The 52,470-nt window shown below is 39.9% G+C and overlaps 2 protein-coding genes across 2 annotated transcripts; one reads left to right on the forward strand and one right to left on the reverse strand.

Annotated features, from left to right (window-relative positions):
* The first annotated feature begins 2,396 nt into the window (after positions 1–2,396).
* On the forward strand, positions 2,397–8,542 carry ppa2 (inorganic pyrophosphatase 2). Its single transcript, XM_061058409.1, has 12 exons — positions 2,397–2,645; positions 3,589–3,653; positions 3,770–3,814; positions 3,897–3,950; positions 5,078–5,197; positions 5,484–5,570; positions 5,679–5,805; positions 7,185–7,312; positions 7,471–7,556; positions 7,672–7,741; positions 7,865–7,904; positions 8,003–8,542. The coding sequence occupies exons 1-12, from the start codon at positions 2,453–2,455 to the stop codon at positions 8,023–8,025; spliced, it is 1,038 nt and encodes a 345-aa protein (XP_060914392.1). The 5' UTR covers positions 2,397–2,452; the 3' UTR covers positions 8,026–8,542.
* Positions 8,543–8,631: 89 nt separating this feature from the next.
* On the reverse strand, positions 8,632–37,347 carry tet2 (tet methylcytosine dioxygenase 2). The gene is made up of 10 exons (XM_061058399.1): positions 36,931–37,347; positions 15,150–18,113; positions 14,977–15,067; positions 14,773–14,866; positions 14,435–14,643; positions 14,192–14,342; positions 13,997–14,086; positions 13,399–13,536; positions 12,946–13,300; positions 8,632–12,837 (listed from the first exon to the last, which is right to left on the reverse strand). The coding sequence occupies exons 2-10, from the start codon at positions 18,067–18,069 to the stop codon at positions 11,501–11,503; spliced, it is 5,385 nt and encodes a 1,794-aa protein (XP_060914382.1). The 5' UTR covers positions 18,070–18,113; positions 36,931–37,347; the 3' UTR covers positions 8,632–11,500.
* Positions 37,348–52,470: the final 15,123 nt, after the last annotated feature.

The following is a 52,470-nucleotide window of genomic DNA, read 5'->3' on the forward strand; positions in this document are numbered from 1 at the left end:
GACTGAGACTACACCAAGGCCATAAATATCACTGAAAAAAATCATCATCTTGTGTGCAGTGGGCGTGTCACTCACTTAGACCGCAACAACTGGAAGATTACAGCCGTAACCGGAGGATAAAAATCAAACTACAGATTCATTGAAGTTACATGTTGTTTTAAAAAGAGGCTTTTACCTTCTTATCACAGTGATGACATGGAAATGTGTCTATCGGTAGTGGTCTTGACTGATCTTGATTTAAAATCTGGAGTCATCGAGATCGAGACAAGACCAAGTCAAAATGCTTTCGATTACCAGACGATACGGAGAGTTTCAAAAAGTGGTTTCGAGACAGTTATTATAGTTTTGACCTGGTCTCTCAAACTAGAGAGCTTTTCAAAAATCAAGTCATAAAAAGTTGATTCAAACAGAACTTTAATTCAAACCCTTTTTTGGTAGGACAAAGCATCAAAGAGACATTCTCTTTTTATTTATTTAAGGAAAGTGGTAACAGCCGTCTGTTGAGGAAAACATGAATGCCTGAGACTGGGTTTATCAGCTATAGACTTTTACTGCTGGCCACTTGGGCCCCATCACTGGGGGGAATCGTGGTTGAATGCTTTGGTTATGGTCACTTGGATATTATTTGAAGGAAGGGGCAGACGTTTCATTGGAAAACATCCTGATTGTCTAAAATGTGCAGAGAGGTTAGACGTGATTAAATAGACATTCTAGCCCTCTGTGAACCGTCCAAAAACTAACAGATCAAGTCAAGCAAAGGACTTTGACCTTGACCACTACTATGGCCCTGTTAACAGAAACACAAAGGGTAATGTGCCAGCAAAATCAAAGCCCCTTAGCAACAGTACCAAATGCAGGTATGCTCTGTTAGATTTTAATAACATAGCTTTTTTATGGCTGGTGATGTGTAATTTGTTTGAACAGTGACCAGCCTATACAACAGTAAAAGAGACACATCAAGGTGGCTGGGTTGGGTGTTTGTTCACTGCACAATGGATACGTGTGGACTTTGATCTCATGATGTAATGTGGAGTGATTCAGAACAAAATCCATTAACTTCAGGTTGTAAAAAACAAAGCAGGGGGGCATTAAAGCAAGACATTCATGTGCCTTTATTGTTCTGAAGAATAGGGCCAAAGTCTCCCAGATAACAGCAGATAACAGTTTATACATCATGTGCATAAGCCTAATATTAGTATTGTTACTTGAAATACATGTAAAGACTAGAAAATACCTTCTCAACTTCTGCATGCAAGGCAGAAATGTAACCTTAACCCAAATGTGTCTTTGGCTTGCAGATGCAAATATGTGCCTAACATAAAGTAATACATTCAAACAAAATAGATTGTTTAAAAAAAAAAAAAAACACATAAAAAAGTTGGATTAAAAAGTAACAAATCTTTAAAAACTTCAAATATTCAACCATATCTTCAGTCGGAACAGAGAGAGCACTGTCTTCACTAAATAAAAATAAATTACCCATTATAATTACCCAATATTGGGTTCCGAGGTATTTTGCATTTGAATTGAATTTGAATGTGTTTATTTAATAGGGACATTGCAATTTAACATAGTTTCAATACAGAGCATGAAACTGTTTGCAGCATGATGTGCTGCATTTATAAATTAGTATTTATAAATATAATGTAGAATAATAATAAAATACTATATATAAAAATCTATTTAATTGTTTAATGATAATAAGACTAAAAAACCAATATCCCCCTGTTATTTGGAACATAATTTTGTCAAGAAATGAACAATGATGTATCTTGTAAACGTGCTTTTGTGTTGTGTGTTTGCTAGTGGATTGGCTAGGTGGCACCAGAGCCTCTTGTCAAAAGCTTTGGGTTGCACTACAACAAAAATACTACTGCTGGTATGCGATCAGAGTCTTGTAAACATGGATGTATTATAAAAGGTTGTGAGGGTAAAATGAAAAGCTACCGGCAACGAGGATTTTACCACAACAATAAAAGCTCTCGTAAAAACAAACCTGGGAGATTTTTATTAAGTAAAATATATGAGTCGTTTTATTTAGTATTTTGAAAACCTCAATGTTCCTGTGTTTTTGTCATGATGACCTTTTTCCTAGTAGTGTCCCCATTTTTCCTCTGAGCTAAACAAAAAATGTACAGGTAGACTGATTGTAAAATCAATGTGTGCTTATTTATTTAATGTGGTTCAGTCGGGTCTCACTTTTGCTCTGATATTACATTTAGGCTAATGGAAACTGAAGCCATAATTGTCCGCAACGCGCTCTTTTTATTGCAGCATAACCAAACCGTGGAGGCTTTTATTTTGAAACCCTCTGTACCGTGACCTCGATTCAATCTCGCGGGCTTTACATTTCCCGGTGTGTGTGCGTGTGTGTGTCGATGTGTATGTTGTGGGTGGAGCGAGTTGGAGGTAAACGGGAAGCAGGAACAGAGAAGGGAAGAAGAAGCGTCTCATGATGAGACCGCCGCTGCTGCGCTCTTCATTGGGCCGCTTGGTGACCATTTTCGGCTCGTTTTCTGCTTCTCGAAACAAACTGGTGACACAAGCAGCAGCCGTGCCTCATCTGTTTTATTTCAGAAAAAACATGCACTATCAAACGGAGGAGAGAGGACACCCACATTCTCCAGACTACCGGATTTATTTTAGTAAGTTCACCCCTGGACAGCATGGGAGAAACCATGCGTGTCCCCCTGTATTTTATGGAGTAATGGGGGAGCGCCAGGGTCCCGTGTACTTATAGGTAACTAACTTAGGTCGACTTCCAGGTCAAGGTAAACGTTTGACCTTTGAGTTGCACGCCTGGCGTTGTCTTGATATGTAACGCCCTTACAACAAGTGTAAGAGTAAAAACAGACATATTTATACCCCCAGTTTCTAGCAGGTTGAAACAGCTCATTCGCGAAAAGCTAGAATAACGTTTCACTGTAAGGTATCCTCACATAGTTTACTTCCTGTCGGCTTGTCACGTGAACAAAAGCTAAGAGCACTATTATGAAGAAGGAAACTTTAATTTTGTTAAATGCATCCACACATATACAAGTTAGCTATTCTTATTAAATAGTGTTGCACATGATGGTATCGAACAAGAAATGTAATCGTGTCTGTCACTATGGAGACATTTAATTGTTATTAAATCTTTCTTATTGTTAAATATGATAATAAAGAAGCACTTGCTGAGATTCTTAGCAATATTAAACTTAAATTGTGTAAAGTTACTGAATCTTGTAATGTCTGCAGTTTATATTGTATTTTATGCAAACAAGAAGGGTTGTTTTGTGAATGAACTTAAACCTGTAAAAGAAAAATGTTACGCTATGACAAAAACATTTCACTTAAAGGACAGTTTTATGTTAACCTGGGTGTATAGAAAAGAAAACCTTAAAAATGTTTTATTTACTAAATATGAAACAAAAGTTTAAGAAGTTATCACGTTGTTTTTATATAAATACTTTTGTGTAACATGATCGTATAGTCTGGAAACTATCAACCTGAGCTCAAGTCGTTTCTGTTTGTAGTGACGTCGTAGCTGAATTACAATGTGTTCATATGTTTGTATACAGAGTTTGTAATGTATTGTTTTCTTCTTAGAAACAAAAGAAGGGAAATACATTTCACCATTTCATGACATTCCACATCAAGCAGAGAAGGAAAAGGTAATTCTTTGATACACAAGTTATTGTGTATAAATGCTACATTAAGTTCCTCCCTTCAGTTATCAACAATAAACATAATCCAAATAACAGTTTCCTTTTTATTTTTCTTTCAACAGGATGATGGTGTGCCAGCTAAAAAGCCAAAACAGAATGAGAGTGAGGTACCAGATTCATGTAACGTCAGTTTTACCAGGTGAAAACATTCAACCATGTACTCTCTTCAGCTCTTTCTTGTTCTTCCAGGTGCTTTTTAACATGGTAGTAGAGGTACCTCGGTGGTCAAATGCTAAAATGGAGGTAAGAAGGACTTAGTACAAGTGTGATCCAATGATTACATTAAAGGGGCTATATGTAACTTTCTAAAATACTGCGTTTGTAGCGATACCGCATGGCCGTTAGGCGAACTGCACCAGTAACCTGTTGTTCGCTCTCCCTCACGTGCTCGTCATACGTGATCGTACGTACAGAAACGACCATCATCAGCCGCGAAACACTGGATATTTACCGGCATAATGTTTACAGAGGAGTTAAGTGGTCATACACGTGAAAGTCTGTGAAGGAGTCTGTGTGTCTGTATTCATTCTCCATCCTACAAACGACAGTCTCTGCAGACACTGGCTGAGAGCAGGAGTGTGTGATGAGTTTGTCCGCCTTTGAGAGCTCCTAGGACGGATAGACGTGTGTGGAAGACGGCCTGTGGCTGTGGAGGTGAAGGCCGGGAGTGTGTGCTTGAGTTTGTACTGTTGATCTCTGTAAGCGGAGCGGAGTGAGGAGGACGTTGAGAACGTGCAGAAAATGTCACTTCCTGGTGCTTTCGCGGAAAATACGACCCGGGGAAAAATTTTATACAGGCAGCACAGATAGACAGTGAACATCTACTTTTTCACATCAGTTAACCGTTTGATTTATACATGTAAAAAGTTACATATATCCCCTTTAATACTACGACTGCTATAACAGCTTTAGTGAAGACTGAGATGCACGTTAACGAGTATGCAAAGTTTTTTTATGCCTTCATATTGAGATAGGATAGTGGATTGAGTCAGAAATAAGGTGGAGAGAGAGTGAGGAATGATATGCGGGAAAGGAGCCACAGTTCAGTTTGGAACCCAGGCCGTCCGCTTGCAGGTCCATGGCCTTGTTCGTGGGGCACGCAAACCAACCACTAGTTCACATGTGCTCCTGTGATCATACATAAAGCCTCAAAGCTTTTTTATATTGCATATGATGACTGCCATTACAAGTTGTATCTGTTGTTTTATCGAAGTCATTAACAGTAGCATGTATCTGCTTTTATTATAGTTAGCTAGAAGCCAGATGCTAAGGCGTTCAGTGGGATTTACTCTAGAGAAATGAAGCATGCTGTCAGACTGGTAAATTGAAAATGGAAATACCATTCTATTCAAAATTGCTTCAATTTTCAGATTGCAACAAAGGAACCGCTGAACCCGATCAAGCAAGATGTTAAGAAAGGAAAGCTTCGGTATGTTGCAAACATATTTCCCCATAAAGGCTACATTTGGAATTATGGGGCTATTCCACAGGTGAGTTAACATCAGAACCTAAGTGATTCATTGTTCTTATAATGAAATGTTATGATTAAATCCATCACCCTCAGGCGGAATTTTGATCCTAGTCAATTAAATGATACTGCCTTTAGAACCCTCACTGATTGATTTTCTTTTTAACAACAGCCATTATTTTAAATCTAAAGTATAGTTTCTTTAAATAAATGTATATGTAGTGTATTTTTTATATTTGTCAGGTAGTTGTAATGTTGCCGAGAACATTTAGATTACTAAAATGCTTTTGACCTGTTCCTTGGAAAAGACATGGGAGGACCCAAACCACACAGATGAAGAGACAAAGTGTTGTGGTGACAACGATCCAATTGACGTTTGTGAGATCGGCACCCTGGTAAGACTCCTAGAGATGTATATAAACTCAATCATTTTAAAGTGTTATTTTGCACACTTTATTTACACTCTTTGGTTGATTGACTACTAAATGGTCTCCGCTCATCAGGTGTGCTCTCCAGGTCAGGTGATCCAAGTAAAAGTGCTTGGTATTTTGGCCATGATAGACGAGGGAGAAATGGACTGGAAAGTCATCGCTATCAATGCTGAGGACCCGGATGCCATGAACTTAAATAGTGGGTGTTTTTCCCTGGAGAACATATAATTAGTTATCATCTAGAAAGTGCCGAAACGAATTCGGTTTCTACCTTGAAAAAATATGTCAAGTAAGGCCGTGTTCACACTTGACTTCTTTTTTCAACTGCCAGCGCCTTTTTTACATACAAGCCGATGGAAAAAGGAAAAAGGATGACACCTTTTCAAAAAGCGCTGCGCCCGACGCCTTTTTCAGTTGAATTATTTAAACTTTTCAGAAAAGCGCTGGGTGACGTCAAGTGCCTTTCTGACAGCTGACCAATCAGGACGAGTAGTAACCTACGTCCCTAGTTACCGGTGCCCAAAGAGATGTCATGCATCCAAAAACGGCGATCTTCCACCAGATATGTGTGCATTGCGTGTCCGCTCCGGTCTGTTAAGGGTCCGTGCACCCTCATCCGTCAACGCCCACCGGCTGCGTTCTCAGTCCGCAGCAGGGAGAGCACAGCCGGTCAGCTGGAGTACGGAGACAAAGGAATTTCCGCGGTAATGTTACAGATTCACTCGTAACAGCACCAGATAATACGATGTATGTGGTATAAAACTCAATACAAACCTTATAAACATATAAACAAACGGATGTTTTTCTGAACCGTCAAAACGGAAAGTTTTATTCTGAAAATAAATCGCATGTTTTAATGTTGTATCGGTGTCTGACTTCCCGTCCCGTTTGTTCTTTTCTGTGCTAAATTGATGCATCGTGCTCCAGTCGGCTCCGGCACAGTTGCACCGTAGGCTAGATCCCGTTGTTAAGGTTACAAAATACTCGCGCATAAGCGCTCAAAAGGCTCTGAAACCAGCGCTTTTTTCTGAAAAAAGAAGTCAAGTGTGAACAGGGCCTAATCCTGTCTTTATTAAAATCATAGAAATAAGTATTTTATCTGGACTGTAGGACAGCCTCAGCAGGACAAAATAAAAGCCTGAATATTTTTCAGAATGCTATCGGCTGAGACGCAGAAGCAAAGTTTTTATTGTCAACATTGTTTTGTTTACATTCAACATTTCTCTCTAAGACATTGTTTGTATCCCAAAGACCCTAGATGTTTATTTTTTTTTACCTTGTACTAAATTTGTAAATAACCTTTTATTACTCTGAAATGAAAACCTTTCTAGTGTTATAGGTAATTTCTTGTTTTATAGGAGTATTTATAAATTAAATACTATATATAAATATATATAAATTGTTCCATAATAGTTGCATCTCAACATTCTTTAGGAGGTAAAACAATGTCAACATGTTTTCAAAGTGATGAATACCTAAAAGCAAGTGTGGTGAAATTCGGGTTCACATTTTATTCATTCATTACAAGTTAATGTCTGCATTGTTCTTATTCTGTTGACTGTTTTTTGTGATCCTCAGACATAGAGGATGTTCGCAAGAGCCGGCCTGGTCATTTAGAAGCCACTGTCGACTGGTTTAGGAAGTATAAGGTGCCCGATGGAAAGCCTGAGAACCAATTTGGATTTAATGGGCAATTCAAAGACAAGGTACTGAGACCTTTAGGGCACCAAGTACAGTATATGCATGAAACAAGACAGTTTGACTTCAGGGTTTGCAGTTTAAGAGGCTTAAACCGAATAGGCCTACATACTTTGCTCTCTGAGAATAGTTATCTTTTTTCTGAAGTCCTTTGTCCTTTTCTTAGGACTTTGCAGTTAAGATCATTAAGTCCACACATGAGCACTGGAGGGCACTAGTGCAGAAGCAGACAAATGGTGCAGGGATTGAATGGTAAGTTGTTGGAGGGGAAAAAAACCACAGAGACAGCAACTTCAGTGTGTTATGTACATGTGTGATTGACTGTATGTGTAAAACATCCCACTGACTTATTTTCTTATTTGTTCAGCATAAATACCTCCTGCTGCGAGAGCCCTTTCAACTGTAGTTCAGAAGAGGCCATCGGTGTGGTCAAATCGGTAGGAACTTCCACACTCCATACTGATGTTTTCACAACAGTCAAAGCAGACACAAACATAGCAACTGAAACTGTTTGGGTCAGTGCTGGTGATTAACATGGATTGTCATTTTTGTCATCCAAGGCCCCTACATTTGGAAGCTCACACACTGTGTCTCCAGAGGGTAAGTAAACAAAAACATAACTCCACAGAATTTTGTGTATTAGAGGAGTTTCATTGTTTTAAGGCTTGTAATGTTTTACATACTCTCTTATTATACAGTGGACAAGTGGTACTTTGTCTGAAGGCCTAAAGACATTATTGAAACCAACACAACTCCTCCAGCATATGGAGCAGTTGCATCTTTTGCATGCAGCTGGATTACATTTTGGTAAGCACTCCTCCTCAGGTGTGTAAAGTGCCATCTGTGGTCTCCATCCAAGAATTTAGAAAATATGCTAATACCCAGTATGTTGTCAATATGAAATGGTAGAGATCTCTGCTTTGTAGAGTGAGATTTTCTGGATCTCATGTTGACCACCAAATTGATTAATTGTTGATTATATTAATTTAAGGTCAGTGGTAAACCCTCACCTCTCTACTAAATTGGAAAAATATTGTATATGTGTTGATGTTCTTTTGGGGCCCATGTTCAAGGTTATTTTTTCTTGTATGACACTGAAAACTGTGTTAATATGTCTATAATTTGCCTTTAAAACTGTAATGACTTAAAGCGTGCGATCACTAACAAGAAATTTTGTAAAAAGAATAAAAAAGGCTTTTCTGTATGGGTAAATAAAAAATAAACATGTGAACATGAAACTATCTCTATGCAATTCCATTTGTATTTACACATTTAAACCCCTCAGTGTGTGTTCAATAATGCAGAGAAATTGGATATCAACATCGACTCAAATTGCTTTAAATAAATATACATTTTATTAAAAAAAACACCCACATCTCAGCAATATCAGGAATGATATAATAAACAGCTTTCAAATAAACTGCAGTCAGTACATTACAATACTTACAGTATTAATATCCATCCTTTATTCCTTTTTTTTTTTGTAGCAAACCAAACTTCAGGAGAACAAGGGAAGCCTTAAAAAATAAAATAACAGGAAAAAGTTGATCTTTTATTTTATACCTTTAGTGTCCAACTGCAAAGACCAAGTATGTATCAACTGCTAGCTGAACCTCTTGAGCTGAGCACATGTAGTGCATTAGTTAAGCCCAGAAAGTCATTCAAGTAATGTTGACTCACTCAGAAACACTCTGAAGCATCTTCAAGTATGGCTATGCTTTTAAACCCGCTATATCTTAGATACCTCTCCTTTCTCAGCCACAACCTGCTACTGTTGCTGGGTTTTGTACAACAACATTTGACGTTTTTTGTAGATTTATCTTACAAAGCTGGACAGTTTAAAAAAAAAAAAAAAAGAGCTAGAACCTCTAACGTCTGAGTGAAGAGGATACTATAACTGTAAACATAGCTGTGAAGGTTAGCACACATTTACAAAGACTTCCTGGATTATCTAACCATGACCATTCTTTAAACCTGAAGGAGCCAGAAGGATATTTGAAGATGTGATGAGAATTGCTGATAAAGGTGCTGTGGGTCAAATATACAGAACAAGAAGAACCTATAACAACATAAAAGAATGAATTGTATTCCTGCAACACAGGTTCTTGGTATGTACAATGTGACATAATTTTTTTAAACACATTTACAATTTGTTTAAATAAAATGTTTTGTAGTTCTTTATTACATATTTTTTTACCAAAAAAGAAATGAAGTGCTTTCAGAAACTGAAAAGGTTATGTAGGTAGGGGAAGGTAACTACAACATGACAATTGTTCAATTATACATCGCATTAATTCATTCAAAAAGGTGGGGAAATTAAGTAATTTTACAATTGCTTAGTGGTTATAAATAAATTTAACGATAAACAGGCACAAACATGTGCAACTACTCAAATCACTGCCCTGGTCTTGCCTTATACCAAAAGCAAATGCGTTGCTTTTTATTTAGTCATCATACTTTCCCTTTAGTCAACTCAGTGCATATATGTTCAATCTACTTTTAAAGTTAACCACCTTCTAGTGGCTAAAATTAAGGTACAATTTGAGGGACTGTTTACTTTTCCTCTCAAAGGTTTTGTCTGTTTAAAGTAAAGAAGACAACAATTGGATTCAGGATGCAATGGCAAGTACCTGAATGAGAAAATGACAAGATGAATACAGACAGTTAAGATGTAAAAGAAAATTGAAATTGACATTAAAATTGTCCCTGATTTTGCAGTAACATCAAAGATCCAAGTTCAAGTCATACTTTCAATGGGATTGTTCAGAAAGTAAGAAATGAACTTTTATGTCTTTTGGTGGCCTGAAGTAAAGCTGTACTTAACACTTTGAAAGTAATACAAGAAGGAAAAAAAATGCTTTTATCCTATTGCCAAAATAGTTTTGAGGTATATGACAGGTCTGTACTGTACATTATTTAAAAGCCTTCTCATTGCCTAACGAGTCTCACATTGTACATCTCTAGCAGGTTGTTTAGCACCTCATGATATGAAATCAGTTGAAACCCCAAGAAATAAATGAAATAGGCTGTTAGCATTCTTTACAACACAAAATCAACAACAGTAATTCCAAAAGGGAAATTAACTTACTGTACAAATCTCATCTGTTTATCTTACAGTTAGATTGCAATAATTATAGACCCCACAGCAAGCCAGCTGCCCCCTGAAACTGACGCTGAGCTTACCCTGTTTTATGTTCCTCAGTGTTTAAAAAGCACATAAACTAAGCACCACAGACATTTAACTACATGAAATATTCACAGTCCAGGTTTGTTCATTAAACCTAAGGTAAGGAACAATAAAACAGTGGCTAACAACATAGTGAGCCTTGAAAAACGAAATCAACACCATGTTGTTGATGTTATTTTTTCTCAATGTTAAAAATTAACCATTAGAATGGCTCAATTTACAGTATAAATGACATAAGAAAGTGAGAGAACCTACTGAGAGAAGCACCAAATATTTATAGTTGATAAAAAGTTTTTGCATGAACACAAAACATTTTCACGGATTGCTCATAAAACCCTCTGCCATAAATTAATTACTTAACTGATGCTTAGAAATGAATTACTCTATGTAGAGATACAGTTAAACCAGCTCTTATAATTTAACAGTATTGTCAAATTACTTAACTGTCATTATTAAAAGTGCTTACAGAAACACTGACTTGCCCAACATTTCGAAGCTGACAATTTAACAGTATAGTTATGTTTTCAGTGTCTTGTTGATGCAAGTAAATGAGGGTCAATCATAGAGTGAGTTGTAAAATTGTAAAGGCATTATTTTAAAAAGAAATAAATGTTTATAAGAACTCATTTTAGCACCTTGAAAGTTGTCATTTACAAAGTCAGTGTTGTTCGCCTAGATGGCATCTCCAAAATGTAAGAAAAGTAAAGCCCCCAAAAATGAAACTTTGTTCGTATTAAAAATAGGTCCATATGTATCAGACTGAAAGCACCAGCGATTTATTGTTATTATGTAATCGTAAAAGTTGACAATGTAAAGCTTGATTGTTAAAAAGTTGAAAGACCTGATGTAATAGATTATCTATTGTGTATCCCATCTGATCACAGGTTTTTATGCAACACTGTGACTAACATTGCAGATAGAAAGGAGTGTTTGGAAAAGGCCAGTGGTGCTTGTGGTCTTTATTTGTCATCAATACCCCCTTCAATGTTTTCTTCTTCATAAATATTTACTACACAAACTGACTGTAAGGCCCCGTGACCTTAGTGAAGGCGTACGGAGAGGAACTGACATAGGTGTTTGTTGTGCATGACAAGGACCCCTCCAGAAGTGCCTGGATAAAACGCTTGTAAGGAGGCGGTCCGGTGGTTTCTGACTCCACATGCTCTCGTTTCACCCCTTTCTTGTTACTCTTGCTAGGTGTTCCCTCACCCCCATTCCTCTCTGCATCTTCTTCCTTCTCTCGAGCCTTTTCTGCCATCTTGGCTTCCCATAGTGCCAAGCCATGCTTGGCCTCATTCATATTTTTGTGCTGGTAGAAGACCAAGGAAATACGTGTTGGATGGTTGCGGTCAGGATTTTTCACGGGCGTTGTGGCATGGAGCTCCCGTTTTGCACACTCTATAAGGACTGAGCCATGTGTTGGTGCCACTGCCACACCACCAATATCAGGGTCCAAGAAATTGTGCTCATTGTCTGACCACATCTCAGGCTTTTTTGGGGTTGTGGGTGGTGTTCCAGGCTCTGGCTTAATACCATTACGCAGACCTAACCCTGACTGTGTTTCAGGGTTTAAACTCCCACCACTTAATTGAGCAGAAAGCATTTGTGGGTGGGGCGTAATCATCTCGGTTTTGATTTGCATATGGAAAGGATCTTTGCCCGGGGGTAAGATTTGAGGGCTCTGAGAAAGGTATGGATTTGGGTATCCTCCCATCTGGTGGCCATTGCTCACAGCAGCTGTATAGTCTCGACCTCCATGGGTTGAGTGTGCTCTTGAGAGGGGATCCATGAACTGAGGGTCTGATGCTCCATTAGGACCAAACGGTGGAAAAGATCTCATGTGGTGTACTGGCCTCATGCCGCAGGTATTGTAACCATTGACCTGTAAAGCTGGCTCACTGTACCTTGGCGGATAATTGACCTCATAACGTTGATGTACACCATACTGCTGCTCCGGGTAAAGGGCTGGCCGCTGTTGTCGATACATGTCAAGATGCTTTTGGTTAGAGGCATAATATGGATGGTAATTGTCAAGGGGCATTCCTCCATTACATTGATATCCTGGGTATGGACGATTTGATCCATTAATGTAGGAGTTTGGTACATGGAGCGGGGAAGGGTAAGGGTTTGCTGGTGTTTGTGGCTGAGGGGGATACATGCTTCCTGGCCTGGAAGTGCTTGGAAAAGACCCAGGGTGGTTTGGGAACCTGGGGTAGTTGGGTGTGTTTTTTGAGCCAGGATAAGGTGGAAGAAGACTCTGATGCTGTAGTTGCTGATGATGGGCCCCAAGGGGGTATGTTGGTTGACCTGGCTGCAGAGTGGCCCCGACAGCACCTGGAATAATACCTTGAAAACAAAACCAAGGGATCGCTCAATTGTTTTTTCCAGTTAATTTAGTATGTTAGAAATATATCTACAACAAAATAGATGATATATTCTAGATACACAACCTACCTGCCATCATAGTGCTCTGAGTGGTATTCTCATAAGTGCCACCTTTTGACTTGGCATTCAGGGTCTTCTCTGCCTTATCATTTGCGCTGTCCAACATGGCGTTCTTGTTGGCAGCTGCCTTCTTAGCATCCAGCTTTTTCTGTCTGCAAGATTTGGCAGGTTCTGCAAGCATTCGCACCTGGCGGCGGAAGGCACTAAGGACTTGAATGGCACCTGACTTGACTTTCTCCTGCTGACCTTCCTCACTTCCAAATTCATCAGTGTTGGAAGCCTTATAAAGGGGTAGTACATGAAGCTGCTCATCCTCTGGTATTTTGCCAATCTCTCGGTTATCCTCCCTTGTTAATGTACACACCTGTAAAATGATGGATGATTAAATTACTTATCTTGTTAATATCAACACCTGATAGTTGCCGCACCTGTAGGCATATAAAGTTCCAAAGTTCTGCTTACCACAGTGCTGCCGCCCTGCATGTTGTGAAGATCTCTGTGAGCATGGGCACAGAAGTCCAGACAAGCAGTGACCCCAGAGAAGGGACGGCCCTCCTTGAGCCCCAGACGACAATCTGTTCCCCTGTGTTCATGTTCCACCTGTGTCCAGGAAAAACGAACGGTTATTTCGACAAGGCATTAAGTAACTGTGTACAGTAAACAACAAGTTGAAATTGAAGGACATGCATTGTCAAGGGGGGATTGAACTAAAATAAATCACGCTATAATGTTTTTTTCAGATCTTTTCAAAAACAAATCAAGCAATATCTGCTGTGAATTGCCTGCTCTGTATGCCTAGTTTAAGTATAAGACTACTGTCTAGCCTCAGTCATGCCAGGAAACTTGATTATCACACAAAAATTATGCTTTGTTTTAAAATGCATTATCACTGTTCATTTATTTTTTCTGAAACACCGGGTCTCTACTTTAACTGTGTTTTAAATCTGTTCTTGCTTTTTGTTTGATCTTACCCAATTTTGGCTACCTGAACCTGGACTTTTTCATTATATAATTTCATCATATAAGTTTAAATAATAATGAAAGATTTGGATGTACTTACCTGGTTTCCATATGCTTCTGGTGCCAAAGTTTTATACAAGGGACCCAATAAGGTTGCCAGATTCTGAAAGTTGTGGTCTATTTTCTCCTCCTAAAAGACAAAAAATTGCAGTTTCAAGTTAGCCTAATGAGTATACTATAAATAAGGTAAACATGGTTTACATTAAAATAGATATTTGAAGTCTTCATCACTTACCTCTCTCACATCATCCCCTAGTAGCTTGAATTTTCTTGGGATTTTGCTCCGGGCAAATTTGCAGCCGTTGTAGTACATGCTCCAGGAACAGCCAAAGGAGAAAGAGGCTCCACTGGCATCTTGATCTAGCCCTTGGCATGCACAAGTCCTCCTGAAGTGTGAGATCAAAACAATGCAGAGTTTCAGAGTTTCCCAAAAATACTGTAGCTAACCAGGTTTGAGACATGTCATTCTTTCACTTACTCCTCATTGAGAGAACAGCGTCTCTGAGTGTGGGCTCCATGCTTTTTCAGAGTTTCACTGAGTTCGAGGTAGAGGCGATCTGCCAGGCTGGGAAGAATGCCCTCCCAAACAAGAATTACCACGATGATGCAGGCTGTGTCACAAGTGTGACCAGTTCGTTCTCGCACCAACACCAGTAGCTTTTCTTCTTCACTGGCTCGTCGAATTACCTGAAACATAACACGTATAGCTATGAAGACATTGATATAAGTAAAGACAAAAACTGCTAAATGCATTTTTGCAAATACAAGATAAGCCAATGTGCCTATTAAAATGAAAAATGTTAAATTGATTCTTACCCATTTGGCTATGGGACAACCCTGTGTACTTTTCCCTTCCTTGCCTGTGTATATTACTTTTTCAATTCTTATGGCACGACCTGTTAGCCCAGACCTTTGAAGAAGAATAGAAGCATTCTAGCAAGTAAACATAAGTACCTAGTTGCTATGCAACACAGTCAATTTTTCACTATTATTTTCAAGAAATCAATTTGTGTTGTTTACCTTTTCTCCATTTGTTCCCGTATGTTTGCAACATTAGGCGCTGACCCCAAATGAGTGTAGTATGGGCCTTCATCCTTCTCACTGATTTGTTCTAAATATCACAGAAGAGCAAATGTAAATATTTATCGACCAAATGCTGAATAATATTTTAAGACTGACATTCTGAAACTCACCAACACAGTGGCATGATGCAATTTCATATTGTGTTTTCAAAGGGGTATCCAATAGATTTTTTATAGGGGTATCTAATAGCTTCATAGGAGAGTCCATAAAGCTTTGTAGCAGGTTTTCCTTCTTTGGGGTAGAATCAGGGGGTTTCTTTAGAGCTACATTGGGTGAAGAAGCCGCAGATGACTCTACTCCTGTCAGGTCAGTGTTGGTTGACAGGATTGTGACTGCCCCAGAGGATTCCACCTTGACTTTATTTGATGAATTGATGACAAGGGATTTCTTTTCAAACACAGGTGAAAGCTGGTACTGCCTTAGGCTTTGTTCCATTGATGCCAAGATGCTTCCCTGTTTCTTGCTTCGCTCGCACACAGATTGTTGATTCTCCTGCTTCACTTGCATTCCACGTATGCCTGCATCGTTTATCTGTAATTGCCGATCTTGCTGCTGTGAACAAGGCACCTCAAATCTGGGTCCATTTTCCATTTTGACAGGTCTTAAGCCAAGTTTAGAGTCAATGAGACTCTGAGGGCCATGACGATCTTGCCTTTGTAACAGATGCATACGCAGGGCTGCATGTCTCTGAAAGTCTCCAAGGGGACTCATGGGTCCCAGAGGTAGTTGAGTTCCCCTTTGGATCTGATTACATGATACCTTTAGCTGGTGTTCAGCTTTAGGATACATCTGTGTTGATACCTGTTGGTTCAAAATGCCTTGTGGTAAGTGAGATTGTGACTGTGTAGAGGTATGTGGGATGTCCATGTGGTTATGCTGGTGACAGTGGTTGTCTGGTGGCTGTGATAGAAACGGCTTGAGGTTACTGGTGCCTGAGTTCGGTGGATAATGCCTTTGATGATGTTGTAGTTGTTGCATCTCTGATGTGTTATTGTAACTGAAGGTTGCATGGTCATTGTGCTGGATTTGTTGGTTATTGGATTGAGTAGAACTGTTTATAAGAGACTGGTTCTGTTTAAGCTGCTGCTGACTTGGCTGGGGTTGACTGTGAGGTCTGTAGTTAGGGGACTTGAGTTGCTGCCCTTCAAATTGGGTTGGTTGGGAAAGGGGGCGTTGAAGAGTAGAGTGCTGTTGTTGCTGCTGTTGCTCTGTTGGTAAAAACCCAGGTGATAGTATTTCCTGTAGGTCAGGATCTTCACTTAAGTGCTCGGGCTGCATCTGGGTGTGGAAGTTGCTGTCTGTTTGCTGATTTTGGGGGAAGATTCTCTGCTCAGGCATGTCCTGGGGTACAGGTCGCTTCAATTGCGAAGCTTTAGAATTTGATTGCTGCCACTCAGGGGCAGTGTTATGCTGGACACAGTGGGTCTGGACTGGGAGACTGTCCTCCTGTTGCTGCTGGTAGCTGTTGGAACCTTGGCTGCTATCTGTGAAAACACCCTGTGCCTGGAATCTTTGCACTGAATTTGGCTCCAACATCTGGCAGTGAACCTGGGTGTTAGTTGCCTGCTGCTCTGTTTGAGGATTAGCAGGGAAACATCTCCACATGCCATGCTCCTGTGCCTTGGCTGTTGAACCATTTGCTGGTTGCTGCTGGGAATTTGAAGAGTTCAGCTCCGTCCAGTCTCTTTGGTGGGGAGCTGAGCATGATAAGTTGGCTCTCTGCTGAGACATGTTCTCGATCCCCTTTTCTAATCCAGCGTGACGTGGCTGCTGGAGACTGGACCCCATACTGTCAGCTCTTTGTGGGTTGCCACCATTTTGGTTTAAGGTCTGCGGTTTTATCCCATAATGATGTCCCCTGTCAGTGCCATGGTTCTGAATCTGACTAGCCCCTGTTTCCTCACTTTGAGCTATCTTTTGCATCCCAGAGCTAGGAAAGGACCCATATCCCCTTGCCTCTGCTACCTGTAGAGGAGCATTCTGCTCTAAAAAAGAATCCTGGTTAAACCCCTGCTTGGCTTTCGTATATAAACCTTGGGGATTTTTTTCATCCTGATAGCACTGTGGACCATTTTGATGTTGTTGTGAGCCATTGGCAGAATTTCTAGATGGGATCATGCCAGGCAGATGACCCAAATTCATCTCCTTACTAGGGTATGTTGGTGGCTGCTGCTGGTGGTCTGCATCAAAATTGTTGGAATACCCATTCATCATGTAGTTGACAGAGTTATAATTGTTGCCTCCTTCCACATTGCTTGATGCCACAGGTCGCTGTTGCTGTGAGTCAGGAATTTGAACTGAATTTGGGGGCCCTGAGGTTAAAGAAGGGGGTTGAGCACCTTCATTGAGAGGTTGATTTGTTCTTGAATTATTGACATCATCTAGCTGGGCCCTTGACTTTTGTGGTGCAATTGACACTTGCTCAGGATAATACTGAGACAACGTTTTCTCTAATAGATCACCTGGAGTGCTTTCTATGGTTGAGGGGTGTGGAACAGCACCGTTTGGAATTGGACCTGCTTTATTCCTTGGTAAACTAAAAATGTCTCCATTAGAAAACTGATAATTTCTTTTGTCTAACTTATTCTCTATCTGTGGGGTATTGCATTCAAATTCTGTAGCTTTTGTCATCTCAGGGAAGTTATCCAACAAACTGGAGCCTAAGTCATCGTTTCCTTTTATTTCAGAATTTACTTTAAATTTCTTGGATTGGTGGGCCAGTAAGGACTGCTCAGTGAGTGCATTCTTCAAGTCTCCATTCATCAAATCTCCATTTGTCATTGTGGATCCTTGGTCAAAGAGCCCATAGACAGAGGCTGGGCTGTTGCAGGTCTCCCTGTGCCTCTTCATGGAGTTGGTACCTACACTGGGCTTGTAATGATTCCAGTTTGTATCCCCAGTGTTCTCAGGGGAATCTCCCTCTGAGGACTGGTCTCCATTCTGGAGTTTGTGAGAGATGTTGTGAGATGAGCCAAATTGTGCTAACATCCGACTTTCTTCCGTCTCATGCCTGGCCTGTTCTGTTTCCATCTGGCCTGCTCAGAGTCCATCCACAGGGCTGCCCTCTGTCCGTCCTACAAAGCAAAAAGTTGGAGATCAATATTTTTGTTTCATCATTAATTGAGCAGAGATGGGTTTTCCAATACGGTAATATTTACTTTGTATTTCAATCTACACCGCTATGAATTGAAGATTACTTAAGTTCAGGTCAGCCACCAAGTTGTAAATACCTTGGACAGAGCTAAGAAATTGTATCCTCTTTTGTTGGAGAATCTGAAGTACTGTATAAGATGATCAAGACCTCCAGATACATTTGAATATTGTAATTTTTCATTCATAAAAAAACAAAGAAAATGTTTGGACTCTAAATTTTACTCCATTGTAGCCTCTATTTTTCCTGTGTCTTCTACTTCATCATGCTTTATTTTGCTTGTTAATACTGAGTAAAACTATAGCTGCAGCTACAATACTGCATTATAACAAAGGCAAGAACAACCGTTAACACTTCAATTTTGAGTCCCTTTTTACGGGTCAAAACAGGCAATGGCTAGGTAGAGGTCCGCAGAGCAGTGCATGAATGGGAGGAAACAAATGTTATGTATTCTAAATTAGAAATTCTCAATTAACTAAAGAAAAAAGGGGGGAAATAATGAAAAATTAGAGTACACCTTGCACAGCTTTCACCTGATGCTATACCACATGTATATAAAATCAACTACTGTAGTCAGCCCACCAATCTGCAGTTTCTTGATTCTTATTGTACACAGTCATACCCATCACACAATACATGTCTGATTCCTTTCCCAAGAGTCTGACCTTATTCAAATTAACTGCCAAAGGAATTGAGTCCTCTGTTGAATCATTTTCAATAAAGAATTCAAATTATTCCTGAATTTGGCTTATTGGTCCTAATATCAATGGCTGTATATATTAAGGAAAACATAACCATAGTTAATTTAAGGCAAGAGGATGAATGGTTAATATCCCAGATGGTAGATGGGAGGAGAAATTGGCTGCTTGTCAGCTGCTCAGTCTTTGTATTCCGAACCCTACACGCATTGTTATGTCAAATATGCACATACCATTTTTTTGTCTATGGGCTTTGAATTGTGAACTTCATGACATATGTAAGTCCTTAACCTAACCCTAATGAGTGAAAGAAAACACTCCCACAAATATTTCCCACCGTTAATTGTGCTGATTTCATCAGTCTGATACAAAAATATGTAATTAGTTGGAAGAACTGTTTATGACACATTTATAAACCTCAAAACAACATTAGAAGGAAAACTTAATCATTTATCATGGTAAGTGAAATTGCTTTTTCTGGTCTTGTTATCTTGTTATAGCAAAGCATTTAAAGTTGCATTTTAAAGAAAACAAAAAATACTGTTCAGCCTATATCAATACTACTTTTGACTTGAAAGAAATAGTAAGTTGACAGGTGAAAATGATTTTGAATTGAGATTGAAATGACAGAGGAGCTAGCTCTTAGTTTTTATAACATAGTCACTGTGGTCTACTAACAGTCAATAAAGTAATTAACATGATTCATGGGAAATGTGATCTCCATATAGGGTTAAACAGCACACAGAGCTTATGGTCTCATTTTTGCTTTTCCTATGCTCTTTCTGTCTCAAACAAAATCGACTCAACTGATTCCTGTACAACATTGATTTCTGTCTGCCTCCCTCAATTATTAATGCATGTCACATCCGCAGCATCTGCAAAACAATTGCAGTGTGCAGGCACAAAGAGCTGCAGTCTTATCCATCATAATTATGAACACACTAAAAGGAATGGGCAGCTGAGGAGCAGCAAGTGGTGCCTAGATTCAATTTTAGATGCTAAAGTAAAGAGATTCTGGTATCAAGATACTTTACAGAAGAAGGAAACTGATTGGAACAATACTTTGGATTCATGCTTGGCAGTTGATATAGGAAGTCATATAATAAAAATCCACATTAATTGAACATCATTTTTTTTGTTCCTCCTAAAAGCATAGTTGCCTTTATTTGGTGCATGTCTGTTTACACCTAATTCTAATTTACCTGTTTTATAATTCTTGATTGACTTCAACATAAAGACAGATTTTTTTTTTTTCACTTTTAAATCTTTGTTCAAAAAGATGGCTACCTGAACTGCATATGAGATATGCACAATGGACAATATGAAGCAGTGACGGAAAATGTGTGTATCAAGGAACTGTCTTTAAAAAGACATCTTATATCTATATAAGTCTATTTTCCTGGCAAAATCAAGGTTGAATAAATAAATCAAAAGGAAAATTAGGTTGTAGTAAGAATCTTCTGAGACACAGGTCAGTATGTTTTGTAAGAAAGTACATTTAATTCTCCCTATTTTCACTCAAGTCAGCTAAACACTGTATGCTCTAAAAAGCTGTAAATAATGTCCTTGGAGAGCTAAGTGAAGTCTCTGGTCACAACAGCTTTGGTCAAGTCCAGAAAAATATGCTATACAAACTTTGGAAACATAATAAGAAACAGCTTTACATTCCCTCAAAGGCCCTTCTGTTAATGTACACTTTCTATATTCTCACTGTAGGCAGTGACTGATGTTTGGGGGGTAACGGAAAATTGGCAAAATATTTGAGGCAATTTGGCCCGTTTCATTTGGCTTGCGCTTGTTCCAACGATGGGGCTGATTATCACATCTGGAACTGGTTATAGTTGCTTGTGAAGCTGGCAGATGAGCCTTTGTCTTCAAATGACATGTTTTATCCAAAGCCTGATAACCTCTTTTGAAAAAATGTCGGTACATGTACACCATCCATGTCAGCTACAGAAAGCATGGCTATATGAGGAATTATTTCTTTTAATTAAGTACTTTTTTTTCACTCAGGTTTGACTAAATACAAATCTAAGAATCAGAGACACCTGACAATTGATGAAAAAAGGGACTTTAATAAACAACAACATGGGAAACATAACTTAGAAATGTATATTCATTAAACTCTTTTGTAAATAAATGTGTATCTGGGTTGATTGAAATTTTATTCATCAACATTCCAAAAAGTGTTTCTCAGTTAGTTCTATGTCTGAAGTAATTTGAGATATTTATGGACTCTTAACTTAAAGAGAGAGTATTACATTTGGGTTTCTATATTTCCTGTACAACAATGCCCACACTGACTATAAATGAGGCCTGGGGCACCATGAAAAAAAAAACTCTGTCTTGCCATTTTGGCTCAATCGACCATCTTGAACAAGACAATCACACAGGACACTGTCAGACAAAACTCTGCCCAAGCAGGCAAGCTGGTAGACATAATCATCTCCTTCTCAGCAAATCACCCCTCTAGGACATTAGCAGCCCTCCAGACCCCCAAAGTTAGAGTGCTAAATCTCTCACTAACGAGCCAAGCTGTTAAAAGGGTGTCTGGAAGCTCCCACCGTTGTCACAACAGAACAGCCAGCTGCCTGTTAGCAGGTGGAAGAGGGAGCAAGCACACCGCTAACGAAGACAGCTCTCAGGTCGATGACTGGGGGAAAGGGCCTCAAATGTGTCTTTAAGTGTGAATTCTAAGGAAACTAGCAAGAAAGTCTCCTCCCAAATACCAGCTGTCTTGGTTTGAGCTTTATCAAAGTATTTCTGGAGTTATCCAATAGGATAAAGAAATTAGTTCATTAACCATAATTAATGAGAAGTTTCTAAAACTCAAGAACAGCATCTAAACAGGTAATAACACAAAACAAAGAGAAAAAAAAACTGCCAAATCAACTAGCTTCTCTCAAAAAGTATTTCTTGAATAGAACTATTTTAGCTGAATATTAAAGAGGACAAAATTATTTAGGTCATATCTGATTTTAAAAAGCCCCCAAATGTTTCCTTGTGTAAGGGCTTAAGCAATTGATTTCTTAATTTTGCAGTCCAACAGACAGTAGCCTGAGAACTGAGCCAATGTAAAATTAAAATGGTAAATGACTTTAAACAAGCTAAAACGATTTCCAGGGTATACAATTTTCCAGATATTGAGATATATTCAGACAGTACAAGAGCCTGGAAATGAAGAGTCTCATACCTAAGCTGCTCTGACAACAAGTTGCAGGACTAATCCACCTTTTAGTGCTGTCAGACACAGACAAATGTAAAGTGCCACAGCCGGATACCACTGTCAGCATTGTAATTACAAGTGACACCAAGCCGCTTTATGATTATGTCAGAGTTATTCATTGTGGAATGTGTTATTTACAATTAAGTACGAGAAAACCATGTGGGAGTGGTAAAACAGATGGCATAACTTGATTTACGGCAAATGGTCTTTACTTTCAGAAGACATCATTCATTGCATGTAACATGTCAATGTTGTCATGTGTAGCAAATCTGCTCAGGTTAGCATACTTTTTGGGTTAGCTGTGGTGTCTGTCAAGCTTGTTTGCAAGAATCAAAGATGATAAAATGGCACGAGGTGATTGTGATTCGTCTTAGTCTGAACTGAGCTCATCAATCTTCATCACTCTGTTGAAAAAAGTGTAAGGAATGTGCTGATAGTCAAGTGATTTTTTCAATAGTATCTAAACATTCACAGTTGGATAAATCTACCACTAGGCCGTATATATTTCATTAACTTACAAAATTTGAATAAAAATACACATTTATTTCCAGAAACAATGCTCACAGTGAGGAGCACCAATTTAACTCAGTTTGGTTTGAGGAGCAAACCAATTCTCCCTCCTTTTTCAAACCCTTTCAAATAGAGAGCATCTGATCCCTGAAAACACAACAATGAGATAAGCGGGTGAATACCTCTTCCCGACCCCATGTGACTACTCCTTTGTTTTGTCTGGCCCTTAGAGCAGTCTGTAAATCAGTAACGCAGTCAAGAGGTGAACGCTGGGGCTAAGCTGCTTTCAGTGCTGCTCCATTCCTACGGGACACTCCGGGGTTTACAAAGGACCGCACGGAGCCAAGCAGCTTGTCACAGTTGGATACACCCACACTGACAACAAAAAAAAAAATCTTTGCAAACCCAGAACAAAGCCAGAGATCCCAGCTGAGTGTGCATGTACAAATGCAAAAACATACAAACACTAATTGCGCAATGTTTTAAGTCCAACTTTAAATAAGCAAGCATCAGGACAATTTGAGTTTTGGCTTCATCTTCTTTTAATTTTATATAGAGGTCTTTGTTTGTGCCAGAAGTAGAACACTAAACTAAACCAGAGGAGCAGCACAGCAGTGGTTTTAGTGTGGACGCCTGCTGGAAGTTATAATGCTTTGATCTATTTTGGTTTTCTGTCTAGTAGCTAATGTCCACCAGGGAAATGAGCCCTCTGTTTCAGTTTATATGACTCAACTCTCTTGGCTTGAAATGTATTCCTTACAAATCTTCCCTCTAGAAAGCAATTTCTTTGTCCCATATATGCTGTTGTTTGGTTTCCCTCCCTCTCCCACAGTTCTCTGCCCTGTAATTACACTTCAGGTTCCTCTGTACTTGTATCTGCTATCATCTACTTCCCTCCTGTTCAGTCTATCATCTAGCCTGTGACGTTATGGCTCTGGCTCCTTAACGCTGGTGTTGAATTCTAGACAGTCCCAGTGCTCACAGTGGTTGAGTGTGTCGCTATGTATTTGCAGGCATTTATAGATGGCAAGTTGCTTTACGGCTTTGAAGCCTTGGGGCAAGGGTGTATAGTTGGACAGTGTGATCAGTGTTGTAAAACAATGGACACAGTTTGCACAAGAGTCACCTTGGGGGGGGGGGGGGGGGGGCAGTTAATGCACACGACACTGAAGCCTAATTTTAAGAGTTGAGTGTTTTGTTTTTTAATAAGACTACCTTCACCAAATGTAATAGTTAAATAAATAGTTTCTGTTTGTCTATTAGGTTGCTAAAATCTCCAAGTACAATTAGAAATTGGGCTACAAATCATAGATATTGTGAATACTTGGTGCTATTTCTTCCAGAAGCCTGATCCTTTTTTTAACAACTAAACTTTTACGCGCCAGACTCTCACTGTGTTTTTGTTATTCCCTCAGAGATCCAGTGAAATATGAGAGCTGCCATAGTAGATGGGGTCTATTTGGCGTGACTTGGCAGCCGTATGTGACATTCACCACTAACGACAGCTGCTGGGAAACTCAGGTCCCTGCACTTTCAGGTTGAGACTTAGGCAGCGAGGCTAAAGAGTGCTGCTGTTCAAGAGGCAGAGAAGGGGAGCATTGTAAATCAAACACACACTAGCATAGCCACACGGCTGTTTAACTGAGGAGCCCAAAGACTTAGCCGTAATCTCAAGTGTACATTTCCTCCTCTTTGCTGTAATGGCCACATTCACATTTTCCTCTTTGAAAGATAAGAACACGCAGCACGCAGTCTAAAGACTGTACGTTTCTTCAGAGCACTTAGAAATGGTCGAATGCAATCGCCCTATGAACTGAATCATGACAAAATGTTAAATAATCAGTCATAATATCTCATCTAGCTAAAAATATCAGTTTTTAGCTAGATGTTTTCTAAAAGTCACTTTTTAACCGTCAAAAAAGTGAAATAGTTCAATATTAATACTAAGTGTTATTTACTCTTGCTACTCTGACTATTTTTCTCATCATTTCACAACTACACCCACAGCATGGCTTCCTCTTTTGTTAACCATACATATCAAGTCTGCTTTGTTTCTAATACTTCTGAAGGTATTGATAATCTATAGATAGAATGGTGTGAAATCAAGTATTGATATTTGTTTCGTCTGACTCAAACTGTAATTGAGATTTATATGGAAGTTTGAAACAAAAACAAAAAAACATTAACACGTAATAATTTCTCAGTAGTATGTCTATGAATGTTTTAGTATCACTTTGCTTGAGTCCAAAACACACAAAATAAATAAACTTTAAATGAATCCCAGTGTATGTTAATGACATATTGGCATTAGCTAGAGACCCTATTTGTCTGTTACATCCTATTAATAAACAGTAAAGTTAAACATGAGAGCCTCATTAGAGTCGTAGCCAAACCTAGTAAATTCTCATATTAGTAATATTTTGAGAGTTAACAGGCCTCTGAGTTGGTACTTAATCCAACAAAATCCAAATCATGAAATGGGAAAGTAAATGTCCCATGAAACTGAGCCCTTGTCTGGTGATAGATATTTCACGTTATAACACAAAAATACTGTGACGATTAGATGTGCTAACAGACTTAAGTTAGACAGTTCAGACTGCACTCAGCAGAGCTGTGAGTGAAACCTCATCCCTAGCAACCTCTACTCGTGCAACTAGGTCAGATGACTTGCATTCTACAGTGTTTTTACCCCCCCCCCCCACTCCCCCTGTAAATATAGAGCCGCTGCTCTGCAAACCTCATGACCTCGGAGAACATTTTCACAACTCTGAATTCCAGCAAGCTATGTAAACAACATAGATGTTGTCTCAAAGTAGTTGCATGGAGTCTCCTAAGTGTACATGCTACACATTTAAAATGTAACGGGTCCAATTTCTGTTGGCATAGTGAACAGACTGATAAAAAAAGAGCTCTGTGGGAGTATTTAGGCGCTTACATTTTGCTAATTTTAGAAACCGTTTGATTATTCCTTCAGACATCTGTGATTTTGAATTATAACTGTTCTGGACATCTGGTTTGCATACGAGCTGAAGGAGTTGACCCCACTGGAGCAAGTTTTTAGGTGGATTGAAAAGTCATGGAGGTCAGAACAGCTCATATCACGTCCAATGTGAGCTGAAGTAGTGATTTTTGCATGTGTTGCTACTGATGGTCAAACGCTAGTAGTGCATGCTATGACAGATTTTCAATCACAAGCTGCAACTTACAAAGTCTCTTGTGATTCATGTCACATGGCACACATTCAGTGTGTACAGTGCACCTCACATGGTTGCATGTGCCTCCTCTCTCTCTCTCTTTCTATCAGTCTGAACATGAGGCAAGTGTCACTACAAGAAATACAAGGTCCCTCTGTCTGCACTCATTTTAATAATCCATCACATTTACGGTACATCCAGATCAATTTAACATTTCTGGAGGTGCTTTGAATTTGTTTCCTTTCTGTCACATGAGCAAACTTAGCAAGCGGTTGGATCTATACTCTTGCTAGCACATCCGCATTCAGGAAGAGGAATGTTTAAACGCATCAAAATGCAATCACTGACAACAAAAAAATGACATAGTGATGGCCGTACATGTCCACCATGTCCGACCATGTTTAAAGCTTGGTCATGTTCAATCTCCATTTCCTCATTTGTCAAATCAGTTTTGAAAACATATTTTTCTGCTCCCTTGAAGGAATTGTTAGACATTTTGGAAATAGGGTTGTTTTCTCCAATGCTATCATAAGATTGATACCCTTGTTGTGCCTGCTCTGTAAATATAAATCTGCTCCTGGAAGTCACTGCTCCCTGTTAAGTTCAGCACACAAACTCCTGTAAAACAACAACTTTTGTTTCTTTCAATTTGCTTTTTTTTTTACTGATTAAACTATTTAGACACATTTTGTTACTCAGTAAGCTTTCAAGGAACTGATAAGCGGTTTTTGTTTCCATGTGTTACCAGTCTTAGTGCTATGCTAAGCTAACAGGCTATTGGCTGAATCATTAAGAGTGGTTTCTGTATCCTGGATAACTCTTGGCAACTAAAGCCATTTCTAAATGTGCATTCTTTAATATTTCTGGAAAATTTCAGGCAGGCTGCCCCCTGAAAACTTCCTGAGTTGCTTGTTTCTACATGCACCTCACAGCAGGTGACTATCCCTGTTGGACAGAAGGGGTGGATCTCATTACTTGCACTGAGATTGCACTGTTGCCATGCATACAATCTATGGTCGTGTGTCGGTCGCAGAATATAAACATCCCCAACCCCTACCACTCACTCCCTGTTAATTTTCCTCATTATTTTCTTTTGTGTACTCATCAGCTCATCCTGACTTCACACAAAAACGACAGAACAAATTTGGGAAAAGTCGGAGTGAATAATTCAGCTGTTTGCGTTCACACATGCATCTCACCCCAAAATTTCAGGAAGTTTTCAGGAGTTTTGTGAAAGTATGAAAGCACAATAAGTGATTAGGAATATTTCCCAGAAAGTCAAAATATTCCTTTAATACTGTAAGATAATGTTAAGCGTTAGGATTTAGCGCTGTTCTGGATTATGTTTTTAAACCAAATGTTCCTTGTGTAAAGCCTTAGATCACTCTGTGTCATATTTGGGGCTTTAACTTTTTCTGAACTGAATTAAGGCGATCTTTGGGCATTTGTAAATTCTTGAATGCAGGTCCATGTGGAAGTTCATTTTTCCAGAATGAGGTTCTTAGTTCATGTTTATATTTCTATTGTTGAATAAATGAAGGTTGCATCATGAGGAGGAAATCTGACTTAGGTCTAGTTGCTCAACTTCAGGTCTAGTTTTGTGTCAGTTAAAGGAGTGCTGCTTCCTGTTGATGCTCAATGTGGCCTAATCACTACATTCTGATGTAATGATGGTTGCATCACATGACAGCCTGCAGCCAAAGAAGTCTGTTTTTCTTCCTTTTACCATACTTTCCAACCCCTTCGTGGTTGACCTCAAATAGGGCAGCTCTGCAGGTAAAAACCTACTTTCTGAGAAATTGATGTCCAGTGAAGTGATAATATCCTAACTTTGTCAATAAGATGCAATGTGTCTGTTATGTTAACATTATCCATCAGTGTCGGGTTTTCACTTCGCTCGGATGTGTTAATGGAATTTCCGTGATAAATGTATGCGCATGTAAATGATAAACAATATCCAGATTTTTTATAATATTACTAGATTTCTGCAGAAACACAGAGGACAAATATTTCTCTTTGTAATTTATTCCATTAGAGAGGAGCCTCTTCCCCCGGCTTAAGCAGAAGTGCCCTGTTCAGTTTTACGTTGTACTTTATGTGTAATGCAAGACAGATGTGGCCAACTTTTGGAGAGCCCCACTAGCACGAGGACCGTCTCATTTTCTTCTTTTGTTGTGTTTGGACATCTATTAAAAGACTATACGTTTGATGTTATTTATTGGTTTCCCAGTAAAAGAAGACAGTAGAAAAGGAAGAATGTAAAAACTGGTTGGTATATGGATAAGTAGGCTGTAGCTTGTGAAATGATTGAATGCATAATGATTTTTAGCACGTGTCCAACAGGTTTGGTCATGTAAGGCCTTAACATGACAGCAATATTAAGTGTTATATGAGCCTACATATGATCTAGGAGAGGAAATATCAATTCAGTTGTGTATTCATACTAATACAGAGACTCTAATTTGAATACAGCTATGATGAGCCATGGGTAGATTAATGACTTCTGATACATGGAAAACTGACAACTGAATTATTGTTTTTCACTGTGCACCTCTTTCCTGTAAGGGTGACACATTCATTTCTTAACAAAAACAACTTAACTAGAGTTCAATGACTTGACTAAAAAATAAAGTCAGCTTATCCATGTAGAAACAGAAACTTTACTCAATGGAGACAAACTGACAGAACATCTCAGGGAAATATTGAGAATTTAATACATAAAGGTGAAAAGATAAAATATTGGAGATAGACAGGATAAACTAACCGGGCCAATTAAAAAAATATAAATCCAAACACTCGGGCATAATTAAGATTACTCTTAACACTGGTGTTCTCTTAAAATAGAAGTCACTGATTGGTTGTTTCAAGTCACTGGATGTGTAGAGGCTGAACTAGCTGAATTGTTGACTGTTTTTCTTGAAACAGTCCATGTTGTGAACCCAAAGCCCTTTGACTTCCTTGATGGTTTTTTAATTATAGGTTGGTGAAACATAAATGAACAACTTACTGCTAATGAATACTTCATGAATATTATTGAGAATATCATGTATTTAGGGCTCTAGGATGTGTGGTTATGAATCGCTGTGCAATGCCTGATGAGTCATGGAAATTTACAGATAAAATAAATGATGTAGAAAGAAAAAAGGGAGCAACTTGTCCTTGAAGATGACAGTTGTACAGATATCCGCACAGCTTTTGTTGTATGGGACTCACTCTGTACTTTTCTAAAACAACCTGTTTGGCAGGTATTCTGGGAAAACTGGAAACACAACACACGCTAGCATGTGCTTCTGGTACATTTTCTGACTTCAGTCTTTTTTTTTATCTGTATTAGACTTCTTCTTAAATCTATTTGTGAAGAGACAACACTATCATCTATTTCTTGAAACTATTTTTATTTGAACTTATTCAAAATATATTTTGGCTAAAAAAAACCTAAACCACACTATCAACATTATCAAAGCTATTGACCAATTTCCTCCCCTTTAAACAACCAAACCATTTCATTGAAACAGTGCCTTAGCTCTGAGCCAATAATACATGTTGGTGTAGACTTTTCGTCAAAAGAGGTCAATACTGATGGTAGATAGCTGTTGAACATTAGCCCAGACCTGACTCCACAAACCTGTTAGTCTTGGATTTTCCTGTTCAATCAGCACTGCCAGAAAAGAAACCCTGCCTGCCTAAGAAGCACCCTGTGCAAAGCTTACACAGAGAGTCTAAACCCATTTCTGTGCCTTCTAGCTGCATCACATGGACGCTCTAATGAGAGGGCCTTCTGAGCTAACAAACCCACTAACCTGCCCCCATATCCCTCACAATGCTGCACTCTTCCTTCTTAACTTGCTGCCCCCCCCCCCCCCCCCCCCCAACCCTTTGTCTATGCAACAGTCAATATATCTGACTAACTTGATAAACTGTGCGCACAGCAAAGTTAATTTCTTTCAGAGTGCATGGTAGCCATGGCGACCATCTTATGAGTGCTCCAAAGCCCATCTGGTCTAAACATTACCCCTGCACGGCTGAATGCAGAATAGGCTGCTTTGCAGTGGTGTGCACATGTGCTTTACACATTGATCCTACCAGGAAATCAATAGTGCCACATATTCAGAAACCTACATTTGCACTTGTGCTTATCAACACCTACAAAGAAACGTCAGTAGCCAACACTGAGTCTATGTAGTCTGATGGTACTATGAGCCTTTTGTGTTAACATGTTTATCTTTTAGATACTCTATCATGATTATTTTTAATCATTGTAGACGAGACGTGCTATATGTTGTGTAATGTTTGTGATAAACAAAGGGAATGTGTGAATTGTATTTTCAAATTGTAAACTGCGGATCCCAGATAGAAGAGCTTCTGGCTATGCTGAAGCTAAGGGGGATCCTCATGAACAACCACCGTTTAGAACTCTACTTAAGGAATGCGTTTAGTTTTAAAAACCTGGGAACAAAACATTTCTAGACCACATTTGTTTCTAAATTGAGTTTCACGTTTTAAATGTGCTCCATGTTATCTTGGGTTGAAGCATTACCTTTTGAGAACCCTAACAGGAAATTACTTGGTTACTACACAGAAATACACAGAGAATGATTATTCATATTGACTTTCTCAACAGTCAATTTACCATCCACTACAATCTGGCAGGAGATGGAAAACTCCAACACAGAGCAAAGCAGTGAACAAACGCTGATCCCCCTGTTTCTTCAATTCACCTCCAGCTTGAGAGTCTTGGCATATGAGTTTGCTCAGGGGCACATTTATTTAGCAAATATGTCCTCCCTGTTTGAAAGAACCAAATCTAAACCAGCTTCCAATTAAACAGGAACCAGAGGTGAACAGTAAACAGAGCTCAGGGAAACATTATTATAGAAGGGAAATTAAAACATGGCAAACAACATGGCAGTCAAGGAATTCTAAATAGACTAGCAGGGAATATTTAATTTTGATAAAGACTGAGGTAGGGATAATGGTTTATCTTTAACAACAAATAAAGATAGTCTTTACACATGAAGCCATAGATCTATAATGTAGCACCGGCAGGTCCTGGAATGACTTTTCACAAAAAACATGTGGTCTGTGCTCTTTTGTCTTCTGAAAAGTGGATGCAAGGATATTCCTTCCCCCGATGAGTTCCAGGCAGCACAACCTAAGCCACTGTTGCTAAGCTGCCTCTTTCCCTCCACTGAGTAGGAGGCACGCGACTCTCAATGAATGGAAATCACAAATCCTTCTGAGTGAAGGAAATTTTCTGTGATTCATGGCTACAGTGCAAGGATTTATAAAGTCTTCACTCCATCTCTGACACCCCATTTCTCATTTCATCAGGTAGTATCGGGATTTTAAACGATTTTAGCGTTGAGGGCTTAAACATGGTTTAAGTTTTGTTTTAGGAAAGTCTAGAAAACAAGAAGTGTAATAAAAATATAATATAGCTTTAGGAATAGTCAGCCATAATTGGGAAAGTATTGTTTTAATGCCCGTAAACTGTATTTGTATCTTCCACATCTGCAAGACTTTTGCTTTGGTTGGATACCTAGTATTACAAGTATTACTCTGCTTGAATACTGAATATTATTTCATGCAGGAGACTAGAGTCTAGAACCTCGAGCTATAACCAGACTTACCCAAACATAAACACATATAAAGTCTAAAACCTGGTTTGATTGTCTCCGAGCAGTGCGTCTTGGAAAGACACCAGCTGCTGCACCCGTGCATTCCACTTATGAAACATTATATCGAGCCCGAGCCACTCGAAGCCCTCAGAAGTAGTTAGTGATGTCATTCAAAGCCTTCACTAGGGTTACGCTTCTAAATGACATTCAGGACCAGCTGTCTGTCTTTGTGCTCCGTGTGTAGACAACAGGGGGCCATGGGGCCCAACCCTTTTCAATGACAGCTCCTAGCAGACAAGCCATCCATATCTGCCAGCCATTTCAGACGAGGGCCTTCACAATTAGCTGTTAAGATCACTGTGCACCCCATTGAGATTGCGCTATCATGACAGAGCTTTGTAAATCACAAGATAGGGGCTTCAGCTTTGGAAATACCAAAATCAACCAATTTCAACAGAAGACTTATTTTGACAAGCAATAGAAAGCCAATGTTCTTTGTTCTGAAAGCTTTTTATCTGCCAATAAGCCTCTTAGAATTAGACCTGTGACAAAGCCTTGTCAAGATTTTGATTCAACCAGAACTGACTGACGCTGCACATGATGACAGGAGACTCTTACTGAGGGCAAGATCCTAGCATGAGGTTAGGTCACTTTTCAAGATTTCTGATGCATATTGACAGCCTGTTTGCGGGTTTGCTACTCCTCCACACATTGCTACACTTATGTAAAAAAAAAAAAAAAGCCACATCTTGGCTATGAAGGGAAACCTTCCAGCATGAACCCTACAAGTATAACAACTTTCCTTCCATGACCTCGAGTTGGAGTTGAGAGAGTGGTTATTAATTTATGTGACTTGACTGAGAAGCGTAATCTTCTGCCCTGGCACTACTAAGGCCTTCATCTGTGCAGGAGCTACGCAATAACACAGTGACGTAAGCATAAGACAAAGTCTGCTCTCAGTCTCGCCACATTCACAAGCCCCGCACACTGCCGCGGCTGTGGCAGGTTTTTTTTTTTTAAATCTTAACTTCTAATGGCTGAACTGGCGAAAAACACCATTCACCAAGATTGTCCAAACGTAGAAAAAGGCGCCCGGACGAGAGGCGGGAAGAGATGCTACTCGCTTTGGGGCAGTTACATAACATCTCACTTGCCTCTCTCTCCGCGGAATGCCAGGATAGTGTTTGTAAACAGAGCGGCCATGTGCATGCGCTCACGTGGAGGAAGCTTTTGAGTCGCTGCCCTCGCTGTCTCACCCCTGAGGTAAACCCTGACATCGATACATGCTCACAGGGCCAGCAACACTCCCTGCAGCCCGTGCCACTCACCCAGAGCGTTATCACCATCACTCCATAATTACACCTCTGTCCGGATAACAGCCTCGTAGTAAAAGACGGCCTTGAGTCTTTATTTGGGATTTACACTTTATCTGATGGAGCAGTCACTGGTAATACATTTGCATCTCAGACTAGTAAAAACATTCTTATCATTACACAATTTACAGTGGGGACAAAAGAACCACTCCTGACTGTAATTTCACCAGAACCTCTTCAATTATGTTGGGCAGTCATGGACATGGAAGACAAGATTCTTGTTGGGGATTGGGAATGGATCTTGGCGACCATAGATTCAAGATTCAAGATTTTTATTTGTCACATGCTCATACAGATGTGCAGTGAAATGTAAAGACTGTTCCGCAAGGCCATGCAATAAACACTCAAATTACTAATACACATATATACAGTAAAATAGAATATAATGTAAAAAAGAAATTAGAATTATTAGAAGAATTATTTGAATGTACAAAATATAAAATATAAAATAGAGATGAGACATATTGTCTGTGATTGGGCTTTGATTAATAGACATTATTAAGAATTATTGTCAAGTAAGATGGAACTAAACTGTCTACTGTCATATTGTAATATATAATTTTGCAGAGAAGAGATTCACAATTTGAGAGGCCTTTTGATGCGCTCTTTAAGCCTCAGAACTGATCATTGCTTAAAGCATTGATAAACTTCAAGTAGAAAAAAGTAATGCAAATGTATTTCAAAACAAATGGTTTGATCTGTCAAGACTGCACTACAATGTGGCGCTAAGATTCCTTTGCAGCTTATTGTGGTTTACTGCTTCTCTCTCGCTCTCCAAAGACAAACAACCCCCAATAGCAGACATGAGGGAAATCAATACTGCAGAAATCAATACAGCTTTAAGTATCTCGCCATTTTGTCTCAGGAAAGCAGGCAAGCTTTGACCAGCCAGCAGTCAGGTGTAGTGCAATCTAAAATGTCTAACCTACCACTGGGCCTGTTTTTCTGTGTCACCGGTGCAACAGCCCCTGGCTGGAAATATGATGCGTGGGCTGGACAGAGCAGGGTCAAAGGTGAGGGCTTGGGTTAGGGCTTGGGTATTGTAAGTGGACAGCATTGTTGTGGGACGCTATGGCAACTGGACATTCTTCCCAAAGGTGATATTGTCTTAGCTCTAGGAGTGACATAAAGGGGACTTACGGCCATGACGAAGGAGCAATCCAACCACACGGCTTTATCTGTAGGTGTGGATGGAGGAGAGCAGCTATGTGCATGTGATTGATCTATCTGGCCCTTCCCCCACTCAGCCCCCTATAGACCCATTTATGCTCTGGTTCCTTTGCAGCTGCTGGTGTAAGAGCAGCCCTGCAAAATGTGTCTTTATTTGTAGCTTTATTAACGTGGATTTATTGTGCAAGTCAGGATTAACATTTTGCAAATCCTACGTACAGTACAACTGAAAAGAAATGGGAAAGACATTTGCACAATCACAGTTACGAAAATCCATTTAAAATGGGATTTCATAAAAGAGCAATGGGCTGTGTCCCGATCTGTGCAAACTAATAAGCTTAGGAAACATTTGAATAAATATATCAAGAAAGTAGACATCACAATTTAAAAAGCACAAAACTGATTGGTTGTTTGCTAGTTTTAGCTAAAAAAAAAAAATACTGTTATCTATAATCCTATGTTCCTTGAATTAAACAACAAAATACACCAATATGGCATTTTCTGCTTGCTTACATGAGAAGTCATTGTGTTAAAAAACATGTAAAATAAGGATGAGATGATTACACATATCCACACAAGCAAACGTACATAGACATGCACACAATTGCAGATCACCTGATATCATGCAGTCACAACATACTTGATTAACACTATGGAGTACCCCCCTTGTGTTGACACTATACAGTCAATGACCATGCTCGCCATATCAAAACACAGCCATGCCATTGCGTCACAGGGGTTCACAGACAAAGTAGGTTTTAAAAGTTAGCTGTCAGCTCACTGGGACTAAACGGGCCCTTCCATCACATGTATTATTACTGTATTTCAGAGTAATGTTTGCACTATCTATAAGCTGAAAGGCATCTTTGGAATATTAAGGAATACTGAGCTTTTGTGTCATGACATCAAAGCTGAGCAACGGATTCTATATTGACTCCACTGTCACTATTTTACTACAACAGGTCCGAAAACAAAAAACGCACCACTGCTAAGACCTTATCTGAATTCCTGCGTTTATCCTGCAGACAGACCACACTGTTCGGTTATGATGCCCAGTAATGATAATAATACATTTAATTTGTATAGCACTTTGCAAAGTTACACTCAGACAAAGCAAGTTAAAGGAAACAAAAACATTCAAACCAAGCAAGATTAGTAATTAAAAGCAGGTCTAAAAAGGTGGGTTTTGATCAGTGATTTGCATTGGGGGTAGGTCGGTACAGTCATGGATGTGTTTGTGGAGAGAGTTCCAGAGGGAGGGGGCAGCAATGGAAAAGGCTCTGTGGCCTATGTAAAAGGTTAGTGATTACACTACAGCTTGCAGGCGGGCCTTTCCTTTCCTTTTTACCTGAGGCTACACTGTGGTAACATTATGACTGTACTCAGTGGAATACACAACCCCCAGTACACAAACATGAAAGACAACAGTCATTTCCTAATGGGTCATTCAGATGTTAATCAAAGAGTAACACCGAGTGGACTCAGAAAAAACTAACAAACAATTAGCTATGACCTAATTGAGATTAAGCCCAATATAACAACTCAGACATTTTCAACTTGTGTAACTGTGTAAAAAAAAATCTTCATACAAACACAAAACCCTCAAAACATGTAGGGGTATGCACCTCAGTATTATCTCACTGGTGTGTAGTGTATGTATCTATCTACACAAGGCTTAGTTCACACCATGCTGTTACTTTACTTTGACATGTTTTACATTCACTCATGTACTGTTGATATGTACCATTTTGAAGAACAACTTTCTGTATACCATTCCATTTTAGCTGAGCATTTGGCTCATTATCAATGCAGCACTTTTACCAGTATTTCAAAACGGAAGTATTTGTACTGTTACAAAAATAGAGGACTTTAATTCTTTCTTCACATCTGCAGTCCACACACAGACACACATTCCTCCAGTACTGTCAATAATCAATTTGTCAATTGGGTTGGTGTGACCTTTAACTCCTAAAAGTAAAAAAAAAACTTCTTTACAAACAGATTTGTGTTGCTTCTCTCTGGTAACACTCCCCTGTTTAGTAGACATGCTTAGAGGTAAAACCTGCTCTAGAATTGCCAGCCTTGTCACCCCACTTAATGGTGCAGTAGGATAGAGTTTCATTTCCTTCAGAGCTTTCTGACCTTGTCTGCCTTCACTACACTCTTGCCACTACTACAATTCTCCTCTCTTCTGCTTCTCCTTGGGGTTTGCCTTTGTGTCTGCTTGTCATTCAGCGGTGAAAGCAATGAAAGCTGATTAACAGAGATACACAAAGCCAGGAGCTATTCCAGCTCCACTGCTGTGCAGAGCCTATGCATGTCCAGGTTGGACTTTATTTTACTCTCCAACACAGTCTTCACACGGTAAAGGCTCAACAAACACATACACAGCCATGGATTTTAAAATGAGAGGCTAATGAGTTCAAACTACCTGCATGTGTACATGTTTGATTACAAAATTCATTGTTCTGTAATAGTGATTAATTACACATAAATGTAAAAAAATAAAATGTATTTCCTCTCTTAAAACCAATACACTTATTCAAAAAGACACATATAACAACCATTTAATGCTATTTCTATTAAAAATGCCAGGTTTAAATGTCAAGGAAAAGGGAGAGAGCTTTAAAGAGGCATTTAAAGAAAAACTCCTCAACAAGCAGTCTAAGTACTCCATTATCTGTGCTGCATTCAAAAGCAGTTAGAATGTTGAGTGAACACAGGACACAGAAAGTGTCTGTGAGTCTCAACAGGCAAATAAAAGAAAGAAAATCGTCAGCCATGTTGGAGTAGCTTTATCTAATATCCCCTCCTTATTATGTTGGCTCTTGCTTTTACGGTGGGGGACATTGAGTCATTCCTCGCCTGATACAGAAAACACCACAAAACACACCCGTGGTCAAAAGAGACGAGGCTAAAGCAGAGTATTAACACACTAAGCAAGGTCTCACCTCCTGTTTACGTCCCTCCACTTTGTAGAAATTCCAATAAACCGTCTGGATCTTCTCTTTAACAAATCCTAAAGGGCAGCCATCTTGCCTCCTTCTGTTCTTCTATGAAACAGACTATCCTCCACATCAATATTCATGGAAACCAGTCTGACGTCAGCTCTCATCATCAGGAGAAGCCCGGGTGTCGCTGTTTGGCGGCCTGAGAAGCACACTCATATGTGGCTTCGGTTTGTTCGGCTACACAGGCGCAGAGTAGACGAGATGTGGCTGCAGGTCAGAGGGGGGAGAGCCTCGCTTTGCTGGCAAACTGAAATAATCACAAAATCACTTTCCTGCCGGGTCCTTCCCACACAAAGAGACAGGTTTTCTTTCCCTCCTCTGCTCCCTCCTCTTTTTTTTTCTTCGCTCAGCCGCACACAATAGTGAACACTATGATGGCTGCCCTGAAGCACTGGAGTGGATTTAGTGAGCAGGACAGGACTCCACCCCCCCAGTGCACTTCATGTTGAAAATTGCACCGCTCTCAACTGTCTGACTGAGGCAGGGGAAAAGATGCCTCCACCCCCCCACCCCCCCACCCCTTCCTTTTTTTTTCTCAGACAGGAAGCCAAGTGACTCAGGGTTTTTCCCTCCCTTCTCACACCAATCTCGACTTCCTCCTTTCATTTTCTTTCTTCCTCTGTCACTGGTTGCAGAAGTTCCCCTCTGGTGTAATAGCAACTCATTTTTTAAGCACATTACAGCAACATTTGGAGGTGAGCAGTTTGGAGTCAAACCAGTTCAGCAGTGTTCTCATTTTCCAGCCGCCGTGTCTTATTTTGGCACGCCTCGTCTGACTGGCTGGCTCATTTTTAGAGCGGAGTGTAAGACAACTCTGCCGCCTGCATACAGGCAGCATAACTCTGCTTCATGTGGTTGCCAAGACCCACCTCCTGTTGACACTGGCCACGTGGGCCTGAGAGAAATAGAGGGAGCAGTGTGAGAGACAAAAAACGGGGGCTGAGGGTGGTTTAAAAGACAGATTCACCCATGGAAGAATGCCATAATAACACAAGGAAAGATGTGTCATAATACAAAGAGTACTTAAACAGACAGGCATACTAGTTTTTACGCAGAGCGGTGAGTTTGAGTGTGGTTTTTGCAAAGCATGCAAGAATGAGTCTGTTGTTGCATCTTTGATTTTAAACATGTTTAAAGTTTCTATAGATGGAATAGAAATAAAATAGAATAGATCAAACCACCATGCTGATCAGTCAATGGCCCCTCCATTTACTAAACTACACAATTCCCTCTTTTTCTTTCCTAACCGGTTACGACTGTCTTAAAAATAATCTGCCTTTAGCTGCAGTTGAGGCTTAAGCAGCGACCCCACCTCTTTCCTAGCGGCCCCTGCCTTGCTGCAGTGACATTTGTTGACTCAATAGTTTCGGGGGCCGAGAGCAGAAAAGGAGATTTGTTTTTACACAGATTGGGGGAGGGGAAGTGGCTGCAGAGAGGAAGGAGGAGACACTCTTAACTGCAACACACAGACCCTGTAAACACAAAGTGGAGCCTTTTTACACGCAGGCTGTTTTTATCCTCGCATAACTAAGCTGTTACTCAGGTGGACGTTAAACCGATAAAGTGTAAACCTTTAAATCACGTTATACAGTCACATTTTATTTTAATCTGTCATTCTTGCTGCTTGTGGGGACATTTTACTAGTCAACCTTTAGCAGTACATTTCTGAAGAGTGTCCTAAATGATCAAAGACACACTTCTGATTTTCATCATGGACACTATTGAGATGAAGTCATTCTCTAAAAATCCTGATTAACACTAGAAATAGTGGTGTTGGACTTCTGAAACTTTAGGAGGTTTATTTTGAAGCCCTAAACAAATACCACAAGTGGTTAATAAATGCAGATGCAGCATATTGACTCAGATTTGGACTGTTTTATAGGGCTAAAAAGATATCAGCCTCAGCTCAATCAAGAAACTACACCATTGTTAAAGCGACTGCAGCTTATATCAATGAGTCATGTATCAGCTTCATTTGTAAGAGATACGAGGTTGACTGAATGTTTCTGGAGTTTCCAGGGCACCGCAGATAGTGACATGTACATGTTTGTCTTGAGCTGGTGTCCGTTGTTTGCATTGCCTTATTTGAGCTGTACCTTTCCCATGGCTGATGCTTAGAGGAGTTGTGCTGAGCAATCATGAAATCTAACCCTAACCCCAGAGGACTTGTGAATATCTTAAGAAGTCAATAAATGAGAGGACACTTTTCTTTCTTTATTATCTGCCATCAAGGTGCCCCTGAGCAAGGCGGTAAACCTTCCACTGCAGCCATGAAGTGTCCCAGTGCTCCGGGCCGCAGTGCTATCAGGGGTTGTTTGGTCTGGTCAGCTTCCTGGCTGTGCTGCTTCAGGTTGTTGCTATATTCAAGACATGGTGCTCAGTAAACAGTAAAAAAAAGTCTGTTTAAATTACTTTTTAAACGCACACTGATGTTTCTTGTAGCTGTTTTCCATTTCTCAATGTTATTTTCTTAAGTACAGGTAACTTTTCCATGGCACCAAGCTTCTATATTTGTATCTATTTTTTATATAGTGCTTGATCTGCCATCACGTCACACCAGAAGTGCAGTAAATGCATTTATCAGAGCTTATCTTGCTACTTAAACTGGCTGCACTTATTTAAGCTTGTGCATTGGAGGCAGGAAGGCAGGAGACCCCCTTGCTGGGGCTGTTTCCCCCTTGTAAAGCTACTGTAACTCGTAAAATCAGAGATTATCTCGTCATTCCTCTCACCTTGTCACATTTCAAAGGCCTGGCGGCATGTGCCGTCACCTCCATCTGTAAACACAGAGCTGTGGCCTGACGCTGACCTCAGGGTCACCAAAATTTAGGCCCACTTGTCACTTGACTGATTTCACACCTGAAGAGGATGATGAGGATTAGTGAAGAATTTTATTGTTCCCAGTGCCCTTAATGATTTATGATAAACAAATCAAACACAGGAGCCTGCTGGTCCTCCCAGGTCAGAGATCTGGCTCTCTGCTCTAAGATGTGTGTGTCACTATAACTCATGAGGTAGTTTCTAAATCCACTCCCTAAGCAGATGTTTTTTAGCTCAGACTGTGGCTTTAAAGTATGGGTTGATATTATCAAGCTGGGTGGTGCAGCCACAGCGAATTGAGTCATTTGTTTCTGCATATCATTTGCCGTGTTGGAAACTGTAACTGACAAAAGTCAGGTAGTCTCTCAGCCTGATAAGGCCGACTTATATTTCCCCAAAAAACACCAACGCCAGGCTACACATTGATGTCGCCCATATTAGACACTTAAAGAGCTGTTCACTTATGTGAAGCAACATTTTTTTAAAAATGTGTGTAAAAAGTAAAAAAAAAAAGTTCTTTGTCAACTTAACAGTTTTTAATTCATTAATTGCAAAAAAAAACTATGAACAAAGTTTTAATTCATTCGTCCTTAGGTGTCGCATACATTTACGAATCTTGAAACAAGCTTCACATTTTTTATTTTTTAAATCACTGTCTTAAGTTCAGGTCATATCCACACAAACCAAATCCAAACACCATGCCACAGTGTTTTTTTCTACATTTGGTTGGGACAGGACTGTATTTAAAAAAAAAAAAACAAGTAATTGAGAGTAGTAGTAGTTTCTTTTTCAATCAGCATTTACTTTTTGCCACATGAAAAAATACATTGAAGTAATATATCACTCTAAAATACTCAGAGGGATTCAATCAAAATAGTGTGTGCTTGCCCTTTTCTTCTCTAATATCTGACATGAACTCTCTTGTGTGCTTTGAAAAGTTTATTTTCTGTATTTAGTGTGAATTATTGACTCCTAAATAAGGTGGAGACTCAAATCAGTACAGGCTGATTTGTGTTGAAGGCACTGATTTACAGCTGTCTTTCTTTACATTGTTCTCAACAGGGAGAAAAGGGTGACATATGAGGCACCGTAGAGCTGCTGAGGCTCGTGGTGAAGCTGAGAAAACCGGCACTTCCCACAAACAGCCGTGGTATTAGCCCACATCTCACCTGGGGCAATCTAAACACAAACTCTTTATGTAGGGTAATAACAAGGTAGCCTCTGTTTGGGCCAATACACTAGCGTCTGACAAACAAGATCACCCCCCCTAACAAGATGTCACCCGGTGCTGCCCCTCCTCTTGCAGTTATCTTAAAAGACAAGGGAGAGTCGTTAGTGTGGCTCTCACAGAGCCTAATTGTTTAAGCCTCGGCGGGGGGTCTGGGGCAGGATGGTGGAGATAGAGGTTAAAAGAACAACAGAGTTATTAAACAACAGTTTTATTTAATATTATTTAGCTATGAAGGGCTATTTATTTCAGTTTGTTTTTTTTAACCCTAGTTCAGGACTTTAGTCCCACCTCACAATTCCACTGTGTCCATTGTGTGTGTGTGTGTGTGTGTGTGTGTGTGTGTGTGTGTGTGTGCGTCATCTCACAATTGACAGAGCTGCTCCCCAGGCACAGCAGGGTTGGATAGGACCAATCATTGCCTGCTGCTGTCCCCGTGACAACCAACTGCTCGTGATAGGTTTAAGAGCTGGTTCCCGCAATCAGGCTGCAGGTGCTTCCATCCTCCCTTCCATCACTGCCCCCCAGCTGAAGCCTCTGCAGGCTCAGCCCTCTGTTGAGAGCAGGGAAGCCCTTTTTCTTTTTTTTTTCCTAAAAGCAGCTGTGTGATACGAGCCTCTCAAGCACTTCTCCAGCTCCCAGGCCCAGTGAGGAATCACCGCCTGGTCCAGCACATGTTTCTAGTTAGGGTGCAGATCAAAGCTATTTTTCTTTCAGGCTCTTCTCAGACCAAGGGAAGAAAGTAAAAACTCACCTATATGTACACATATTTAACATTTAGTTAATACACAGGAATAATCTCTTTCACTTTAAATGATTGACTGATTTGAAAAATAAACATCTTTCCGGGCTGTCCTTGGTAAGTACCTGGCAGTCTGCACTGAAGCCCCACTAGTTGCTGCCTACCCTTCCTCGTGTTTGGCACGGAGCATCTGATGACCCCTGCTGGTGAAGCCCTATAGGACTTAGACTACATCTGATCCTCCTCTTCAGGAGAATGAAAGGGCTCACATTTCCTTCATTTTCCTGCACTTTCATCTTTAAACTCTATGAACAAATTCTGAAGCCTGATTATAGTCGTGTAATTCTCTCAAAGTAAAAAAATCTGATTTCTTTACAGAGTCGTCAAGTTTTTATGACTCACAGAAACAATGTGTATCTGTTAAAACAGTCACTTTGTGTGCTGACAAACTCACACTTTTACAACCCTTTTCAAATTGTGATTTCACAACAGCACCGTAAAGAAGCTCCCCTGTCATTATGTCTTTATATTAATGCTGCACGGCATCAATATGAAAGCTGTGCTTAGTATTGAAAAACATAATGCACACCATAATATTGGTGTCTCATTCTGTGATTTCACAGCGGTACGGCATTGCAAAGCACAATGGGTAAAGAAACAGCTAGGTCTCCACTTACACATGAAGATTGGAAGTTTTTCCTTCAGTAAAGTGTTAGTGACCTTTAGGACGAGGAAGGCTTGTGGCCAAGCGGCAACTTCCGGTCTTAAAAGTGCAAAATCCTGCAATTCGTCGAGTGTCCGCTTGAGGCTAGCTCCAGGAACACCGGAAGTCAAATACATAAAACAGGCAAAAAAAACATTTTTACAGCTTAAATTAACATGTTTACGGACTGGTTCAAAAAACAAAATAGGTCTGATTAGTTACTGTCGTCACTGGCACACACTGTACAGGGGTTGAATTTTTTTTTAAACGGCTCCGTTTTGATTTTGAAAGCGATACGTGTAGGCGACATGATTGACAGGTGGTGCGCATTGTTACAGTTCGTCAAAAGGCTTAAAACCCGACTCTAAGCCTGTCATTTCGTTGACTGAAATTTAGGGTGAGACAGGATTTCCAGCATGAGTTGCCGATGAGCCTCCGGAGCCCCCTGCCCTAACAGATAGCTGATGTCACTCTAGGCTTCGTCCATTCATATTTACATTCTATGCTTGTGGCCCAGCACCTCACTATGAAACTTGTCACCTAGCTGGCTGTTCATCTTGAGTCAGGTTTTGTCCCTCTTAAAAGGCTGTTTTTCTTGCCACTGTAACGTTGCTAAATGTTGCTGAGTGCTCTGCTCATGATGGATTAACATTGGGTCTTTGCAATATAGAATTAGGTGTTTTCAGACCTAAAAGCTCTGGGGACTTTTTTTAAGAGGAACTATCCACTAAGGAGTTCCCTGAGAACTACACACCATCAGGACTTCTTTTCTGTCTGCTTTTGGAGGGTACCTACTCTGAGGCAGGAGCTAAGAAGGTTCCTCTAAACCTGGTTCTAGGAAGTAAAATACTGTAATTCATAGTTCCTGCAGTGGAGAATCAATAAAAAAGGGGAAGGGTTCCAACAGTTCCTAGAACTATGAAAAAGTTCCCGTGGTGTGAAAACACCTAATGAGTAAGCTCCTTTGCCTTCTCTTTTGTAATATTAAATGACAAAGACTGAGGTCTTTTAAGTGTCTTGAGATAACATTTGTTATATTTTGGGGGAATACAAACAAAGATTAATTGATCTTTATGTATTATTAATGGTGTGTCTATCCAACATCCTTAAGTGAAAAATGGAATGCTTCGTTGTAATTCCCACACTGGAATTTTCCCTCATTTGAGTCAACTTTTTTCTCAGAGTCTATACAGTTCTTCTATAGGTAGGACGGTAAACAATTCACCTGCACAGGATTGTTGCTCAACTTGTTTGTCAGGCTGGAATGATGCACAACCAGCCTGTTGAGCTGCCTGCAGCTGTGGCTCACAAACAACCACACAGCTGCCCAGCAGAGGCAGCAGCTGCCGCCGCCGCCGCCTCCTCCTATCCTCCTTATCTTTGCATTGGCAGCTGAGACGCTCCTTCCAGATAGCACAGACATGAAATCATCCCTTCACCTGCTCGGGGCTCGGTTCAGGATGACGAGCACACAGAGCAACAGCCGCCCCCGGCCATGTTGTCTATCACCAGACAAACCTCCCCTTCCTCTGAACTGCTGAACCATAAAACACTTAAAGCTGACAGGAAATAAAAACAGATAAGAAGTAGGAACGGCAGGATTTTACTCCCAAAACAGTGTGTTAGGATTGTTTGAGATTAGACTCAGATTAAGGCATCCAGAGCAGGATTCATCCAGATGGGGAGAGGCAGTCTGGCATTAAGGTAATTAAGGTGATGTTTTGCAGCAGTGAAGATGTGCTTGTGACTCAGAGGGTGTCGCGTAACAGCTGTGGCGTGACACATAAGCCCCCCGCCGCAGCCCGTCGCTGATTGTGGCGAGTCCTTGGCTGTGACCTTGCTCTCCCTCTGCCCACGCTGTTGTGAGCAGGGGATGGTTGACGATCAATTTCAGCAGCGTGTGCACTGCGGAGGAAGGCAGCATATGGTTAGACATGATTTACGCACAAACACGAGCGCTCCTTGATACCCCCCATCCTCCCCCTCCGCTCACCAACAAACAAACAAGTACTTACATAAATTATCATTATTTGTGCTGTTGCACAGACGTCTGGTGAATGGTGATGTTGACTGAAGGTGTAGGTTTGAGCAAAGAAGGAGAAGGGTGTAAAAGCAGCACAGAATGTGAACCTCTTTTAAAACGCAGTATGATACAAGCTTTGTCTTTGTTGTTCTTGTTAAAGGATAGGTATGTACATGCCCGTGTGTGAGTAGAAATAGTTTTTGCATTCTTTCCTTTTCTTTCATTTCAACTTTACTGTGATTGATGAAAAAAGCCTGAACACCTTCTTGTGACGCCCCTCTTAAAATGTATTACAAAGTATTCACATTTTAAGAAGAGGCAAACTAAGGGACGGTCTTTTAAAGATCTAGTTATTGCCCAGATCCCTTGGGGTGCTGCAGTAAAACAAAAAAGGAGTCTTGTGCTACCTTACGAAGATGATCACTTGGTTTGCCCAACTCCAACACATACACACATGTTACTTTAAAGAAAACTTTAGGATTTATTTTAGCACTGTTGCACTTACTTTTAATTAGTCCCCCGTCACTTACATTGAAAAAAAAAGTACTGTGAATTGATCTCCTGGCATGCAACCTTGATGAACCACAGTCATGATTTCAACAACATACTGCTAAATGTTTCAGTGAACATTACGGCACCTGAGGCGAACATCCAAATAAATGTTCAAAAACAAAGCAAAGAAACCAAGATAACTGTTCATTTTGATTTATAAAAAGCCTTCAGCTAATAAAAAAAAAAAACTCTGAAACTCAAAGATTTCTGTTCTTTATACACGTAATTGATGCAGTTTAAATAATTCTGTTGCATTTTTTTGTATCCCCGCCCATGAAAGTGGGTCTTAACCCTTCCTTTCCAATTTGTAAAATAACCCACATCCAAACAAATCTAAACTACAGACCTCACTTTCCTTCAAAATGTTTTGATTTGACGTTTTTGATTTTGTCGCTGCTTGCTTTTATACAGAGGGGTCAAGTCTTATACCTCAAACTCAGCCTTAATCAATGGATTTCTTTGGGCTTGTTGCATTTTTTCTTCATTGAAAAAATTCACCCCTCACACCAAACATGGAATTTAAATTAAAATTATTTTCATAAAAAAAAAACCCAAAAAACCCAATACAAATCTGTATATTCCTCCAGCAGAAACTTTGCCAGGTCTAATAAATCCCCGGTCTCTGAATTATCAGGAAGCAACACACAGCGATGTTGTTTGGCTCTGACCATTGATCTTCAGTCACAGTCGCGCTCCAGTCAATGTTCAGAATGACTCAAAGATTATCGACTGGTGATGTTTGTAGAGCCGTGATGCTTTGTAGTTCTCTGATGGTGGTTGTGATAAAAGCGTAGTGCGGCTCCTTCACAGTGAGGTCCAGCAAAAAAAAGGGTTTGAGAGGTGAACACCATTGATTGTGGTCAGGTTACGTTTGTTTCATGTGACTGAGCGGTAAATCCTTGGAAGATAAATTGTTGTCTAGGTTAACCAAATGACAAGATTAAGATCCAAGTTATGATGTCAAAAAATGTGTGTTGTTAGTAGTTGAAATCTCATTCCTGGAAACCCCTTAGAGAACAATGTAGAATTTGGAATAAGTTTTCACTTTATACACATGTTTAGTTTTATTTGGGCTCTGAGAGAAAGACCTGTTGCGAGCCAAATGGTGTCATTTAGATGTCATTTCTGACGCTCAGTGTCTCCTATTCAAAACGATAACAAGTAGTATGATGATGTTGTGAGAAAGTTGTTCATAAACTACAGTAATGAGTTTCTATCCAGCTTAGACAGGTGACCAAATGAAGCACACCTTGTATACAATAACCTTATTATCTGGTTTTGACAATCAAAACTTAATTTTAAATCACAACTCAACAAAATCGATATATAACTCGGATCTCTTTTGGGGGTTTTGAGGTGGAAGTATTGGGCAGGTTGAGATAAAAATCCCTTTTTTTCATTTTTTTGGGTCAAGACCAAAGGATGACTGTCAGATCAAAAATCATAGGACTCTGATTACTTACATGTCTAACTCTTTTTTTTAGCCATACTCAAATACACCCATGCCCAACACTGCAAATACCATCGCAGTCATTCAATTCTTTGTCAGCTTAATGTCCCCCATACCAGAAAACCATCATACTGTAAACAAAGAACTTTGTCTTAAATCTGTCACTAGAAAGGTTCTCGACTTCAAACCCAGCTTAAAGCTCCTGTGAGGAGTTTGTAGCTGGTTATAGAACAGACTTCAATTAATACTGATGCCTCTATATGAGCTTCAAAAACAAAGGCGAGTAAACAGCGAGAAGATTAATCACTCATATAAAGTTATTTTTAGAGCCTGTCACAGCTGCTGCCAGTTTGGCAAATTTACATCACGCTGCTGAAACAGGCTGTGTTTACATTTTCCACTCAGTCTCACATTTGACAGAGGATATACAACAGAATGACTTCAATGTCGGACAACACTACTCGGACATGTCGCGGACAGAACCAGCAACGGAGCAAGATCGGAGGAACCGCTTGGACCACGGAGGAGCCAAAAATCACACAACCTGAAACCTCTCACAGGACCTTTGAGTTTTTATGATCAGCCAACCAGAAGAGCTTTTTTCAAATGGGGGGTAAATTAATTAATAAAAACTGTTCCACTCAGGCCATATATTTAATCATCATGTAACTGGCAAGAAACCATGAAATCAACTTTAATCTAACATGCATCAAAACATGCAAATCCTTTCTCTAAATGGAACATTGAACCTGCTGTTTAAGGGTAGTTTTAACACCCCAGAGCAAAGCTGCAGATCTTTGACTTTGGATTATACTCATATATGCAGCAAAGCCAGCCAGGGAGCATTTAAGTCAGATTCAGTCTCAGTGTGTCCCAGCCCAAAAACACACACACACATATACATATACATACACACACGCACACTTGGCAGCAGCGGGCTATCAGCTCTCTTTAACAGAGAGCTCCACCATAATGATATTTTTATTCCACGAGACATGGCCTAAATGATTTCATGTGCTAATGCGATGGGCTTGGCCGTCCCCAAGGCAACGGCACTGGTCTCATTAGGGTTTCCAGTCATGAAAGTAGTGAAAAGGGAAAAGCACTGAATGTGGTCGTTAAATACATCATCAAAGAGGTGTGTCTCCGCGCTCTCGTTAAAGTTAAGATAACGCAAAAAGCTCCTCGCTCATGGGGAAAGGGGGTGGGGGTGGGGGTTGCATCTGAAGGGGAAAGTCAGTTAGTGTTTGCTTGTATCTCTGTTTTGTTTTTAATTACTGAGTCATAATGACATTTCCATGTCTTTGAAAATAAATTAATTTACGCTGGCTAAAAACACCAGTTGCATGGATGAATTCCAGTGAATGTGCAAAATATTACCTGCACCTCAAAAAGTCTCAAATCTCTTTCTCTTTATTTACATCTCTTCTTTTGTCATTACTTAGAATTTTATGCACACAATTCTTCCTACAGTAGGCTCTTATCCTAATTCACCTAGACATTATAAATCATGCTTTGAATTTTTTGGGAAAAGCAATTAAACACGTTCCCATGAGACTAATGGTGAGACATATGTTTCTTTTATTACTGCTGTAAATATGCTGTGCAGATACATCCTGCTATGATTCCTCCTAGTAGACACAACGAGATATTCAACATAAATCTTATTTCTTTAACATCTTCTATTGAATCTAGCTGCTGCAGGATATTAGCAGTAGAACATTCCAAAAATGAGTCATATCCCCGCATGGAAGTGTAATGTATAGGCCTTCATTACCTACTTACTATTCATTAAATGTCCACTAGAGGGCAATGTGTCCAATGCCTTCAGTGTGATGTCACAGGTTTCATAAGGGCGACAAACCACACAAAGAGAAATGACAAAGAGTCCGTTATTACACGTTGTGCAGATTAGACGAGTGAAGCACCTGAAAATCTGATCATTACCTCAATGTGAGCCTCTTTTTCTCCTTACACTGTGAGGTGTGATATTATTTTTTCCATTGGTCTTGATGCTCAATTATCGAGCAATTTCCTAGTAGTGTTTTTTTTTTTCACAATGTCTACCTTGACCAATGACATGTTGCAAATTACATCCATTAATGATGAAACTGCTGGAAGATGATGAATGTAAAAGCACCTTTAGAGACAAAGCTATGACATTTCTGTTATATTCTTACTGGTTTATTATAAGTAGTATATGAAGGAAAACTGAAGGTAGAGTCGTCAGACAAAAGCGTGGAGCAAATGAAAAAAAAAAATTCAATGTACAAAATGATTTGTTTATTAGTCATGTTACTATGTAACCGATAGTCTGTTGATTTTCTCTTTGTTTTATTTCTAACAAAGAGGAAGCTTCCTTCTTCCTCTAGTATCTTTAACATTTCCTCTCCCTTTTTTTTCCTGTCTCTCTCTCTCTCTGCCCCCTTATTCCCCCTCCTGCTATCTGTTCCCCCCTCCTGTGGGATCATGGGAATTGTGCAAGTAGCGTGGCGTTCCACGCTCTGCCCGCGGCGCTCCAGGAGGAGGCGTGCAGTAATGACCTGCTCCTCAGCTCGCTCGCCATCATCGCCCTCACAATTAATTCCCGCCTCGCGTTCCTCCGTGGTGGCGGGGAAGGAGGGGTGGGGTTGAGAGTGTGGGCTCCCTCATTAGAGCTCCTTGTAATGTGTCTGGCAGCAGTTCCTATCCTGCCACTTCTGCCCTTCCTCCGCTGCTGCCATGTTTGTTTTATGGATGCCTCCCTCTTCGCTTTCGTGCCTCGCAGAATGACTGACACTGAGTGTGAAAGTGCACCTGGTCTGTGTTTTTATCCATCAGGGCTCCAGGAAACACATGAATACACCTTTCACATGCCTGACATGGAAGGGAATATTTTGAGCAGGTTATTCAAAGTCCATGCGGACGAGCGAAGCAGCCTTTTTGCAACAAACACAATTCATGGAAATGTCCAATGTGCCGTCACAATATAATGCCTTCAGAAACAGGTGATGACATTTTGAACGGCTGCTGACGACAAACTCCAGTGAAGCAGTGAACTTTTTAACTGAGTGGAGAAGAGTCTGACCTGAATTTCAACTCTGAGCTTGACCAGAGAATTTATACAGCTTGAACTTATGGTGGTTTGCTTGACAGGGTGGGATAGCCTGCATATTTTACACTTTAAAAAAATAAGGGAGACTATTTTTTTTTTCTTTTAGCATTATTTTTATATATGTATAGTTTCAATCTCTTATTTGATATATATTATTATACTAATTTTTTCCTTAAATTATTGAATTATTTTATTTATACATGTATCTTTAAAAGGGGTGTTTGTACTGTTGTTGTTAAGGGTGATATGTTCCCCTTCACATGTCGCATTACTTTGTTCTACACCTGATACTGGATACTTGTATGCCGATATTGCTACATGAAAGTGTGTAATAAGAGATGTTTACAATTTATGCAAAAATCAATAAAAGACAATTGAAATAAAAAAAATAAGGGGGAACAAAACTAAGCAAAGTGGTACATTTGAAACCATATCGTATATAGAAGAGGGTTTCTGCTATTCATCTGCGAGCGCCTGCTAATAGCAGTTACAGTACTGGCACGAGTTCAATGGTTAAATAATACAACAGTTAAGAAAATAAAAGCTTTGAAGTATCTACTATTTAATGTTTTAATAATAAAACAACATGTGACAAATTAAAAGGGGTCGCTCAATGAGCTAACACTGATTTGGCTAGTTAATTAGTAATTAATCATCAGCTAACTTTGTTTGATGGAGATTTAGCTCAATGTTTAGCCGTGTGACCTTGTACTGTTTTAGGTACAACTCACCGCTCTGGTATCATCTTTTGACCACAGCAGGCAAATACAATAAAAGGTTAATACCCACCCAGCATCACACTACAGACATACAGGATCCCCAAATCCAGGTGTGAAAAACTTGTTGCATCATTCCCAAGAAGACTCATGGCTGTACTAGCTCAAAAGGGTGCTTCTACTCAATACTGAGCAAAGGGTCTGAATACTTATGACCATGTGATATTTCAGTTTTTCTTTTTTAATAAATTTGCAAAAATTTCTACATTTCTGTTTTTTTTCTGTCAAGATGGGGTGCTGAGTGTACATTAATGAGAAATTTTCCTTTTGGGATTTTAGCAAATGGCTGCAATGAAACAAAGAGTGAAAAATGTAAAGGGGTCTGAATACGTTCCGTACCCACTGTATATACATTGATTGACCTGCTGGTGAACAAGGAGCTGCACTGAGTCACAAGGACTGACCTGCTCACCTTGTCTCACTGCACCATCAGTGGAATTGTTCCGTTTTAATAGGACTGATAAGTTTGCTCATTTAGAGAGGGCTACAGAGTTAACAGTTACTATAGACCTCAGTGTTTCCCCTAGGTTTACAGCGTCTATCGGAAAGGTATCCTTAAATGACTTCTTTCACTGATTTCCGACTCTATCCACTATCCTATCTCTAAAATAAAGGCACAAAAAGCCCAAAAAATAAATCTTTACATTTTTTTCTTTTTTTTTTACTTGACTTTTCAAGGGAGTGAATATGGGTCGGTTTAGTATTGTAAAAGAATGCACAGAGTTTGGAGAGCTCTGTCCTTAGTCTTCTTTTCAACCATTGCAAAAGCACATGAAGTATCTTGTTACCTCTTAGGGATCACAGCAAAAGTACATAATCCAAAATGAGGTTCATGTAAAGAATGAAGAGATAGACACCTGTATATACACAGGTCCTTTTTTAATAACACTTCATATTCTAAGACTGACTTCTGCCAACACTGTCAGGCATACCTGCATGAGTCGTGATTCATGTGATGGGGACGCGTGAGCTCATTCACTGTCGGATTCTGTTTGGCTGTATTACATCGATTTTGCTCAGCTATTGTGCAAGAGACAGATTCAAGTTCTGCTATTGTGAACTTTGTCAAAGCCAAGGCTGCAGCTCGGAGTCAGCGCACAGATAAATAGAGGCTAGTTCTGTTTGACAGTTCTGTGAAGGAACATAAAAAGTTGTATTCATTTTCACCTGATACTGATACAATGATCACTGTGATGAGTGGGTCTTCAAGTGTCAGGGTTGTGTATCTGTACCTGTACTGGTTCTTGCAGAGTGTGCAGCACTTTAACTTTCAATCCATTGTAAGATCTTGTGAATTAAAACAGGACACTAGGTGTAGGTGTATTCACACCTACCTTGTTTAGTTCGCTTGAAACAAACTAAAACCCTGGTGCAGATCTTTTGGGAAGGTGTGAATACAAACCATCGAACTCGGGTGCCCACCAAATAGCTGAACCGAGACCCAGCCGAAGAGGTGGTACGGTTCATTTGAGATGAGAAAGCGAGCGGACCTCAGTCAGACCCAGTTCTAAAAATCATACGCCTTTTGGGAAGTAACAGGCTCCCGTTGGAAATAATTGTTTGGTTAGCAGCACAGTGTTGTGGTTTGCTAAAAATGCCATGGTAGGCGCACATTAGAGCTCTCCTTGGTAGCCTTCTTGCAGCACGGCTTCGTCGTTGCAAAATGATAAACATTGCATCGTAAAACCGACGTATCAAACGCTCTTGCTGCTCAAAATGTTCTGCAAACGTTTGTAACTGTATGTACCAAACCAATACCAGGACAACGAGTGCAGCATGCAACATCTCCATGATTGTTTACTATCACTTTGCGATAACCGCTTTACCCCGCCCCAGACCTTTTTGTCCATTGATTGAACGATCTTTGAACACGTGGTTCTGTTTACAAATTCAAAAAGTGCAATGTGAAAACAAATCGCACCAAACCAAAAAAAGAACATTGTATTTGGTCCGGAAAGAAAGAAAGCGAACTAAAGGACTTTCCTGGTGTGAATACACCTTAAATGTACACTTGGACATTGGCTGGTCCTGATGAAAGACCAAATGTTTTAGAATGTTGAAAATACAAACTCTGCAGATGGTAGAACATTTT

The sequence above is a fragment of the Labrus mixtus genome, chromosome 2 (genome assembly GCF_963584025.1).
Source record: "Labrus mixtus chromosome 2, fLabMix1.1, whole genome shotgun sequence".
Lineage (NCBI taxonomy): Eukaryota > Metazoa > Chordata > Actinopteri > Labriformes > Labridae > Labrus > Labrus mixtus.

Bases quoted from the DNA above. Each gene is read 5' to 3' on its own strand.
- ppa2 (XM_061058409.1), top strand. From the start codon at position 2,453: ATGATGAGACCGCCGCTGCTGCGCTCTTCATTGGGCCGCTTGGTGACC. The intron at 2,646-3,588 runs GTAAGTTCACCC...TTTTCTTCTTAG, and splicing joins AGACTACCGGATTTATTTTA to AAACAAAAGAAGGGAAATAC. The intron at 5,571-5,678 runs GTAAGACTCCTA...TCCGCTCATCAG, and splicing joins TTTGTGAGATCGGCACCCTG to GTGTGCTCTCCAGGTCAGGT.
- tet2 (XM_061058399.1), bottom strand. From the start codon at position 18,069: ATGGAAACAGAACAGGCCAGGCATGAGACGGAAGAAAGTCGGATGTTA. The intron at 14,644-14,772 runs GTAAGAATCAAT...GTTATGTTTCAG, and splicing joins GTTGTCCCATAGCCAAATGG to GTAATTCGACGAGCCAGTGA. The intron at 13,537-13,996 runs GTAAGTACATCC...TCCTGGACACAG, and splicing joins CAGAAGCATATGGAAACCAG to GTGGAACATGAACACAGGGG.